Source organism: Convolutriloba macropyga, chromosome 9 (assembly GCF_964194025.1).
Source record: "Convolutriloba macropyga chromosome 9, txConMacr16.3, whole genome shotgun sequence".
Taxonomy (NCBI): domain Eukaryota; kingdom Metazoa; phylum Xenacoelomorpha; order Acoela; family Convolutidae; genus Convolutriloba; species Convolutriloba macropyga.
The window spans coordinates 13940231-14012319 of NC_134476.1; the positions used below are offsets into that span (position 1 = coordinate 13940231).

The 72089-nt window shown below is 36.7% G+C and overlaps 1 long non-coding RNA gene across 1 annotated transcript; it reads left to right on the forward strand.

The window, feature by feature from the left end:
- Positions 1-7257: 7257 nt before the first annotated feature.
- Positions 7258-33870, forward strand: LOC142346061 (uncharacterized). Its single transcript, XR_012759383.1, has 3 exons — positions 7258-7331; positions 7532-7547; positions 33501-33870. It is a non-coding gene; the product is annotated as an uncharacterized LOC142346061 (long non-coding RNA).
- Positions 33871-72089: the final 38219 nt, after the last annotated feature.

A 72089-nucleotide genomic window follows, 5' to 3' on the forward strand; every position in this document is an offset into this window, starting at 1 on the left:
CCTTATCGTTTTTTTTGCAGCCTAATAAAACGCGCAATAACTATCTTATGTTTTACAGTGGTTTCAATTGTAGTAATAAAATGAATTAAATTTTCTCCCGAGAAAAAGATTATACAAGAAGTCTTTCTTGGTTTTGAAACAGAAAAGGATATGAGATCTTCAATTCAAAAAATTAATAGATAAAAACATCTTCTGTATAAATCAATTCAAAATATTTACACAGCAGATTTAGCAACAGTTTATGTTCTTTTGAGCACATTGCCCGCAATTTATTTTGGCAATTCAGCCACATATCAGGGTTGTTTTAGCATTTTTAAGGCAAACTTTTAAGGCGCCATTGGTAGAGGGCACGTTGATTAAAATTATCCCATTCTTGACAGAGCCTCCCGAGAACGTTCGCTTGAGAAATAGCAACAATGGCCAGAATGAGAATAATTTGGCGAAAAATTTCAATTCGGGTTGTCGGAACCTGTAAATACAGCAAGTAAAAAACTGCAGCTCAAATAACTTATAAATCAGTATTTTTTTTTTGTTCCCGAAGAATTAAGAATTTGAGATTCATGATGTTCAGAAAAATCTCAGAATTTTTTTCTATACTATGAAATGTCTAATAAGTGCCTCGATCAGAGCTCTGTGCAATAAAAAAAAAACAGAATGAAATTGCTATGATTCATTGCTAATTTTTAATGGCACTCAGGTCCGGGTCGGCCCTGGTATGGTATTCAAAGCATCTTATTAACTCATCTTTTTGATATGAATTAATTGAGATATAATTAAGATTTTTTTATTTATTGAGATCTCGAGTCGAGGTGTCGCCGCCATTCAACGCAAAATTATGTAAGATAAGCGGTGAATGCGGGAAATTTTGTAAGATAAGCGGTGAATGCTGTGAAATTACATAAATCAGGCGGTGATTGCGGTGAAATTACATAAATCAGGCGGTGATTGCGGTGAAAAAAAAACTTAATCGCCTGGTAGCGGCGAAATTAAATAATTTCACCGCTGATTTTAGCGACGAATTTACATAAATGCAGCGCTGTGAAAAAAGTGTCCAAATTATGTGAGAAAAGTGGCGATTAAATGAAAAAACATAAATTCACCGCTGAACATAGTGGTGAACTTACATAAGCTCACTGCTTAGAAATTTTTTTTTAAAATTGTGTGAGATCAGCAGTGAATGTGGTGAAATTTTTGGGGAGTAAGGAAGTAAGTGTTAGATTCACCCCCCCCCCCCTAAAATTACCCCTTAATCTTACATCTTTTTGACACTTTTTTCTAAGCGGCGAATATGTGTAATTTGACCACTAGAGTAAGCAGTGAACTTACAAAAATCACCACATTTCACCGCTATAATATGTAATTTCAACGCTAAAAATCGCAAATCTTTCAAGAATTCACCGCGCATGTTTTACAGAAGGCAGAGTGACTAGTATTTATATGCGAAACAAAAATGCAAGAACAAAGTTGGGCGAAAATTTCAAAGATTGGTTGAAAAAAATTAGAAGACTTTTTCAATAAACTGTAGCGACTTAAAATCGAGTTACCGATTTTATGAATAGATGACTTGGAGAAACAGATTCAAAATCCGTCTTTAGATTATCAGCAACGGCTATACTGAGACTTTATCAAGCAAGAATGAAAATTTGAGTTTGTCACTTTGTTTAATAAAAAGAGACACCTGATCAAACGTTCATTTTTCGGATTTTTGTCAATGACTCCACGCAAAATAAGTACACTTTTTGCTTATAAAAACAAACTATATCTTTCAATATTTATTGTCGTTTAATCTCAAGACCGTACACTTCATAATAATAGTTCGATAGAATTTAAAGACTTGACTTTCTCTTTAGGTTTCGTCTGCATTATACAGTTTTTATCCTAAACATTTACTTGCCAATGAAATCTACCTTGAGAATCAACTCATCATATACGTTGAGAAAAAAGACTTCGTTAGCCATATAAGCCAAGAAGTGGCTTCAATTCTGACCACACCTCTGGCCTGTAGGCTACTTTCGCTAGAATTCACTTTATAAAAGATAATTAAGTACGGTAGATTTAGTTTATTCAATTCAGTTCAATTTGTATACTTGAAGTTTTGAATGAACCGTCTTTATTTTTTGAGCTTATTTTATTCACAAAAAAGTGCAAATCCAGCGCAGAAAAATCATAATTTAAAAAAATTGTGATTTTTTAATTTAAATAAAAATATTTTAATTCAAAAATGAGCGAAGAGGGCGAAATAACTCATTTTCAAGAGTTATTTGAGATTTTTGTCAGTTATTGAACCAAAGCGAGAAATAACTAATAAAACTATGCAACAATTCAATTATGAATTATAATCCATTCCCAGTGAGCTGAAAATTGCTAGCAATCATAATAAATGATGTATATCTTGCAAGATCTTACTTGCTACGCAATTGCCAGGAATTGTACGAAATAGAAAGAAATTTGCATGGGATATAAAGATAAAAGATCATGGCATGATAACCAAGAAAGATATTAACGATGACAAGGTAAGACAAGTGTAGAAATTGTAAACCATCTTTAAAGTTTTGCCACAAATTCACATGGTTAATCAAGGATATGATCAATGGAAAGTTAACAATGGCAATATTTTGTTTACTTTTCTTGAAATGAGATTCAACAAACAGCAATTGGAAAGAAAAAATGTTTTCATGATTTGTCAAGATTTTTCAAGAGCTGCGGAGAATTTTTTACGGTTTAATAAGATCTCAACTAGTTCTGATCAAGATTTACTTTGAAGTTTTAGGTATTTCAAGTTCTCTGCAAAATCCTTCAAGACTAGCACGAGATGTCAAGACTTCAATGCATGCTCAGAAAATTTCTAACATAAGTTTCAGCGTTATATTTCAGCGCATTTCTGGCAAGTCTGAAACAAGCAAAAGCCAAAGTCAAAAACAAAAAACAAAAATTATATCATTAGATGAGCAGTCAAGAAAAAAACGACAACAAATGGACTGGATAACATAGAAACTACCAATTAACTTTTAAAAGTCTCTGCAAATATGAGCCGATACGATCCACAGTTGGAAACTTCAGCGAAAGCTGAAACTTTCAATAAGAAAAAAGGGTAACAGAAACAGTAGAGAGGTTAATTTAAAAATAAAACAAAAACATAACTCAAACTGCACTAAACATAGGAAGCTCTATTTCGTCATAACAATTAAATGTCTAAAAAAACAATCTTAAATGAAACCAAAATCCAAAAATTTGTCAATTTTAATTACTGGGCCATTTTCTTAACGCACGCATCCTTATTGGAGAAAAGTAAAACGACAGAAGGTACATTCTTGGAATGGTTGATTGTTAGTCAAAAAATGTTTAGTGCCGACGAACGACAAATATACAGATGAAACCGAGAAAAACAAATACGACGGACACGAAGTACAAGAAAAAAGTCCGTAAAACATCCATTTTGTTCAAGATTGGTGATTATCGTCTGCTCTACACCTTCCTTGGTTCACGGACCTCATCTTGCCCCCCCCACACCATAACCCCATACCCTATGCTTTTTATGAACCTAGATAATTGATGACTTTTCATCTTTTTCTGAGTATTATATGAATAGATGAATAATTTTCATTATTAGGTTATACAAACGCCTATCAGAGCATAAGTAAAGTCCAAGCGTGTGTGTTCACATAAATGATGATTAGAGAAAAGACATTGTTGAGTGGCAAAAAGGACACAGTTCTGAACGAATTTTGAATTTTTATTGAAGAAAGCGTTCGGATTGATAGCAATTGCTTACACTGTGTGCATGGTTCCCTATTTGATAGCGACACCTTGTGAACAATATATGAACAGCCAGCATGACAGCGTTTTCGATGCCAATCGCGACGGTAAGCAATTTTTTTGCGTACAAGATATGTATTTGTGTATTTGTTTGTGTGCGTGTGTGTGTTTGTTTGTGTGTGTGTATTTGTATGTGTGTTTGTGTGTGTGTGTGTGTTTGTGTGTACGTGTGTATGTGCATGTGTGTGTGTTTATGTGTGTTTGCGTGTTTGTGTGCGCGTGTGTGTGTATGTTTGTGTGTGCGTGTGTGTGATAATATATATAAAAATTTACGATTTTTTTTCAGGCAAACGCCACATCATGTGATCAAATTTCAGCCAATTTTTTTCAGTGGGAGGGAAAGGTGTGCTATTTCTAAAAATTCTTGCACTTTGAATGGTTAAAGATGCGGCCATAAATTTTTCGGGAGATGATGCAGTTCTTACATCAGATCTCAAACAATTGGATTATTATTTTATTCGAGTATGAAAACTGCATTCAAAATTTACGAGTCTTTTTTGCGCCGCGAAATTTTTTCGGTTATTATAATTGCCGTGAATGCTTTAAGACTTACATTCTTTACACTGCAGACGATTTGAAGATTAAAGCAAAACAATTGTTTCTGAATGTTTAAAAACATAAGCTAAAATTATGTTTTTCGGTCAAACCACGCAGTGTTTTTTTACTCCATTCATTGAACAGAGCTTCCTGAATTGAATTTTGTTGGCTCCAGAAAAATGAAGGCTAAAAAGTTGCTTTCTGCATCCTATCTTGGCCTTCATGATCGTGATGAAACGATAATAAATCGAAACCTTAACGCTGTTTCTTCAATTTTTTTGTCTTGCAAAGATCAGCAAAAGTTGTTTGGGTCCAGATTTTCTGTTTTGATTTTTGTTTTTGATTAATCAAATAACTATCTGTCTCTTTTTGTTGTCTTCACCGTCACCGTTGATGCTCTTGTTAAGAAAAAATGAAACATAAGCATGAAAACGTTATATGTGTTCACTGCTGATGTGATTTTTTATATCGGCTGAACATTGACAATATAATTTTACAAACATTTCGACTAACGCCTTATTATGTCGAATTTTCTCATGCTCTTGAGTGCATTGCCCGGGGTCAGTCTTGAAGTCCTTTTAAGATGGTTTCAACAATGCAGCATTGAGGGTTCATTGGGAACGTTCATTTTCTATTTGAATCCCAAGTCGGATCCGAATGGTTAACTTGTAAGATTTTGCCAGAATCTGGTAGAATCTTGCAAGAAGATACATCGCCTTGCAAGAATTTCTGCCAAGATCTTGTAAGATCTTGCAAGATAACCATTTTATGGCAAGAATCTTGCAAGATAGCCATTCGTCGTGCAAGAATCTTGCAAGATAACCATTCGTCTTGCAAGATCTTACAAGATAACCATTTTCGCAAGATTCTGGCAAAATCTTGCAAGATAACCATCTGGTCTCGACTGGGGATTGCAATAAGAGTCTTTGAATTGTTGCTGTATCTTTTTCGAGCAAACAGCGTTAAATTTTACAGCGTTTTACAGCGTTCAGTTTTTTTCTTGAAATAGCTATTGCAGTTTAAATATATGAACAGTCTGAAGCGTTTTTCTGAAGCATGTCTTTATATGACACATTCCAAAAAATACTGTAAAGTCTATTGCTATTTTCGGTACTTTTTCATCTGCTCAACGGTTCAGGATGGTCCGTGCCAGCAAGTGTGGATAAAAGAGAAGAAACAACTTTTTTCTTGTTATACCTTCTTTTTAAGACCAGGGTTTTGCAGGGATTGCAGTTAGTGATTAGAGTCCTGACAATAGACAGTCCTTCTTCGGATATACTACAAATTGTTGAAGATGGATCACTGTCATTTAATATTTATCCATGCGGAATTTTTCAAGAGCCTCTCTGATTGGTATTTCACTAATTGAAAATTGCCACGAAGTACAAGTAAGAAATTACCCGTGAAGGCTGTATGGCCAACGTTTTCAATCGTCCATGGATGTACACAATTGTTTTTTTCTTCAATTGAAAACTTGAAAAACTGTCCGGTTTTAGGCTAGCGAATGTTACAGCTTTTTTCTGAACTACTGGTAACATGTTTTCCACTTTTTAATACTCGTTAATGCTTGCGCTGAAAAATTTTGGTTTATCGGAATAACCTGCCGTGATCACTTCAGTTTGATTTAATTGAAGTTGACCCACTTGAACTTTAAAAACCTTAACCGTTCTGAACTTTTACCAATTTCGTCTTTAATATTTTTGCCTTTCCAAGTTTGCCTGTTGGTTTGACTAGTTTCAAAAGGTATATAGATATACATTAAGTTTGAATTTGGTGTTGTTTTCTATTTAGCATTGAATCGATTGATATGAAACTAGCCTAAAAAATAAGTAATCAGATGTTGTAAAAGGCAAATCGTTTTTGATGAGATTCTGTGGAGCTGATTTGAGCTGTTGACGAGGACTTATTTTTGTCACCTTCGCCTGTTTTTGTTTTGTGTTGGATCTTTATGTCTTTGGGAGGCAATTTGCAGTCAATTCTGTTGACTGGGTTCTGCTGGTGAGATTGTTTTTGATCTCTTGATTTTTAGCTTATGAGAGAAAACTCTGAGACATGAGGGTTTTCAAAACAATTATCTCCAGTGTATTCCCGTTTTCTCGTGATCTTTTGTTCTTACTGCTGGCTGTTGATCCTGGGCTTAATCATCTGTAGGCTATTAATACACTGTCTTTGTATTCAACAAGAAGTTTGGCATCAAAAATTGTGTAGAGCTGATTTTGTGTCCAAATTTTCTTTCTGATGACCAACCACTGACACGAAATTTTACCGCTATTCACCGCTAATTCTTTTTATTTTTTGACAAAAACTCTACCCGGTTGCGTAAATTATACTTGATGTCTGCAACACATGCTTAGGTCAGAAGCATCGTAATGGTGCTATTGAAATATAACTGTTCTTCTCATAATATATTTTTAACCGAAATATTTAGACTCAAAGTACAAATTGTACATTTTACCCTCTCAAGAAGTCAAAATATTGAGAAAATTTTATTCGTGCAAAAAATAGCTTTAGAGATCTTAGGTTAGGGAATATGTTTAAAATTTGTTAAAAATTGTTGATTATCGTCTGGTCTCCACCTTCTTTGGTTCCAGGATCTCATCTTGCCCCCGCCCCCCCCCCCCCATAACCCCATACCCTATGCTTTTTATGAACCTAGGTAATTGATGACTTTTCATCTTTTTCTGAGTATTATATGAATAGATGAATAATGCTCATTATTAGGTTATGCAAAAGGCTATCGGAGCATAAGTAGAATCCAAGCGTGTGTGTTCACAAAAATGATGATTAGAGAAAAGACATTATTGTTGGGTGGCAAAAAAGGACACAGTTCTGAACGAAATTTGAATTTTCATTGAAGAAAGCCTTCGGATTGATAGCAATTACTTATACTGTGTGCATGGTTCCCTATTTGATAGCGACACCTTATGAACAATAAATGAACAGCCAGCATGACAGCGTTTTCGATGCCAATCGCGACGGTAAGCAAATTTTTTGCGTACAAGATATGTATTTGTGTATTTGTTTGTGTGCGTGTGTGTGTGTTTGTGTGTGTGTATTTGTATGTGTGTTTGTGTGTGTGTGTTTGTGTGTACGTGTGTATGTGCATGTGTGTGTGTGTTTATGTGTGTGTATGTGCGTGTGTGTGATAATATATATAAAAATTTACGATTTTTTTCAGGCAAACGCCGCATCATGTGATCAAATTTCAGCCAATTTTTTTCAGTGGGAGGGAAAGGTGTGCTATTTCCAAAAATTCATTTACTTTGAATGGTTAAAAATGCGGCCATAAATTTTTCGGGAGATGATGCAGTTCTTACATCAGATCTCAAACAATTGGATTAATATTTTATTCGAGTATGAAAACTGCATTCAAAATTTACGATTCTTTTTTGCGCCGCGAAATTTTTTCGGTTATTATAATTGCCGTGAATGCTTTAAGACTTACATTTTTTACACTGCAGACGATTTGAAGATTAAAGCAAAACAATTGTTTCTGAATGTTTAAAAACATAAGCTAAAATTGTGTTTTTCGGTCAAACCACGCAGTGTTTTTTTACTCCATTCATTGAACAGAGCTTCCTGAATTGAATTTTGTTGGCTCCAGGAAAATGAAGGCTAAAAAGTTGCTTTCTGCATCCTATCTTGGCCTTCATGATCGTGGTGAAACGATAATACATCGAAACCTTAACGCTGTTTCTTCAATTTTTTTGACTTGCAAAGATCAGCAAAAGTTGTTTGGGTCCAGATTTTCCGTTTTGATTTTTGTTTTTGATTATTCAAATAACTATCTGTCTCTTTTTGTTGTCTTCACCGTCGCCGTTGATGCTCTTGTTAAGAAAAAAATGAAACATAAGCATGAAAACGTTATATGTGTTCACTGCTGATGTGATTTTTTATATCGGCTGAACATTGACAATATAATTTTACAAACATTTCGACTAACGCCTTATTATGTCGAATTTTCTCATGCTCTTGAGTGCATTGCCCGGGGTCAGTCTTGAAGTCCTTTTAAGATGGTTTCAACGATGCAGCATTGAGCGTTCATTTGGGCACGTTCATTTTCTAGTTGAATTGCAATAAGAGTCTTTGAATTGTTGCTGTATCTTTTTCGAGCAAACAGCGTTAAATTTTACAGCGTTTTACAGCGTCCATTTTTTTTCTTGAAACAGCTTTTGCAGTTTAAATATATGAACAGTCTGACGGATTTTTTCTGAAGCATGTTTTTATATGACACATTCCAAAAGATACTGTAAAGTCTATTGCTATTTTTCGGTACTTTTTCATCTGCTCAACGGTTCAGGATGGTCCGTGCCAGCACTTGTGGATAAAAGAGAAGAAACAACTTTTTTTCTTGCTATACCCTCTTTTTATGACGAGGGTTTTGCCGTCCTGTTGCATGCAGGGATTGCAATTAGTGATTAGAGTCCTGATAAAAGACAGTCCTTAGGATATACTAAAGGTTTGTCGAAGATAGATCCCTGTCATTTAATATTACTCCATGCGTAATTTTTCAAGAGCCTCTCTGATTGGTGCTTCACTAATTGAAAATTGTCACGAAGTCCAAGCAAGAAATTACCCGTTAGGGTTATATGGCCAACGTTTTCAATCGTCCATGGATGTACACAATTGTTTTTTTTTCGGTTGAAGGAGAGAGAAAACTTGAAAAACTGTCCAGCTTTAGGCTAGCGAATGTTACAGCTTTTTTCTGAACTACTGGTAACATGTTTTCCACTTTTAAATACTATAGTTAATGCTTGCGCTGAAAAATGTTGGTTTATCCGAATAACCTGCCTTGAACACTTCAACTTGATTTAATTGAAGTTGACCCACCTGAACTTTAAAAACCTTAACTACCACAATTTGAACTTCACCGTCCTGAACTTTTACCAATTTCGTCTTTAATATTTTTGCCTTTCCAAGTTTGCCTGTTGGTTTGACTAGTTTCAAAAGCTATATAGATATACATTAAGTTTGAATTTGGTACAGTTTTCTTTTTAGCATTGAATCGATTGATAACAAACTAGCCTAAAAATAAATAATCAGGTATTTTTAAAGGCAAATCGTTTCTGATGAAAATCTGTGGAGCTGATTTGAATTGCTGGAAGAGGACTTCTTTTTGTCACCTTCCCCTTTTTTTGTGTTGGATCTTTATGTCTTTGGGAGGTAATTTGCAGTCAACTCTGTTGACTGGGTTCTGCTGGTGAGATTGTTTTTGATCTCTGGGTTTTTTGGCTTCTGAGAGAAAACTCTGAGACATGAGGGTTTTCAAAACAATTATGTCCAGTGTTTTCCCGTTTTCTCGTGGTCTTTTGTTCTTACTGCTGGCTGTTGATCCTGGGCTTAATCATCTGTAGACTATTAATACACTGTCTTTGTACTCAACAAGAAGTTTTGCATCAAAATTTGTGTTGAGCTGATTTTGTGTCCAAAATTTCTTCCTGATGACCGACCACTACTGACACGAAATTTTAACTGCTCTCTAAAATCACGACTCAAATTTTTGGAAATTATTTCAATCAAGATTGCAACACAATCGCGCCAAACGTTATTAGCTTGTTGCATTAGGCGAAGGCCTTCCAACGCATCAAAGGGAGGAGCCATTTTAATATTATTCTGTGTTTTTTGATGGTGATGGTGTTCATGTGTGAGGTTGCACTCTAAAGCTGCAGTTGTAAGGATTTGAATTCTTGCTGACTCCTTAAATTCAAATAATTTCGTCGTCGGTTTTATCTGTCATCTCATCGAAAGTTTCTGTGATTAGTTGTTACAAGAGAATTCTTTCTGCATGGACCATTTCAGAGAGGTAAGGTGTGTGACTCCCCGAGGTGAGGTGGTCGAAATATGATTCGACTATTTTTTATCTGGGGGGGGGGGTACCCCTCCCAGACGATAAGTACACGGTCTGGACCAAACTTTTTGGTCGCACTATTTCAACTCATGATCTAGCATCAACGAATCATATTCGCGAAAATTCTGACGTGCACGCCTTAATTCGAACCTTAATCGGACTGCCATTGAATCATAGTCCCGCATAATTTTCCTAAATTGCCCTAAATCGGTTAAAAAATCGAAAAAATCAAATCATAGTCTGATTAAATAAAAAAATGGGCTTGAAAGTTCGCAACAATGATTGAGAGTTCAATCCCCTGCCTCCGTGAACTTGTCTGTGTAAAGATGAGCTCTTATTTAACCATAGCTTCAAGATGACCATACCTGACCAATGTTGGCTGCAATGATGGTACCACGTGAAAGTTTCAGACGCAAAAAAAGTGGCTATAGTCACCAAAAAAGAGCAATACTGCTCATGAAAAAAACGGGTCTTAAATGTCTTAAATGTGGGGAATAATAAGAAAAAAGGACAGCAGAAAACAGGCCGCTGTAGCCTAATGTTGTGCCGCTGCGATTACGCAGAAAAGAAATTACTAATATTACTAGCACATAGCCGAAAAGATCTTTCTGAAGTCCCGGTCCCACAGTCATCATTTTAATTAGTACTAGCAGGCCCGCAAAAACATCGCAAGAAAATCATTTAAAAGAATAGGTTTAAAACTGAGATTTTTTCGTACCAGCTCGAGCTGTAAGCCATGCCCCTCGTTCAACAGCCACAGGTATTACGTTACGTTACCGATGTGTTTTGTTTAGTATATTACACCAAGTAACACCAATTTTTTGATAAAGACTTAATTGGCTGAGCTATCTTGCATATTTAAGTACCGCTAAGACCGCTAACGAACTTCTACATGATGGCAGAGCGCAACTCATATAAAACATTAATCTACATGTTTAAGGTGCGGTAAAACAGGCGAAGATCGGATGAGAATAAAATCCTAATTTTTCGAAAAAAATCGCATCTTTCGAGATCACATTTTATACTGCCAAATTACCTATAAAATCCAAGTCCAACACCCAAACACGAATGAACGATTCATCTCCCCCATACTCAAAAGAGCTGCGGCACTTACAGCTGAAAGCCCCGAGGGGATTACATGTGCTGCAAGTGCCGACCAACTGGGAGCGCGAAAGCTGGAGATGAAAATTCCAAACGTGTCCAAGTGAAGGACTTGGCCAATCTACCTCCATCATAGTTGGAGGTGAACATTAAAAATATATTACAATAGATGACGTCGTCACATACGACGTAATCTTAAATTCGTGCTTAAAAAGTGAGAAAAGAAAGTGAGAAAAGAAAATTAGAAAAGAAAGTGAGCAAAGAAAGTGAGAAAAAGTGAGAAAAGAAAGTGAGAAAAGATAGTGAGGAAAGAAAGTGAGAAAGGAAAGTGAGAAAAAAGGGAGGAAAAAAATCAGAAAAGAAAACGAGAAAAGAGAGTAAAGTGAGAAAAGAAAGTGAGAAAAGAAAGTGAGAAAAGTGAGAAAAAAAGGGAGAAAAGAAAGTTAGAAAAGAAAGTGAGAAAAGAAAGTGAAAAAAGGAGAAAAGAAAATGAGAAAAGAAAGTGAGAAAAAAAACGAGACAAGAAAAAGAGAAAACAAAGTGAGAAAAGAAAAGAGAAAAGAAAGTGAGAAAAGAAAGTGAGAAAAGAAAGTGAGAACAGAAATTGAGAAAAGAAAGCGAGAAAAGAAAGTGAGAAAAGAAAGTGAGAAAAGAAAGTGAGAAAAAATGGAGAAAAATGAAAAAAGAAAATGAGAAAAGAAAGTGAGTAAAGTGAGAAAAGAAAGTGAGGGAAAAAAGTGATGGAAAAAAGTGAGAAAAGAAAGTGAGAATAGAAAATGAGAAAAAAAGTGAGAAAAGAAAGTGAGAAAAGAAAGTGAGAAAAGAAAGTGAGAAAAGAAAGTGAGAAAAGAAAGTGAGAAAAGAAAGTGAGAAAAGAAAGTGAGAAAAAGGGAGCAAAAATGAGAAAAGAAAATGAGGAAAGAAAGTGAGTAAAGTGAGAAAAGAAAGTGATAGAAGAAAGGGAGAAAAGAAAGTGAGAAAAGTGAGAAAAAAGGGATGAAAGAAAGTGAGAAAAGAAAGTGAGGAAAGAAAATCAGAAAAGAAAGTGAGAAAAAAACGAGACAAGAAAAAGAGAAAAGAAAGTGAGAAGAGAAAAAAGAAAAAGAGAAAAGAAATAGAGAAAAGAAAAACAGAAAAGAAAAAGAAAAAAGAAAATGAGAAAGGAAAGTGAGAAAAGAAAATGAGAAAAGAAAGTGAGAAAAGAAAGCGAGAAAAGAAAGCGAGAAAAAAAGCGAGGAAAAAAGAGAAAAGAAAGTGAGAAAAGAAAGTGGAAAAGGAAAAGAGAAAAGAAAGTGAGAAAAGAAAATGAGAAAAGAAAGTGAGAAAAGAAAGCGAGAAAAGAAAGTGAGAAAAGAAAGCGAGAAAAGAAAGCGAGAAAAGAAAGCGAGGAAAAAAAGAGAAAAGAAAGTGAGAAAAGAAAGTGAGAAAAGAAAGTGAGAAAAGAAAATGAGAAACGAAAGCGAGGAAAGAAGGTGAGAAAAGAAAGTCAGAAAAAATGAAGAAAAAATGAGAAAAGAAAGTGAGAAAAGAAAGTGAGAAAAAAAGTGAGAAAAAAAGTGATAAAAGAGTGAGAAAAAAACGAAAAAAGAGAGTGAAAAAAGAAAAAGAGAAAAGAAAAAGAGAAAAGAAAGTGAGAAAAGAAAGTGAGCAAAGAAAGTGAGAAAAGAAAGTGAGAAAAGAAAGTGAGAAAAAAAGTGAAAAAAGTGAGAAAACAAAGTGAGAAACGAAAGCGAGGAAAGAAGGTGAGAAAAGAAAGTGAGAAAAAATGAAGAAAAAATGAGAAAAGAAAGTGAGAAAAGAAAGTGAGAAAAAAAGTGAGAAAAAAAGTGAGAAAAGAGTGAGAAAAAAACGAAAAAAGAGAGTGAAAAAAGAAAAAGAGAAAAGAAAAAGAGAAAAGAAAGTGAGAAAAGAAAGTGAGCAAAGAAAGTTAGAAAAGAAAGTGAGAAAAGAAAGTGGGCAAAGAAAGTGAGAGAAGAAAGTGAGAAAAGAAAATGAGAAACGAAAGTGAGGAAAGAAGGTGAGAAAAGAAACTGAGAAAATAGAAAAAGAGAAAAGAAAGTGAGAAAAGAAGGTGAGAAAAGAAAAAGAGAAAAGAAAAAGAAAAGAAAGTGAGCAAAGAAAGTGAGCAAAGAAAGTGAGAAAAGAAAAAGAGAAAAGAAAAAGAGAAAAGAAAAAGAGAAAAGAAAAAGAGAAAAGAAAAAGAGAACAGAAAGTGAGCAAAGAAAGTGAGAAAAGAAAGTGAGAAAAGAAAGTGAGAAAAGAAAGTGAGAAAAGAAAGTGAGAAAAGAAAGTGAGAAAAGAAAATGAGAAAAGAAAGTGAGAAAAGAAAGTGAGAAAAGAAAGTGAGAAAAGAAAGTGAGAAAAGAAAGTGAGAAAAGAAAAGGAGAAAAGAAAATGAGAAAAGAAAGTGAGAAAAAAAAAGAAAAAAAATTGACAAAAGAAAGTGAGAAAAGAAAGTGAGAAAAGAAAGAGAGAAAAGAAAGTGAGAAGAGAAAGTGAGAAAAGAAAGTGAGAAAAAAAAAGAGAGAAAAGAAAGTGAGAAAAGAAAGTGAGAAAAGAAAGTGAGAAAAGAAAGTGAGGAAAAAAAAGAAAAAAAGTGAGAAAGGAAAGTGAGGAAAAAAAGAGAAAAGAAAGTGAGAAAAGAAAGAGAAAAGAAAAGAAAAAGAGAAAAGAAAGTGAGAAAAGAAAGTGAGAAAAGAAAGTGAGAAAAGAAAGTGAGGAAAAAAAGAAAAAAAGTGAGAAAAGAAAGTGAGGAAAAAAGAGAAAAGAAAGTGAGAAAAGAAAGAGAAAAGAAAAAAAAGAGAAAAGAAAGTGAGAAAAGAAAGTGAGAAAAAAACGAAAAAAGAGAGTGAAAAAAGAAATAGAGAAAAGAAAGTGAGAAAAGAAAGTGAGAAAAGAAAAGGAGAAAAGAAAGTGAGCAAAGAAAGTGAGCAAAGAAAGTGAGAAAATAAAAAGAGAAAAGAAAAAGAGAACAGAAAAAGGGAACAGAAAGTGAGCAAAGAAAGTGAGAAAAGAAAGTGAGCAAAGAAAGTGAGAAAAGAAAGTGAGAAAAGAAAGTGAGAAAAGAAAGTGAGAAAAGAAAGTGAGAAAAGAAATGGAGAAAAGAAATGGAGAAAAGAAAGTGAGAAAAGAAAGTGAGAAAAGAAAGTGAGAAAAGAAAGTGAGGAACAAAGAGAAAAGAGAGAAAAGAAAAGAAAAAGAGAAAAGAAAGTGAGAAAGGAAAGTGAGAAAAGAAAGTGAGAAAGGAAAGTGAGAAAGAAAGTGAGAAAAGAAAGTGAGAAAAGAAAGTGAGAAAAAAGGAGGAAAAAATGAGAAAAGAAAATGAGAAAAGGAAGTGAGAAAAAAAGTGAGAAAAGAAAGTGAGAAAAAGAAAGTGAAAAAAATCAAACTGAGAAAAACAAAGTGAGAAAAAGAAAGTGAGAAAAGAAAGTGAGAAAAGAAAGTGAGAAAAGAAAGTGAGAAAAGAAAGTGAGAAGAGAAAGTGAGAAAAAAGTGAGAAAAGAAAGTGAGAAAAGAAAGTGAGAAAAAAAAGTGAGAAAAAAAATTAGAAAAGATAGTGAGAGAGGAAAGTGAGAAACGAAAGTGAGCAGAGAAAGTGAGAAGAGAAAGTGAGAAAAGAAAGTGAGAAAAGAAAGTGAGAAGAGAAGTGAGAAAAGAAAATGACAAAAGAAAGTGAGGAAAGTGAGCAAAAAAGGTCTTTTTGATAGTTGCTCTCAATCTATCTATTTTGGGGCACTCTCTAAGGCCCTGCTCAACTTTTTGAGTTTTTTTCTGTCAGACTCTTGGCTTTTCGTTTTATAGACAGAATAATTCAATGCCGTCTGCAACCACTCAACAGCAACCATAATTTGCTGCTCAAATTTAGTGATCTCAGCTTTAAAGCTTTGCTGCAGTCCTTTTATTGGTAGAGCAGTCATTTCTGAAAGTTATCTTTAACGAAGAAAAGCAAAGAACGTTATATCCAAGAAAAGCGAAGAAAACTTTTAGCGAAGAAAAGTCAGGATAACTAAATTTCAGGATAAGGGTCTGAGACAATGAAAAAAATCTGAGCAAAACCTCACAAACCTTTAGACCAGTTAAGACCTGCCCGCCCTATATAATTTTAATCACCAATGGATGCTTACCAAATCGTTGGCCATCTGGGATATGCAAAAAGGAATGATAATATTTAGAAAGAACAATCAGTATTGCATTAAAGCAACTCAATGTAACGGTTAACCTCAGTTAAATGTCAAAATCTCAAGGTCTCACACGCGTGCACGCAAACACACTTACATACACACACACGCGCGCGCAAACAGGTTCACACACAAACGCGCAAGGATAAAATTCAGTTTTTTTTACTCCAAGTCATGGTTAACGTCAGCTAAATTTTATCAGTTGAAGGTCACAAACACACACACACACACACACACACACACACACACACAAACAGTGTCACATAGAGAGTGAGAAAAGAAAGTGAGAAAAGAAAGTGAGAAAAGAAAATGAGAAACGAAAGCGAGGAAAGAAGGTGAGAAAAGAAAGTGAGAAAAAATGAAGAAAAAATGAGAAAAGAAAGTGAGAAAAGAAAGTGAGAAAAGAGTGAGAAAAAAACGAAAAAAGAGAGCGAAAAAAGAAAAAGAGAAAAGAAAAAGAGAAAAGAAAGTGAGAAAAGAAAGTGAGCAAAGAAAGTGAGAAAAGAAAGTGAGAAAAGAAAGTGAGAAAAAAAAGTGAAAAAAGTGAGAAAACAAAGTGAGAAACGAAAGCGAGGAAAGAAGGTGAGAAAAGAAAGTGAGAAAAAATGAAGAAAAAATGAGAAAAGAAAGTGAGAAAAGAAAGTGAGAAAAAAAGTGAGAAAAAAAGTGAGAAAAGAGTGAGAAAAAAACGAAAAAAGAGAGTGAAAAAAGAAAAAGAGAAAAGAAAAAGAGAAAAGAAAGTGAGAAAAGAAAGTGAGCAAAGAAAGTTAGAAAAGAAAGTGAGAAAAGAAAGTGGGCAAAGAAAGTGAGAAAAGAAAGTGAGAAAAGAAAATGAGAAACGAAAGTGAGGAAAGAAGGTGAGAAAAAAAACTGAGAAAAGAAAAAGAGAAAAGAAAGTGAGAAAAGAAGGTGAGAAAAGAAAAAGAGAAAAGAAAAAGAAAAGAAAGTAAGCAAAGAAAGTGAGCAAAGAAAGTGAGAAAAGAAAAAGAGAAAAGAAAAAGAGAAAAGAAAAAGAGAAAAGAAAAAGAGAAAAGAAAAAGAGAACAGAAAGTGAGCAAAGAAAGTGAGAAAAGAAAGTGAGCAAAGAAAGTGAGCAAAGAAAGTTAGAAAAGAAAGTGAGAAAAGAAAGTGGGCAAAGAAAGTGAGAAAAGAAAGTGAGAAAAGAAAATGAGAAACGAAAGTGAGGAAAGAAGGTGAGAAAAAAAACTGAGAAAAGAAAAAGAGAAAAGAAAGTGAGAAAAGAAAGTGAGCAAAGAAAGTTAGAAAAGAAAGTGAGAAAAGAAAGTGGGCAAAGAAAGTGAGAAAAGAAAGTGAGAAAAGAAAATGAGAAACGAAAGTGAGGAAAGAAGGTGAGAAAAAAAACTGAGAAAAGAAAAAGAGAAAAGAAAGTGAGAAAAGAAGGTGAGAAAAGAAAAAGAGAAAAGAAAAAGAAAAGAAAGTAAGCAAAGAAAGTAAGCAAAGAAAGTGAGAAAAGAAAGTGAGAAAAGAAAGTGAGAAAAGAAAGTGAGAAAAGAAAGTGAGAAAAGAAAGTGAGAAAAGAAAATGAGAAAAGAAAGTGAGAAAAGAAAGTAAGAAAAGAAAGTGAGAAAAGAAAGTGAGAAAAGAAAGTGAGAAAAGAAAAGGAGAAAAGAAAATGAGAAAAGAAAGTGAGGAAAAAAAGAAAAAAAAATTGACAAAAGAAAGTGAGAAAAGAAAGTGAGAAAAGAAAGTGAGAAAAGAAAGTGAGAAGAGAAATTGAGAAAAGAAAGTGAGAAAAGAAAGTGAGGAAAAAAGGGAAAAAAGTGAGAAAAGAAAGTGAGGAAAAACGAGAAAAGAAAGTGAGAAAAGAAAGAGAAAAGAAAAGAAAAACAAAAAAGAAAGTGAGAAAAGAAAGTGAGAAAAAAACGAAAAAAGAGAGAGAAAAAGCAAAAAGAGAAAAGAAGGTGAGAAAAGAAAGTGAGAAAAGAAAAAGAGAAAAGAAAGTGAGAAAATAAAGTGAGAAAAGAAAGAAAAAAGAAAAAGAGAAAAGAAAGTGAGAAAAGAAGGTGAGAAAAGAAAAAGAGAAAAGAAAAAGAAAAGAAAGTGAGCAAAGAAAGTGAGCAAAGAAAGTGAGAAAAGAAAAAGAGAAAAGAAAAAGAGAAAAGAAAAAGAGAAAAGAAAAAGAGAAAAGAAAAAGAGAACAGAAAGTGAGCAAAGAAAGTGAGAAAAGAAAGTGAGAAAAGAAAGCGAGAAAAGAAAGTGAGAAAAGAAAGTGAGAAAAGAAAGTGAGAAAAGAAAATGAGAAAAGAAAGTGAGAAAAGAAAGTGAGAAAAGAAAGTGAGAAAAGAAAGTGAGAAAAGAAAGTGAGAAAAGAAAAGGAGAAAAGAAAATGAGAAAAGAAAGTGAGGAAAAAAAGAAAAAAAATTGACAAAAGAAAGTGAGAAAAGAAAGTGAGAAAAGAAAGTGAGAAAAGAAAGTGAGAAGAGAAATTGAGAAAAGAAAGTGAGAAAAGAAAGTGAGGAAAAAAGGGAAAAAAAGTGAGAAAAGAAAAGTGAGGAAAAACGAGAAAAGAAAGTGAGAAAAGAAAGAGAAAAGAAAAGAAAAAGTGAAAAGAAAGTGAGAAAAGAAAGTGAGAAAAAAACGAAAAAAGAGAGAGAAAAAACAAAAAGAGAAAAAAAAGTGAGAAAAGAAAGTGAGAAAAGAAAAAGAGAAAAGAAAGTGAGAAAATAAAATGAGAAAAGAAAGAGAAAAGAAAAAGAGAAATGAAAGTGAGCAAAGAAAGTGAGCAAAGAAAGTGAGAAAAGAAAAAGAGAAAAGAAAGTGAGAAAATAAAGTGAGAAAAGAAAGAGAAAAGAAAAAGAGAAAAGAAAGTGAGAAAAGAAAGTGAGAAAAGAAAGTGAGAAAAGAAAGTGAGAAAAGAAAGTGAGAACAGAAAGTGAGAAAAGAAATGGAGAAAAGAAATGGAGAAAAGAAAGTGAGAAAAGAAAGTGAGAAAAGAAAGTGAGGAACAAAGAGAAAAGAGAGAAAAGAAAAAGAAAAAGAAAAGAAAAAGAGAAAAGAAAGTGAGAAAGGAAAAAGAGAAAAGAAAGTGAGAAAAGAAAGTGAGAAAGAAAGTGAGAAAAGAAAGTGAGAAAAGAAAGTGAGAAAAAAGGGAGGAAAAATGAGAAAAGAAAATGAGAAAAGGAAGTGAGAAAAAAAGTGAGAAAAGAAAGTGAGAAAAAGAAAGTGAAAAAATCAAACTGAGAAAAACAAAGTGAGAAAAAGAAAGTGAGAAAAGAAAGTGAGAAAAGAAAGTGAGAAAAGAAAGTGAGAAAAGAAAGTGAGAAGAGAAAGTGAGAAAAAAGTGAGAAAAAAAGTTAGAAAAGATAGTGAGAGAGGAAAGTGAGAAAAGAAAGTGAGCAGAGAAAGTGAGAAGAGAAAGTGAGAAAAGAAAGTGAGAAAAGAAAGCGAGAAGAGAAGTGAGAAAAGAAAATGACAAAAGAAAGTGAGGAAAGTGAGCAAAAAAGGTCTTTTTGATAGTTGTTCTCAATCTATCTATTTCGGGGCACTTTCTAAGGCCCTGCTCAACTTTTTGAGTTTCTTTCTGTCAGACTCTTGGCTTTTCGTTTTATAGACAGAATAATTCAATGCCGTCTGCAACCGCTCAACAGCAACGATAATTTGCTGCTCAAATTTAGTGATCTCAGCTTTAAAGCTTTCCTGCAGTCCTTTTATTGGTAGAGCAGTCATTTCTGAAAGTTATCATTAACGAAGAAAAGCAAAGAACGTTTTAGCCAAGAAAAGCGAAGAAAACTTTTAGCGAAGAAAAGTCAGGAGGATAACTGAATTTCAGGATAAGGGTCTGAGACAATGAAAAAAATCTGAGCAAAACCTCACAAACCTTTAGACCAGTTAAGACCTGCCCGCCCTATATAATTTTAATCACCAATGGATGCTTACCAAATCGTTGGCCATCTGGGATATGCAAAAAGGAATGATAATATTTAGAAAGAACAATCAGTATTGCATTAAAGCAACTCAATGTAACGGTTAACCTCAGTTAAATGTCAAAATCTCAAGGTCTCACACGCTTGCACGCAAACACACTTACATACACACACACACGCGCGCGCAAACAGGTTCACACACAAACGCACAAGGATAAAATTCAGTTTTTTTACTCCAAGTCATGGTTAACGTCAGTTAATTTTTATCAGTTGAAGGTCACAAACACACACACACACACACACACACACACACACACACACACACACACACACACACACACAGAGTCACATAGACGTAAGCGGTCAAGTAAAAAGAACGTTCGAAAACAAATTGAACGTTTGAAAGGCAAGCAAACGTTCGAAAACTAATCAAACGTTCGAAAACGAATTGAACGTCCCAAAACCGAAAAGAGCACACACACATACACACACATACACGCACACACATACGCATGCATGCTCACGGACACACGCACGCACACACATAAAACCAAGCCACAGAACACGCTGCATGTTTAAGGACCGTTAAAACATGTGAAGATTGGCGCTTAAACATGGTGGTATAGGATACATGCATTACGCTAGGCTGCATGTTTAAGGGACCCAAAAACATGTGAAGATAGGCGCTTAAACATGGTGGTATAGCATTCGAGTTAGAATTAATATATAGATTTTCAATTGAACCGCGATGGACGAAATGTAGTGACCGTAGTCTCGTAGTTGTTTTTTTTTGTAGTCTTAGAAAATAACAATGACCGGGACGATAGTTGTTCTCTTCTGGTAGAAGCTTTTTGTTTCTTGCATTCTAGTTACAGTTTTCCAGTGTGATTAAATAGTGTGAATTTGCTATATCGTTTGTTCACATCAGGTTGGTTTTGACGTCTGTCGAGAACACTTAATTTTTGCCGTTATTGAACCTTTTATCTTTCAATTCTATAATACTCCTTGACGAGCAAATCATCAATAAAATTAACTACAAAATTTTTCATGATGTGTAGTTAAATTGATCTTCACTGTTTTTTTCTAACCGAAAGAAAGTTGGTTACATGTGTTTCTTTGAATTAAGGAAAACTTTTCGGAAAACTCTTCAAATAATGAAAATAACTAAGGTGTGAAAGCTTCCAGAATTGTCGTTCTGCAGCTTTTGGCGCCTGGTTACTAATAAGTCGAAGACGGACTGAGGGTCGACGTCAACGACATGTATTATTCTCTGAATCGATTGCTCCCAACCATTCCTAGTGTCCAGCTCAGTAGATTAGATTCAACTAATTAAGTCAGGATCATGCTACATTAGTTCGTAAAGGGTTTACAAAATAACTCACTTTTGTCAAATCTGACGCACTAATGACATCAGCTGCTTTGTTTTTTTTTGAATAAAAACAGTCATTGCATCTGCACCCGGGTCGAGGTTTTTGGGTAAATTTTCGTAAGAAATGCGGTGAATGCGGTGAATTTTCGTAAGAAATGCGGTGATTGCGGTGAATGCGGTGAAAAAAAATAATTCACCGCTTTTTACCGCATTTCTTACAAAAATTCACCACCCAATTCACCGCATTTCTTACAAAAATTCACCGCATAGATTATTATGGCAAATTAATGTAAGAAATGCGGTGAATGCGATGAATGCGGTGAAAAAAAATAATTCACCGCTTTCTCTCAAGCGGTGAATTATTGTTTTTCACCGCTAGATGCGGTGAAAAAAAATAATTCACCACATTTCACCGCATTTCTTACAAAAATTCACCGCATTTGCTTTCCAACGTTTAATCAATCTGATTTAAATTCACGAGAAATGGCAAGGTAGTAAGTGACAGTTGGCGCAGTGGAATAAGCAGCTGAAGGCATGCAGGAGGTCTGAGATTCGAACCCCTGTGGGGACGATACATTTTGTAAGAATATTGAGAACGCGGTGAAAATAAATAATTCACCGCGATTCACCGCATTCACCGCAAAAAGATGTAAGAAATACGCGGTGAAAATTTTTTTTTTCACCGCATTTCACCGCATTTCTTACGAAAATTCACCGCCAAACCTCGACCCGGGCAACATGAGCGTTTGTATCGGAATTCAGCCGGTTTTGTTTTATTATGCAGCTTTATTTTATTTCTTTTGTGAGTTTCTTTGTCTAGAATTGTTTAGAGAAAAGCAATTTTTTATCCATGAAATTTTGCCAGTAAAATTGCTGTCTGATGAAATGTTTCTTGTGTCTTTTTTTTCATAAGTGGTGTTTTCTTATCATTAATCGGCAGTTATTTGTTCGGTATTCAAATTTGAAGAATTCCCAAGTTGAGGTGCCTGACGGAAAGTCGATATGTCCAAACCGTCCCAGACGGAAAGTACCTATGTCCAGACCGTCCAAGACGGAAAGTGCCTATGTCCAGACTTCCGTGCGTTCAACCGATTTTCGTGCGTTGAAGTCCAGATTTTTGTGTGTTATGCCGACTTTTGTGTGTTCAACTGATTTTTGTGCGTTCATATCCAGACTTCCGTGCGTTCGTGTTTTCTTTCGTGTTTTCTTGACAGTCTTTCGTGTTTTCTTGACCAGACTTTCATGCGTACAACAGACTATTCGTGCGTTAATGATCCGACTTCGTGCGTTCAACAGACATTCGTGCGTTCATGTCCAAACTTTTGTGCCTTCACCAGACTTTCGTGCAATCATGTCCAGACTTTCGTGCGCTCATCAGACTATTCGTGAGTTCATGGTCAGCTTTTCGTGCGTTCACCAGACTTTCCTGCGTTTATGTCCAGACTTTCTTGCGCTCATCAGACTATTCGTGGGTTCATATCTAGACTTTTGTGCTTTCACCAGACTTTCGTGCGTATTTATCCAGACTTTCTTGCGTTCACTAGACTTTCGTGGGTTCATGATAAGACTTTCATGCTTTCATCAGACTATTCGTGCGTTCATAAGCAGATATTCGTTAGTTCACCAGATTTTCATGCGTTCAAGTCCAGTCTTTCATGCGTTCACCAGACTTTCGTTCGTTCATGTCCAGAATTTTGTGCGTTTGAGCAACTTTAGTGCGTTCAACGGAATTTCGTGCGTTCAACAGACTTTAGTGCGTTCATGTCCAGACTTTCGTGAGTTCAAAGGACTTTTTTGCGTTCATGTCCAAACTTCCGTGCTTTCATCAGAATATTGGTTCGTTCATGATCAGACTTTTGCGCGTTCATACAACTTTCGTGCCTTCAACCGATTTTCGTGCGATCAGGTCCAGACTTTCTTTCGTTCAACAGATTTTAGTGCGTTCATGTCCAACCTTTCGTGCGCTCCACAACCTTTTAAGGGTTCATTTCAGGCTTTCGTGCGTTCATCAGAGTATTCATGCGTTCATGTCCAGACTTTTGTGCGTTCACCAGACTTTTGTGAGCTCATGTCCAGACTTCCGTGCGGTCACCAGTTTTATGCGTTCATGTCCAGACTTTTAGGCGTTCAACAGACTTTAGTGCGTTCACCAGACTATTCGTGCTTTCATGATAAGATGTTTGTGCTTTCATCAGACTATTCGCGCTTTCACCAGACTTTCCAGTGTTTTTTCCAGACTTTTGTGCGTTCACCAGACATTCGTTAGTCAACCGGTTTTCGTGCGTTGAAGTCCAGATTTTTGTGTGTTCAGCCGACTTTTGTGTGTTCAACTGATTTTTGTGCGTTCATATCCAGACTTCCGTGCGTTCAACAGTCTTTCGTGTTTTCTTGACCTGACTTTCATGCGTACAACAGACTATTCGTTCGTTAATGATCCGACTTCGTGCGTTCAACAGACATTCGTGCGTTCATGTCCAAACTTTTGTGCCTTCACCAGACTTTCGCGCATTAATGTCCAGACTTTCGTGCGCTTATCAGACTATTCGTGCGTTCATGGTCAGCTTTTCGTGCGTTCACCAGACTTTCCTGCGTTTATGTCCAGACTTTCGTGCGTTCATCAGACTATTCGTGCGTACATATCTAGACTTTTGTGCTTTTACCAGACTTTCGTGCGTATATATCCAGACTTTCTTGCGTTCACTAGACTTTCGTGGGTTCATGATAAGACTTTCGTGCTTTCATCAGACTATTCGTGCGTTCATAAGCAGATATTCGTTAGTTCACCAGATTTTCATGCTCATGCGTTCAAGTCCAGTCTTTCATGCGTTCACCAGACTTTCGTTCGTTCATGTCCAGAATTTTGTGCGTTCGAGCAACTTTAGTGCGTTCAACGGAATTTCGTGCGTTCAACAGACTTTAGTGCGTTCATGTCCAGACTTTCGTGAGTTCAAAGGACTTTTTTGCGTTCATGTCCAAATTTCCGTGCTTTCATCAGAATATTGGTGCGTTCATGATCAGACTTTTGCGCGTTCATACAACTTTCGTGCCTTCAACCGATTTTCGTGCGATCAGGTCCAGACTTTCTTTCGTTCAACAGATTTTAGTGCGTTCATGTCCAACCTTTCGTGCGCTCCACAACCTTTTAAGGGTTCATTTCAGGCTTTCGTGCGTTCATAAGAGTATTCATGCGTTCATATCCAGACTTTTGTGCGTTCACCAGACTTTTGTGAGCTCATGTCCAGACTTCCGTGCGGTCACCAGTTTTATGCGTTCATGTCCAGACTTTTAGGCGTTCACCAGTCTATTCGTGCTTTCATGATAAGATTTTTGTGCTTTCATCAGACTATTCGCGCTTTCACCAGACTTTCCAGTGTTTTTGTCCAGACTTTTGTGCGTTCACCAGACATTCGTTAGTCAACCGGTTTTCGTGCATTGAAGTCCAGATTTTTGTGTGTTCAGCAGACTTTTGTGTGTTCAACTGATTTTTGTGCGTTCATATCCAGACTTCCGTGCGTTCAACAGTCTTTCGTGTTTTCTTGACCTGACTTTCATGCGTACAACAGACTATTCGTGCGTTAATGATGCAACTTTGTGCGTTCACCAGACATTCGTGCGTTCAAGTCCAAACTTTTGTGCGTTCACCAGAATTTTGCGCATTCATGTCCAGAATTTCGTGCGCTCATCAAACTATTCGTGCGTTCATGGTCAGCTTTTCGTGCGTTCACCAGACTTTCCTGCGTTTATGTCCAGAATTCCGTGCGTTCATCAGACTATTCGTGCGTTCATATCTAGACTTTTGTGCGTTCACCAGAGTTTCTTGCGTTCACCAGACTTTCGTGGTTTCATTATAAGACTTTCGTGCTTTCATCAGACTATTCGTGCGTTCATAAGCAGACTTTCGTTAGTTCACCAGATTTTCAAGTGTTCATGTGCAGACTTTCGTGCGTTCACCAGAATTTCATGAGTTCAAGTTCAGTCTTTCGTGCGTTCACCAGACTTTCGTTCGTTCATGTCCAGAATTTTGTGCGTTCGACCAACTTTCGTGCGTTCAACGGAATTTCGTGCGTTCAACAGACTTTTTTGCGTTCATGTCCAGACTTCCGTGCTTTCATCAGAATATTGGCGCTTTCATGATCAGACTTTCGTGTGTTCACCAGACTTTCGTGCGTTTATGTCCAGACTTTTGCGCATGCATACAATTTTCGTGCCTTCAACCGATTTTCGTGCGATCAGGTCCAGACTTTCGTTCGTTCAACAGATTTTAATGCGTTCATGTCCAACCCTTCGTGCGCTCAACAGTCTTTTAAGGGTTCATATCAGGCTTTCGTGCGTTCATCAGATTATTCATGCGTTCATATCCAGACTTTTGTGCGTTCACCAGACTTTTGAGTGTTCATGTCCAGACTTACGTTTGTTCACCTCTTTTATGCGTTCATGTCCAGACTTTAGTGCGTTCACCAGACTATTCGTGTTTTCATGACAAGACCTTCTTGCTTTCGTCAGACTATTCGTGCATCCACCAGACTTTCCAGCGTTTTTGTCCAGTTTTTTGTGCGTTCTCCAGACATTCGTAAGTTCAAGTCCCGATTTCCGTGCTTATAGCAGACTTTTGTGCATTCTCCAGAATTTTGTGCGTTTATTCCCAGAGTTTCGTGAATTCACCAGTTTTTCGTGCGTTTATGTCTAGATTTTCGCGCGTTCAGCAGACTATTTGTGCATTCATGATCAGACTTTCGTTCGTTCACCAGTCTTTAAAGCGTTTGTTTCCAGACTTTTGTGCGTTCACCAGACTTTCGTGCGTTCCTGACCAGACTTTCGTGCATTCACCAGACAATTCGTGCGTTCCTGATCTGAATTTCCTGCGTTAATCAGACTATTCGTGCTTTTATGATCAGACTTGTGTGCGTTCACCAGTCTTTCGCGAGTTCATGATTAGACTTATGTGTTCATGTCCCGACTTTCGTGCGTCCGCCGGACTATTCGTGCGTTCATGATCAGATTTTCGTGCGTTCATCAGACTACTCGCGCGTTCATGGTCAGGCATTCGTGCCCTTGTCAGACTTTAGTGTGTCCATGTCCAGACTTTTGTGCGTTCACCAGACTTTCGTGAGGTTATCTCCAGACTTTCGAGCGGTCAACAGAATTTTGTGCGTTCATGTCCAGACGTTCGTGCGTTCATTAGACTGTTCGTGCGTTCATGATCAGACTTTTCTTTCGTTCACCAGACTTTCCTGCGTTCATGATCAGACTTCCCTGCGCTCATCAGACTATTCGTGTGTTCATGATCAGACTTTCGTTCGTTCAACAGAATTTCATGCGTTCCTGTCCCGACTGTTATGCGTTCACCTGAATTTCGTGGATTCATATCCAGATTTTTGTGCGTTAATCAGACTATTCGTGCGTTCATGAACAGAATTCCGTGTGTTCGTCAGACTTCTGTGCGTCCATGTTCACTTTTTTGTGCGTTCAACAGACTTTCGTGCGTTCATGTCCAGAATTTCATGCCTTCACCAGACTATCAGAGCGTTCACGATTTGACATTCGTGCTCTCATCCGACTATTCGTGCCTTCATGATCAGACTTTTGTGCTGTCACCAGACTTTCGTGCGTTCATGAACAGAATTCCGTGTGCTCGTCAGACTTCTGTGCGTCCATGTTCCTTTTTTTGTGCGTTCAACAGACTTTCTTGCATTCATGTGCAGACTTTTGCGCATTCCATAGACTTTCGTGCGTTCATGTCCAGAATTTCATGCCCTCACCAGACTATCGGAGCTTTCACGATTTGACATTCGTGCTCTCAGCCGACTATTCGTACCTTCATGATCAGACTTTTGTGCTGTCAGCAGACTTTCGTGCTTTCATGATCAAACTTCCGTGTGTTCGTCAGACTTCTATGCATCCATTTCCAGTTTTTTTGTGCGTACACCGGACTTTCTTGCGTTCATGTGCCGACTTTCGTGCGTCCGCCAGACTATTCGTGCGTTCATGATCAGAATTTCGTGCGTTCATCAGACTACTCGCGCGTTCATGATCAGACTTTTGTTTCGTTCACCAGACTTTCGTGCGCTCATCAGACTATTTGTGTGTTCATGACCAGACTTTCGTGTGTTCAGCAGACTATTCGTGCGGTCGTGATCAGATTTTGGTTCGTTCAACAGACTTTCGTGCGTTCGGTTCCGGAATTTTGTGCGTTCAACAGACTTTCGTGCGTTCCTGTCCAGACATTTATGTGTTCATCTGAATTTCGTGGATTCATATCCAAACTTTCATGCGTTCATCAGACTATTCATGCGTTCATGATCAGACTTCTGTTTGTTCGTCAGACGTCTGTGCGTCCATGTCCAGTTTTCTGTGCGTTCACCAGATTTTCGTGCGTTCATCAGACTGTTCGTGCGTTCATGATCAGACTTTTGTTTCGTTCACCAGACTTTCGTGCTCTCATCAGATTATTCGTGCGTTCATGATCAGAATTTTGTGCTGTCACCAGACTTTCGTGCGTTCATGATCAGACTTTCGTGCGTTAATCAGACTATTCGTGAATTCTTGATCAGACTTTGGTGTGCTCACCAGACTTTGGGCGTTCAATTCCGGACTTTCGTGAGCTCATCATACTGTTTGTGCGTTAATAATCAGACTTTCGTGCGTTCAGCAGACTAATCGTGCGATCATGATCAGACTTGCGTTTGTTCACCAGATTTTCGTGCGTTTGTTTCCAGGCTATTTTGCGTTCACCAGAATTTCATGAGCTCCTCTCCAGACTTATGTGCGTTCAACAGATTTTCGTGCATTCAGCTGCATTCATGTCCAGACTTTCGTACGTTCAACAGAATTTTGTGTGTGCATGTCCAGACTTTTGTTTATTCACCATACTTTCGTGCATTCATGTCCACACTTTCGTGCGTTCATCAAATTTTAGAGCGTTCATGTCCAGAAGTTTGTGCGTTCACTCGACTTTCGTGCGTTCAATCAATTTTCGTGCGTTCATGTCCAGTCTTTTGTGCGGTCAACAGACTTTCGTGCGTTCACGTCCAGACTTTTTTCGTTCACCAGGTTATTCATGCTTTCATGATCAGACTTTCGTACGTTCATGATCAAAATTCCGTGCTTTCACCAGACTTTCGTGCGTTCATGTCCAGACTATTGTGCAATCACCATTTCGTGCGCTTACCGGACTTTCGTGCGTTCATCAGACTACACGCGCGTTCATGATAAGACTTTCGCGCGTTCGTCAGATTTCATGCGTTCATATCCAGATTTTTGTGAATTCACCAGACTTTCGTGCGTTCATGTCCAGACGTTTGTGCTTTCAACAGACTTTCGTGCGTTAATGTCCGGACTTTCCTTCGTTTATGAGACTAATCGTGCGTTCATGATCAGACTTTCGTGCAATCACCCAACTTTCGTGCGTTCAACCGATTTTCGTGCGTTCATGTCCAGAGTTTCGTGCGTTCACCAGACTTTCGTGCGTTCACCAGACTTTCGTGAGGTTATCTCCAGACTTTCGAGCGGTCAACAGAATTTTGTGCGTTCATGTCCAGACGTTCGTGCGTTCATTAGACTGTTCGTGCGTTCATGATCAGACTTTTCTTTCGTTCACCAGACTTTCCTGCGTTCATGATCAGACTTCCCTGCGCTCATCAGACTATTCGTGTGTTCATGATCAGACTTTCGTTCGTTCAACAGAATTTCATGCGTTCCTGTCCAGACTGTTATGCGTTCAACTGAATTTCGTGGATTCATATCCAGATTTTTATGCGTTAATCAGACTATTCGTGCGTTCATGAACAGAATTCCGTGTGTTCGTCAGACTTCTGTGCGTCCATGTTCACTTTTTTGTGCGTTCAACAGACTTTCGTGCGTTTATGTCCAGAATTTCATGCCTTCACCAGACTATCAGAGCGTTCACGATTTGACATTCGTGCTCTCATCCGACTATTCGTGCCTTCATGATCAGACTTTTGTGCTGTCACCAGACTTTCGTGCGTTCATGAACAGAATTCCGTGTGTTCGTCAGACTTCTGTGCGTCCATGTTCCTTTTTTTGTGCGTTCAACAGACTTTCTTGCATTCATGTGCAGACTTTTGCGCATTCCACAGACTTTCGTGCTTTCATGTCCAGAATTTCATGCCCTCACCAGACTATCGGAGCTTTCACGATTTGACATTCGTGCTCTCAGCCGACTATTCGTACCTTCATGATCAGACTTTTGTGCTGTCAGCAGACTTTCGTGCTTTCATGATCAAACTTCCGTGTGTTCGTCAGACTTCTGTGCATCCATTTCCAGTTTTGTTGTGCGTACACCGGACTTTCTTGCGTTCATGTGCAGACTTTCGTGCGTCCGCCAGACTATTCGTGCGTTCATGATCAGAATTTCGTGCGTTCATCAGACTACTCGCGCGTTCATGATCAGACTTTTGTTTCGTTCACCAGACTTTCGTGCGCTCATCAGACTATTTGTGTGTTCATGACCAGACTTTCGTGTGTTCAGCAGACTATTCGTGCGGTCGTGATCAGATTTTGGTTCGTTCAACAGACTTTCGTGCGTTCGGTTCCGGAATTTTGTGCGTTCAACAGACTTTCGTGCGTTCCTGTCCAGACATTTATGTGTTCATCTGAATTTCGTGGATTCATATCCAAACTTTCATGCGTTCATCAGACTATTCATGCGTTCATGATCAGACTTCTGTGTGTTCGTCAGACGTCTGTGCGTCCATGTCCAGTTTTCTGTGCGTTCACCAGATTTTCGTGCGTTCATCAGACTGTTCGTGCGTTCATGATCAGACTTTTGTTTCGTTCACCAGACTTTCGTGCTCTCATCAGATTATTCGTGCGTTCATGATCAGAATTTTGTGCTGTCACCAGACTTTCGTGCGTTCATGATCAGACTTTCGTGCGTTAATCAGACTATTCGTGAATTCTTGATCAGACTTTGGTGTGCTCACCAGACTTTGGGCGTTCAATTCCGGACTTTCGTGCGCTCATCATACTGTTTGTGCGTTAATAATCAGACTTTCGTGCGTTCAGCAGACTAATCGTGCGATCATGATCAGACTTGCGTTTGTTCACCAGATTTTCGTGCGTTTGTTTCCAGGCTATTTTGCGTTCACCAGAATTTCATGAGCTCCTCTCCAGACTTATGTGCGTTCAACAGATTTTCGTGCATTCAGCTGCATTCATGTCCAGACTTTCGTACGTTCAACAGAATTTTGTGTGTGTGCATGTCCAGACTTTTGTTTATTCACCATACTTTCGTGCATTCATGTCCACACTTTCGTGCGTTCATCAAATTTTAGAGCGTTCATGTCCAGAAGTTTGTGCGTTCACTCGACTTTCGTGCGTTCAATCAATTTTCGTGCGTTCATGTCCAGTCTTTTGTGCGGTCAACAGACTTTCGTGCGTTCACGTCCAGACTTTTTTCGATCACCAGGTTATTCATGCTTTCATGATCAGACTTTCGTGCGTTCATGATCAAAATTCCGTGCTTTCAACAGACTTTCGTGCGTTTATGTCCAGAATTTTGTGTTTTCACCAGACTTTCGTGCGTTCATGTCCAGACTATTGTGCTATCACCATTTCGTGCGCTTACCGGACTTTCGTGCGTTCATCAGACTACACGCGCGTTCATGATAAGACTTTCGCGCGTTCGTCAGATTTCATGCGTTCATATCCAGATTTTTGTGAATTCACCAGACTTTCGTGCGTTCATGTCCAGACGTTTGTGCTTTCAACAGACTTTCGTGCGTTAATGTCCGGACTTTCCTTCGTTTATGAGACTAATCGTGCGTTCATGATCAGACTTTCGTGCAATCACCCAATTTTCGTGCGTTCAATCGATTTTCGTGCGTTCATGTCCAGAGTTTCGTGCGTTCACCAGACTTTCGTGCGTTTAACTAAAGACTTTGTGCTTTCACCCGACTCTTGTGCGTTCAACCGATTCTCGTGCGTTCGAGTCCAGACTTTCGTGGGTTCAGCAGAATTTCGTGCGTTCATGTCCAGACTTTTGTGAGTTCACTAGACTATTCGTGCGTTCATGATCAGACTTTCGTGCGTTCATCAGACTATTCGTTGGTTCAGGATCAGACTTTCGTGCTTTCATCAGACCTTTTATGCGTTCCTGTCCAGATTTTCGTGCGTTTTTCCGTGTTTCCAGACCAGATTATGTAAATTTGAACGCACGACACCTTCGTCGTGTGTTAATCTGGGTCTGGATATATCGGCCTTCCGCTTGCGACCTAAACCTTGGTTGAAAGTGAAATTTTTTTCTTCCCTGATATTCATTTAAATTCGACGAGCCTGCTTAACGGCTTTTTCAATTAATTTGATCTGAATGCAGAAGTGTTTGATGAAGTGTCCACCAGTCAATACAGTTCAATATCAGTTTGCTGATCGGAGACTTAGTTGTAGAAAATTGAAAGAAAGCGTTCTTTCATTTTTAATGTATTGTAGCTCTTGAAATTTAAAGATTTGAATATCCGTTCTTTGGCAAAAAATATTTATATGTTTTCACCGAAATTAGATTATTAAACCTTCCTTCGAATGGAATTTTCACTGCGGTTGATTTCCTTGTAATATAATTTTTCGTCGAGTTTTGACAGATTTCTGATCTTTCACGCAAATTTTCGTTTTCTGATGACACCGAGGATTTTTTCCGTCTGAGCAAAAAATTGTTTGTTTTTGAAATTTGAATACCGAGAACCGAGAACATTTATTTCATAATATTCGTTTCTCACTTCTTGAATCAAACTTATCACAATGTAACATCATCTAGCACATGATTGACACCAAAATCAATATAAAGTTTTTTGTCCGAGTACCGAAAACTGGACAGCAGTAGAAGGGATAGTTCCGACGACTTTTTATAGTGAAAGATCCAACAAAATAAGTTTTTTCCTATTTTGTCCGACCTAACATTTACCGTTTTCAGTAGTTAGACATCATGGAAAAAACAACATGATAAAACTTAAAAAGCAACACTATTTTTTCCGTCAAGTTTTACAGCTTTCAAAATTGTTCATCAGCCGCATCCACTTATTGCCCAAGTTTGTCATATGGTAACTGTTCATTTTATTTTTGTATTGAAAAATCTGCTTTTCAGTCTCCCTGGTTGCTCATCATACATAATTCATAGTAGTCATACAAGGTCATATATGATTCCTACTATTAATACAAGGGCATATATGATTTGTAATTCCTAGAAATCATACAGGGATCATACAAAAACATATAAAGCCTGTATAATTTTCATTTTCTTTTGAAACAATTTCTTGGAAATCATACAAGGTCATATATGACACATAAAACGTTGATTGGTTCCACAAAATAACGTATAATGTGGTCAGGGGACGTAGGAAATTTTTTATATCGCATTTGCATTCCACATTTGATTCTTTGTGTGGTCTAAAAGAATAACTTTCCAATTTATATATATTGAGAAAAACGAATTTGAGCTTATTTGCAAAATATTTTTCAAATGTTTCTTATAAATGAGCATTTATAGGTATATCCTGGCTTCAGAGAATATCAGAACCGTAGTTATCAATTTTGACATGCTCAAAAATTGAGTGCCCAATTTTGCAAATGATATTGTACGTTTGGTTCTTTTGCCGGTAATCAAATAAGTGATCACTTGCCGAACGAAAATAAAAAAAAAACATAAAAGGTAAAAAAAATGTATGAAAAACAGATGTATGATTCTTGGTATTCATGCTAGGATCATATGTGATTTCCTAGTAGTCATACAAGGATCGTACTAAGAAATACGTTATGATTTGTATGAAATCATATATGATCCTTGTATGACTACTAAGAAGTGGTGACCCGAGTTGGCCAACGGAAAAACTTTATCTTTAATGTACTGCTGATGGTTTATGATTAACATTGTTGCAAATCTTTGAGAGTTGGTTGTGACAATTTGGATCCTACCCCCTCATTAAAGACTTGACCCCTCCTCCAGTGAATAGGATTTGCAACCCCCCAACCAACCCCCCCCCCCCCCCCCCTGAGAGGTACTTATAAAAATTTTTCATAATGATCTACTGTTTTATGGCCCCTGCTCTGTAACTGCAGTCCCCAGCCGGTCCCCAGCCCGGATGAGAAAGGAGGAGGGAAACACACCCAGAACATTCAGGAAAAGTCTCAAAAGTCGGGTTATTCAACTTGACTGGAGCCTTTTCCGACAATTTTCCAGCTATTATTTTACCTTGAAAACCTTATTATTCTTGGTACGGCCTTACTAGTGCACCTTGTTTGTCTTGATATGGCATTAGCACGGCACCTTATAAATCTTAGTACGGCCGTAGTACGGTGCCGTAGGAAACTTGACAAGACTTAGTACGGTTTTTTTCTAAGACTTATACGGTGCCGTAGTAAGGCCTGAGTAAGTTTTCCAAGTCTGGTCAACCTGGGTGGGCGTGCATAACGGAAATGATGCGACTTTTTTTCAAAATATCATATCCTTTAATAAGTTATGTTTTTCACGAGAGGGGGGGGGATTGGGCCAAACGTTATCTGACCACTCAATTACGAGAAGTTGTTCCTCGAGCCATAACCCGAGATTTTCATGTATATTTCCTTGAAAAATCAGATAACGGCCAGATTTATCGTGTGTCACTTTTTCCCATTTTTTCATGTGATCTCACACGAGTGAGTTTGAGAGCGTATAACAGTTTTCAGCGTATTAAGATTGTGTTTTGCCTAGCAAAACCAGTTTTTAAATATACTTTAAAACATCTACTAATTGGAGGAGTTTGATCGCACGCGACATCTAGATCGAACCAACTGGACATACAACTCAGAAAGATGCGAACTAATGAACACCTTATATCTAATCACAGTGTGTCATATAGAAAGGTCGACGTTCAAATCTCGTTCGCACGAGCCAGAACTGCTCTTTTTGTCACCCACAGCTTCTCTCACATGTTCTCATTGGTCAATACTGTTATTCTGATTGTGTTGGTCGTTCACTTCCACAGACCTCTTGTGAAAAGACTGAAGCAGCTATTGAGGTGAAATCAGAACAATTGAAGGAAGAAAACTTAATGAATTCATCGCAAACTTTCCTTCCAAGTTAGCAAAACACCGCCCAATTTCCTAACGATGATGTCGCCTCCTGAATTTAAGCTTAGACCTAACAGTAAAGGCATTTTCTTGACCAGACAACTGATTACAATATTTAATAACGTTTTTTATGAATCACGCAAGCGCAGCATTCGTTCTGCGAGTCTTTCCACTGGGCCGTCTTGCAAACTGCAGAAAATATTTTTTCTTAAACTAAGTTAAATTTCGAAGTTGAGTAGATACAAAGATTTTGGCAAGTATTAATTAAAGCACTGGAATGATTAGCACTTTTTGGTGGCACTAACAAAATCAAAACCATTTTATTGCAAAAATTGTAAACCCTCTTATAAATAATTCCTGATTCACTCACGTTTTCACTCTAACCAAGGGCTTATTCTAACCCCTACTACTTTTGGTACCATTTAACCAACCCCCCTCCCATTACACACCATTATCCCTCACTTTTGCATCGAATTAACCCCCTGAAATGCAAGAGTTTTGAAGGGGATTCGCTAAAAATTCCACCGATTACCCCCCTAATCTTATCTCTTTTTGGGGTTAAAATGCGGCACGCGAAGTTGCTCACAGCACCCTGTCTGATCTTTCGACTGAAAAGATTTTATATAGTTCAGTTTAACTATGCCGTTTGCTACCATCTTAAGCTATTTATATCTCAGACAATTTTTACTAGATGAAACCATTGAAAATATATTTCAAATTAGCGTTGTCTAATCGAATTTAAAGTCACTTTAGGCCCATCCGTTCTAACCAACTGATATATCCACACCAGGGAACCTATTCGGGAAACAAACAAATTGACGTCCAATTCCTGGGTCCTTTTTGCCTCCTTGTGCGCACAAGTTTTGCGCGCCTAGCCAAATTTTTCACCATGCATTGCTTTTCAAGGGTCAGTGTTCTCCATATATCAAAACTATATTTCTTGATGATATTTGTAACCAAAACTCCGTGTGACAAACTGACTTTTTTGGTAGCGGACTGCACTAAAATCAGTTTTACGATAGACTTCAGCTACAACGTTGAAACTCTATACCTAGTTTTTTGTTCATTCATCCCTTGCCTCAATAAAAGACCTGTTTTTAAATCTCGTTAGTCGAAAATTTTCTTATGCACAACTAACTCTTTCTTCGGCCAACCAGATTTAGATAAAAAAGTGCGTTGGGCACCAGTTAAACTCCGGAACTTTCATATTATACTGTTCATACTGAGGTCATTGAAATTGGAAGAGTCCTTGATCCAATAAAAGCAAATCGTACTTGAAGATTGCCGTTGGAAAGACATTCAAAACATTGGGCTCTGAATTTACAATTTTTCTAACTGTTCGTTTGTTGTAAAAGTCTGTTTTAAAACTTACTTTTCGCTGGTCTAAGTAAACTGAGAAATCAACTACAATTGCAGAACTTCCATGATAACTTTGGTTCGGTCTGAGCAACCTCTTTGCCCGATAAAATAACCTTAATTTAAATTTAATTATTCGCAAAATTTGCAAATTTCCGGAAAAAAATGATTTTCTTTTAGCAAACTGAAGTAAGAATCAGTTTTGCGTTACGCTGGGGAACTCACATTCCAAGTGTGGCTAAACTCCAACAAACATTCACTTTGAATCCCAGTGATCCCATTCCCGGAAACCCTGCCGGGAAAGCCGGGAATCTTATAATTCCTCGGCAATCTTGGTGGGAAACCCGGGAATCTTATAATTTCTCGGTAATCATGGCGGGAAACCCGGGAATACCATAATTTCTCGGTAATCTTGGTGGGAAACCCGGGATTTAATTTTTGACCGGTTTTCTTTGTGGGAAACCCGGGAACTTTTTTTTTCCCGGTAATCTTGGTAGGAAACTGGGGAGTGTCAACTTTTCCAATGATCTCAGCCGGAAGAAAGAGAATAGTAAGTTTTTTAATTAGTTGAGCTGGAAACCCGTTAACGTTGACGTTTTCTGGCCAAGCATGAGATTGTCGATTCATTTAGTAACAAAAACCAATAGACAAGAAACATTATCTCATAAACACTCCTACAGTTTTCTTAAAAATTCAACACTATGCACCGTATATGGTTTCGCACAAAAATGCTACTTGAACCCTAATCTTGGACCCTTGGAGATTCTGAGGTAACCCAGTGCTCGAACCCACGACATCCACGCCAAGTCCACGCAAGATCTTGGATTTCCACGATACCATTTCCAAGTCCACGCACGACCTTGGATTTTTCAATAACCATACGAGAGTTTCCAGGATCTTGGCAGGAACTTTCGTGGTTTTCCAAGTTTTACTTTTGTTTACAAATGCTTCTTTTACATCCCGAAAATTTTCAGAAAGACAAAATTTTGGTTCGATTGCCTTGCATAACAGTCAAAACATTTTTTTTTCGAGCCCACAGCAGCGTTTCCAAGATCTTGAAAGGATCTTGACAAGATTTTGCGTGATTTCTCAAGATTTTGATTTCTCTTATTTTTGTCAAAACGGGACCCTACCAGTGCCACTTTAACTCAGAGAAAACAGTTTTTGTTTGACGATAACGAAAAAAATGCTTTAAGGCTGAAAAAAAATTATGATTGAGTTCATGTCTGACCAACATACGAAGCCCCAGTTGTAACCTACGAAGCCTGAGTTGACCTAACAACCTAGATGCCTTTCATTTCTGATCGGCAGGCTTCCAATCTATACATTTCCTCAATTTGTGATGAGGAGAATATTTTTCAGGAATGATAATTCAGTTCCCGAATTCCAGACTTACACGAATTTGTCCCTGATGGAGGTTATATAGTAGAGTTGTCAAGTCTATGCTTCAGATAAAGTAATAACTTTTTCCCCATTCAGTGATGAGTATCTCCACAATAATTTTTGGAAACGTCTCTATCTTTTCCAATGGGCATCGTAGCAAAACGTATCCGTCCATGAGCGATTTTTTTTTATTTGAAACACAACTTCTCTTTCCGAAACGTCTTTATATACAAGGAGAAGATTGTTTTCTTTTCTAGATAGATCAGAAACAACTAAACCGCTCCTCACAGAGCATGTAAGCTGTTGATGCATGTAGTGTAATGTGTTTGTCCTGAAAATTTGTTGTCGAACGGTTATTTAAGGTTGATTCCTGAATAACATGTCTATCTTCAAATTTTATTGATTGTGTTGTGTTTTGGTAAATGAAAAGGATCTTCTGCGTGCTATTTGCGTTTTCCATACAATATTCAAGTCCATGAAGCAAACTATACCAGTGATTGCTGTTAATTCAACAATTTACTTTTTTCATGATTTCGGCAAATTTCGGAGACTGTTGTTTTGTGTCAAACACACAAAACATCATGGCCTTCATGGCGAGGTGCGAATTTTTTTCCGCCTCATCATGAAGGTTTGACTCAACCAGGAACGCAAAGATAGACTGGAATTGGCCCCAGAAACACGACAGTTGTGCCATTAAACGCCGTCAAGCGTGTTTTTCGGCAATTTTGGGCTTTAAAAATAGCTGAAAAAGTTGGGTGTAATTCAGCAATTTGCTAATAACACCCAGAGTGCTCTACAAATCAAATAGATCACTGGAAAACTGGATTACAGTAATATAGAAGCGGTAACGACATACGGTCCTCAAGTAGCTTCCATTTTTTGAAGTCTTGCAGATTTAGATTTATAGAGGTACAATTTGTTGTTTTAATGATAAGTAGTCGAGTGCTTAGCAGAATTCTATCAACATAGTCTCATTGTGTTGGCATTGTAACCGTCTGGCTTGTCATATATTTTACTACCTAATTCGGCCTGGTAAAAAAGTTATTGATTGCTAAATTTTAAAAAAAAGTCACCATTTCAGGTTATATTGGTGTTCACCAAATATGCGTACCTCAAAATACCATAGTATTCCTACATATATTGGTTTGTTGGATTTGTATTGTAGTGGAGAGTAAACCCATACACATTTTTAACTGGTTTTATGGAGTTGAATGGGTCATTTTTTGCTCTGTAAATGCCGAACCTCGACTTTCGGCCAATTTCGGCCAATTCGGCGGTGACATAATGTTGAAATTTTTTGTGTCACGATTACAAATTATAGTGTTTTAGATTGCTCATTTGATGGGGAGTATCACTATAAACAGATTGTACTTTTTTTTTACTAGTTTTGAAGGTTTATTTCAGCGAAATTTGAAATTTGGTAGTCAAAATAGGTCATTTGACCAAATTAATGAGTGAAGTGGTGTTGTTTGCAATTGAACAAGTTTTTGGGCGTGCGTTTTGTGTTTTGTAGACACTATTTAGGTTGCTGACGCTAATTATATCAAACAATGGCATTAATTCAACAATTTTCCTTTTTTCACGATTTCATCAAATTTCTGTGGTTGTTGTTTTATGTCAAAACACACAAAACATCATAACCTCCATGGTGAGGTGGGAAATTTTTTCCCACCTCACCATGAAGGTTTGCCGGGATCTAGAACGTGGAAGTGGACCAGAATTACACCCACAATTACGCCGGGAACGCTGTTTCACGTCATTTTTCGTCGGTTCCGGAGATCTTGGGCTTCGGTTTTAGCCCAAAAAATGGGGTACAGAACAGTACTTTGTTAATATCTCCTAAAGTACTGGACCAAATTAAACGGGAGTGGTCCCATTTTGTTGGTGGTGAACCCTTCTTGCTTGCGTGTTTTGGTTATCCCCGAAAACGGCTCGGCTAAAAAGTTATTTTGGGGTAACTTTGCAAAAACTGCCAATTTTAGTACATTTTGGGTCACCCAAATTTCGGTACCTTAAAACAGTGGATTTAAGGTACATATTATAGTGTTTCAGAATCCTCAGATAGTGGGGACTAATTCCTTGTACGAATCATAGGGTGTTTTCTGGAGTCTCGAAGGTCATTTTTAGCTCTGCAGCTCATTTCTTCTTCCTTTTTGGGGTCCTGGTACGACGCCTTATTTTTGGAATATCTCCTCGTAGAGTGCACCGATTTTTGATTTTTTTGCATAGTTGAACGTGTCATGAGCCGAGCTTTCAGCCTATATATATATATTACTTATCGCGTTTTCTTGACCAGTTTGGAAATATTGACCGGTAAAGGGACAGGCAGTTTTGACCATATTGGAGAGAAGACCCACCTGCCGAGTCAATAAAAACTTGGTGAAAAATGTTGTAGAAGGTTAAAATATGGCTGGGTAGATCCCCTGTGACATTGCAAAGGTTGTCACAAAATTTGGTTGTTATAACCAAACTCCTTGGTTATGAGTTTGATGAGTTCAGATGAGTTCAGAAGACTTGTGCTTCTGAAGCATATGGTACGGTACCTTTATTCCTTAATATCTCCCGATTGAGCCGTTCAATCAAGATTTAATTTCGATATTCTGGTAGCATTTTTAATGAGCTTTCTAACAGTATATTATACGTTTCATATGTTGCTCTCACTTTCGAGATATTGACCATTGCAGATCAGGTCATTTTGGCCCAGGAGGACCACTTCTTCTCCACATTTTGGGTCAGATCTTGGCTCCAGATGGCCCAATCACTCCAAAATTGGCCGTGTTATGTCTGGTATAATGTCCTATAACTTATATCTACCGTTACTGTGGTTCAATAATTGCGAACCACATATTTATTTATATTTACTACTAATAATCTAGTAATCCCGTCCCATAGGCGGTTTTGCCGCAAAGGTGCGCCCCGTTGAGACGCTGGTTGGTCAGCTCCCCCCCCTATTGCACCTTGTCTTTCCCCATAGGATCTCTAGGAACAATCTGTGCTGCGCACAGACTTTTGTGAGCGTTCGTGTGTGTGTTTTTGTTGTTTTAAATTGACGTACTTCTCATATGTATACCTCATTTCAGGTTGTTATAAATATGTCAAACTTTCTGCAAAGTTATAAAATTCCTCGAAAGAGTGAAAGATTGCCATATTACCAGTCTCAATCCATTGAGATAATTGATCACCCGGTGGTCGAAAAGGTCAGTTCTGAAGTTTTTTAATGCATGTATGCATGTACGCAGCAATGCTGCCGAGTAACAGCGCGGGAGACCCCTGCATTTTCTCGGTAGCATTAATGGACTTTTTCTTAAGCATGCAAACATCGAATAACATGTAATCTTGGTTCTATGGACTACTAAACGTGTTTGATTGCCCTCAAACAAAGTTTGTAGCAATTATATTAGTCCTCAGGTCTATTTTATGCGATGGCCTGACACATTGTTTCGTCTGACCCATTTGACTTTTCGTCGCACTCCCCTCATACCCTACAGCCCACTATCACCCTACAGCTGTATATAATTGGTCCACCCGGTCCATCAATGCACGCATGAACTGGATTACAGTAATGAAGAAGCGGTAACAACATATGCTCCTCAAGTAGCTTCCATTTTTTAAAATCTTTCAGATTCAGGTCTATAGAGGTACAATTAGTTGTTTTGTTGATAAATAGTCATGTGCTGAGCAAATTTCTACCAACAAAAACTCCTTCTGTTGACATTGTAACCTTCTGGCTCCTCATATAATTGTACTGCCCTAATTCGGCCTGGTAAAAAAGTTATTGATTGGTAAATTTGAAAAAAAGTCACAATTTCAGGTGATATTGGTAATCACCAAAGAGGTGTAACCCAAAACACAATAGTATCCCTACATATATGGATTTGTTGGATTTCTGTTGTTGTGGGAAAAATTCCCATACATATTCTTATCAGTTTTTATGTAGTTGAATGGGTCATTTTGTGCTCTGTAGGAGTCGAACCTCGATTTTCGGCCAATTTCGTCTATTTCGGCGTTGACATAATGTTGAAATTTTTTGGTTTAAAGATTAGGTATTCTAGTGTTTTGGATTGCTCAGTAGATGAGGAGTATCCCTATATACATATTGTTCTATTATTTTACAAGTTTTGATGGTTTATTTTAGCGAAACTTGAAATATGGTAATCAAAATCGGTCATTTGACCAAATGAATGAGTCAAGTGGTGTTTTCTTGCAATTGAACAAGTTTTGGGCGTGCTTTTTGTGTTTTCTGAACAGTATTTAGGTTCTTGAAGCTATTTGCATCAATTAATGGGGTTAACGCAACAATTTTTCTTTTTTCACGATTTCATCAAATTTCTGTGGATGTTGTTTTATGTCAAAACACACAAAACATCATAACCTTCATGGTGAGGTGGGAAATTTTTTCCCACCTCACGATGAAGGTTTGCCGTGACCTAGAAAGTGCAAGTGGACCAGAATTACACCCACAAATACGCCGGGAACGCTGTTTCACGTTGTTTTACGTCGGTTCCGGAGATCTTGGGCTTCGATTTTAGCCCAAAAAATGGGGTACAGAACAGTATTTTGTTAATATCTCCTAAAGTACTGGACCAAATTAAACGGGAGTGGTCGCATTTTGTTAGCACTAAAACCCTCTTGCTTGCAGTATTTGGTTGGTTTCCCAAATCGGCCTAATCAAAAAGTTATTAATGTTCAAAGTTGAAATAGGTCGAATTTTCGGGCTATTCTGGGTGACCCAAATTTCGGTACCACAAAACACTTGATTTACCCAACAAGTGTTAGTGTTTTAGAATCCCCACTTAGTGGGGAGTCTCCCCATATATATTTTCCATAGCGTTTTACGGAATTATGATTGTCAAATTTGGCTCTGAAGTCAGGTCACCTCGCTTTTTGGGTCATTTGGCAGGCTACATACTTTTCGCTATAACTTCTTCTAGAGTGAACCGATTGTGCTCATTTTTTAATATGATGCTTATCTCAGGCAGTGCTACAAACTGTGTTAAAGGGTTTGTTTTGGTTTTGCCGTTTAAGAGAAATTGGCCAGTAAACTTCCCCTCGGTTTTACCCCAGAAGCGGTAGACCCATCCGTTGACACCATTGACACGTACCTTGAAGCTTTGAACTATGTTACAAATGTTAGTGTTTTAGAATCCCCAGTTAGTGGAGAGTCTCCCCATATATATTTTGTATGTAGTTTTCCGTAGTTCGGGTTGTCAATTTTAGGGATACGTGACCCGTACTTGTCCTATTTGCTTACTTGGTACGGTACATTTATGTTGGAATATCTCCTCGTAGAGTGAACCGATTTTTGATCTGTTTGTTGATTTGAACTCAGCCTGAGCCGTAATTGACTCCCTGTAAATGGCGTTTTGTTTCTTTCAGCCGTTTTCGAGAAATTGGCCAGGACACATACCCCCATTTTGACCAATTCGTGTCCGGTACATTTCGTGTATGTCCATGTTAGACCAACCAAAAAGACGAATTTAGCCCCGAGTATTAGTTCCTTAGACTCCACTGATAATGAGGATTCTCCCCATATATGTTTTATAGGGCGTTTTCCGTAGTTTGGGTGGTCAATTTTTGGTCTGCAAGTCACCTCTCCTCGTTTCTGACGAGATTGGTACGGTACCTTAACTTTGCAATATCTCCTCGTAAAATGGACCGATTTGGATGATCTTTTGACATAAAGCGTATCTTAAGGAGTACTGTTGTTGGTCCTAGTTTGGTTGTTTTTAGTTCGGCCAGTTTTGAAATATTGACCATTAAATATACCACCATTTTGTCCTGCTGAAACAGGAGACCCTGTGACCCTGTGACTTGGGGACCTGTGGCCTCCCTCCAGTTACAGAGGACGTGTCACAAAACGACGTGTCACACAGAGGACGTGTCATTATATTAAATTATTTTTGTTATATTTATATAATACTATTATTCTAAGGTGAGGGCCTCGGGCCCGCATGAGGTGCACACCCCCCCTGCCCCGTTGAGACGCCCAGAGGCAACCCCCCCCCGCACTGGTTTTTTTGTGCACCTCATGCTAGGGATGTATGGTCGCTCCGAGAAAAACGCTTCGCTTGCTTTTCAGTTGAATAATGTTCCAAGATCTTCCTGAGCCCCTTTCCTTTAACCCTCAGTGCCATTTCTGGTACACGGGATATCAAATCCCAAAAAAAGTGCACACTAATCCTCAGGTACGCCTTCAAATTTTGATATTGTCTGTCTTTATATTCATAATTCTCTGGTCCGTCGTCATCGAGTCATAGCGCAGGGGAAACCCTAGATTTCCTCGATGGCGATAGACTCCTTCAAGTTTAGCTTTTTTCAATTATATCTTATTTCAAAACGTAAAGGAGTTGTTCGAATCCAACGATTAGCTGTTCACTTTGTCAGATCTTGCCTTTTGTCATTTTAAAAAGATTTTAAAACGTTTAGCTGTTTACAAAACATTCCAAATCGTTTAGCTGTTCACTTTGACAGATGTTGACTTTTGTCATTTTAAACGTGCGCGTTTTGTGTTTTAAGGATTGTTAGGTCACTCTGCGGAAGTCACTCCGAAATTTTGACTCCGAAAATGTGTGTGCAATTCTCGCTATGTATATAAAAGTCAAAAATGAAACTCATTTAGCTCTAGCTTGCCTAGAAAAAAAATCAGATTTTCGTTGGTTAATAGTTGCGAATAAGCGAATTATATTTTTCAAATATAGCTTACTTCAAAACGTCAAGGAGTTGTCCAAATCCAACCAAAATTGGTGGGCGAGCCCCACCATGTATGCAGACTTCAAAAAAGAAAACAATTTAGCTGTATCTTGTCTAGAAAAAAAAATCAGAATTTCGTTGGTTAATAGTTGCAAATAAGCGAATTATATTTTTCAAATTTAGCTTATTTCAAAACGTCAAGGAGTTGTCCAAATCCAAGCAAAATTGGTGTGCAAGTCCCACAATGTATATACTTCCTCATGGCATCTAGATTCTGAATCAAAAAGAATTTCCGATCTAGCTTGCGTAGAAAAAATTTCGTTCTCTCGTTGTTTTCATACGAAATAAGCGAATTTACTTTTTTCATATATAGCTTTTTTCAAAATGTTAGGGAGTTGTCCAAATAAAACGAAACTCATAGTTAGAGTTCCTCATGGCATGTAGATTCTAAGGCGAAAAGAATTTCCGATCTAGCTTGCCTAGAAAAGAAGTTCGTCTCCTCGTTGTTTTCGTACGAAATAAGCGACTTTACTTTTTTCATATATAGCTTTTTTCAAAATGTTAGGAAGTTGTTCAAATCAAACGAAAATCATAGTTAGAGCTCCTTATGGCATGTAGAATCTAAAGTGAAAAGAATTTCCGATCCAGCTTGCCTAGGAAAAAAGTTCGTCTCCTCGTTGTTTTCGTACGAAATAAGCGAATTTACTTTTTTCATATATAGCTTTTTTCAAAATGTTAGGAAGTTGTCCAAATAAAACGAAACTCATAGTTAGAGTTCCTCATGGCATGTAGATTCTAAAGCGAAAAGATTTTCCGATCTAGCTTTCCTAGGAAAAAAGTTCGTCTCCTCGTTGTTTTCGTACGAAATAAGCGAATTTACTTTTTTCATATATAGCTTTTTTTCAAAATGTTAGGAAGTTGTCCAAATAAAACGAAACTCAATTTCAGAGTTCTACATGAAATGTAGATTCTAAATCAAAAAGAATTTTCGATCTAGCTTGCGTAGAAAAAAAGTTCGTCTCTCGTTTTCGTTCGAAATAAGCGAATTTACTTTTTTCATACATAGCTTTTTTTCAAAATGTTAGGAAGTTGTCCAAATGGAACGAAACTCATAGTTAGAGTTCCTCATGGCATGTAGATTCTAAATCAAAAAGAATTTCCGATCTAGTTTGCGTAGAAAAAAAGTTCGTCTCTCGTTGTTTTCGTACGAAATAAGCGAGTTTACTTTTTTCATACATAGCTTTTTTTCAAAATGTTAGGAAGTTGTCCAAATGAAACGAAACTCATAGTAAGAGTTCCTCATGGCATGTAGATTCTAAATCAAAAAGAATTTCTGATCTAGCTTGCGTAGAAAAAAAGTTCGTCTCTCGTTGTTTTCGTACGAAATAAGCGAATTTATTTTTTCATACATAGCTTTTCAAAATGTTAGGAAGTTGTTCAAATCGAACGAAAGTCATAGTTGGAGTTCCTCATGGCATGTAGATTCTAAATCAAAAAGAATTTCCTCATGGCATCTAGATTCTGAGTCAAAATTAATTTCTGATCTAGCTTGCGTAGAAAAAAAGTTCATTCTCTCGTTGTTTTCATACGAAATAATCGAATTCACTTTTTTCATATATAGCTTATTTCAAAATGTCAAGAAATAGTTCAAATCAAACCAAAATTGGTGTGCGAGTCCCACCATGTATGTAGATGTCAAAAGCGAAAACTGTCTAGCTGTAGCTTGCCTAGAAAAGAATTCAGAATTTCGTTGGTTAATAATCAAAATAAGCGAAATATACGAAATAAACATTTTTTCAAATATAGCTTATTTCAAAACGTTAAGGAGTTGTTCAAATGCAACCAAAATTGGTGTGCGAGTCCCACTATGTATATAGATTTCAAAATTGAAACCCGTTTTGCTCTCGCTTGCCTAGAAAAATTTTCAGAATTTCGTTGGTTAAAAGTTGCAAATAAGCGAATTAACTTTTTCAAATATAGCTTTTTTCAAAATGTCAAAAAATAGTTCAAATCAAACCAAAATTGATGTGCGAATCCCACCATGTATGTAAGTGCCAAAAGCGAAAACTGTTTAGCTGTAGCTTGCCTAGAAAAAAATCAGAATTTCGTTGGTTAATAATCAAAATAAGCGAAATAAACTGAATAAACTTTCAAATATAGCTTATTTCGAAACGTCAAGGAGTTGTTCAAATCCAACCAAACTCAATATCAGAGTTCTACATGGCATGTAGAATCTAAATCAAAAAGAATTTCCGATCTAGCTTGCATGGAGAAAAATCTCGTTCTCTCGTTGTTTTCGTACGAAATAAGCGAATTATATTTTTCAAATTTAGCTTATTTCAAAACGTCAAGGAGTTGTCCAAATCCAACCAAAATTGGTGTGCGAGCCCCACCATGTATGTGAACTTCAAAAGTGAAAATCATTTAGCTCTAGCTTGCCAGGAAAAAAATTCAGGATTCCGTTCGTTAACAGTTGCAAATAAGCGAATTACGTTTTTCAAATATAGCTGATTTCAAAACGTCAAGGAGTTGTCCAAATCCAACCAAAATTGGTGTGCAAGTCCCACAATGTATATACTTCCTCATTGCATCTAGACTCTGAATCAAAAAGAATTTTCGATCTAGCTTCCATAGAGAAAAAGTTCGTTCTCTCGTTGTTTTCGTACGAAATAAGCGATTTATATTTTACAAATGTAGCTTATTTCAAAACGTCAAGGAATTGTTCAAATACAACGAAACTCAATATCAGAGTTTTACATGACATGCAGAATCTAAATCAAAAAGAATTTCCTATCTAGGTTGCGTAGAAAAAAAGTTGGTCTCTCGTTGTTTTCGTACGAAATAAGCGAATTTAATTTTTTCATATATAACTTTTTTTCAAAATGTTAGGAAGTTGTCCAAATGAAACGAAACTCAAATTCAGAGTTCTACATGACACGTAGTTGCTAAATCAAAAAGAATTTCCGATCTAGCTTGCGTAGAAAAAAGTTCGTCTCTCGTTGTTTTCGTACGAAATAAGCGAGTTTACTTTTTTCATATATAGCTTTTTTTTCAAAAAGTTAGGAAGTTGTCCAAATGAAACGAAACTCAAATTCAGAGTTCTTCGTGACATGTGGTTTCTAATTCAAAAAGAATTTCCGATCTAGCTTGCGTAGAAAAAAAGTTCGTCTCTCGTTGTTTTCGTACGAAATAAGCGAATTTACTTTTTTCATCTATAGCTTTTTTTCAAAATGTTAGGAAGTTGTCCAAATGAAGCGAAACTCAAATTCAGAGTTCTACATGACATGTAGAGTCTAGATCAAAAAGAATTTTCGATCTAGCTTGCGTAGAAAAAAAGTTCGTCTCGTTGTTTTCGTACGAAATAAGCGAATTCACTTTTTTCATATATAGCTTGAAAAAATCAATCCTCAAAACCTTCTCTATGATTTTGAAAACACTGTGATGCGGTATTTCGTTAACTGACTTGTGCGGCTGAAAACTGCTCTCAGTGTTGGATGAGTTGTAAAGGAGGTACTATGGCTTTACTAGGAAAAAAGTTTAGATTTCTTTGGTTAAAAGTAACAAATAAGCTCAATCTTTTTTTTTTCAAAAAAAGCTTTCTTGGCAGAATCAACGAGTTGTTCAAATCCAACCAAAATTGGTGTGCGAGTCTCACTATGTATATAGATTTGAAAATTGAAAACCGTTCAGCTGTAGCTTGCATAGGACAAAATCAGAATTTCGTTGGTTAAAACTCAAAATATACGGAATAAAAGTTTTTCAAATATAGCTTATTTCAAAACGTAAAGGAGTTGTTCAAATGCAACCAAAATTGGTGTGCGAGTCCCACCATTTATGTAAATGTCAAAAGCGATAACTTTTTAGCTGTAGCTTGCCCAGAAAAAAAATGAAATTTCCGTTGGATTTAATCAAATTAAACGGAATAAACTTTTTTCGAATATAGCTTATTTCGAAACGTCAAGGAGTTGTTCAAATCCAAACAAACTCAAAATCAGAGATCTACATGACATACGGAATCTAAATCAAAACGCATTTCCGATCTAGCTTGCGTAGAAAAAAAGTTCATTCTCTCGTTGTTTTCGTACGAAATAAGCGAATTTACTTTTTTCACATATAGCTTTTTTCAAAACGTGAAGGAGTTGTTCAAATCTAACGAAACTCATAGTTAGAGTTCCTCGTAGCATCTAAATTCTAATTCGAAAAGAATTTTTGATCTAGCTTGCGTAGAAGAAAAGTTGGTTCTCTCGTTGTTTTCGTACGAAATAAGCGAATTTACTTTTTTCATAAATAGCTTTTTTAAAAATGTTAGGAAGTTGTCCAAATGAAACGAAACTCATAGTTAGAGTTGCTCATGGCATGTAGATTCTAAATCAAAAAGAATTTCCGATTTACGTTGCTTAGAAAAAAAATTTCGTTCTCTCGTTGTTTTCGTACGAAATAAGCGAATTTACTTTTTTCACATATAGCTTTTTTCAAAACGTCATGGAGTTGTTCAAATCCAAACAAACTCAAAATCAGAGTTCTACATGACATGTAGATTCTAAATCAAAAAGAATTTCCGATCTAGCTTGCGTAGAAAAAAAATTTCGTTCTCTCGTTGTTTTCGTACGAAATAAGCGAATTTACTTTTTTCACAAATAGCTTTTTTCAAAACGTCATGGAGTTTTTCAAATCAAACCACAAATTTTTGTATTAGGAGCAAACATCTGATCCAGAGAAAGAGAATATGGTGGCAGAAAGAAAAGAAGGAAATAAAAGAGCTCGAATTGTCGGAGAAAACCCAATGTCTATGAGATTTTGCGGTTTTTTTACAAGAGCCACTGATCTTTCCACCGCCAAGCAAGAAGTGAAGAAGATTGCAACTCGGGCGACCTCTGTTGGTTTCTTAGACTCGAGGCGCAACGAAACAACCAGAAATGGCTGGATAAATTTTGCAAATGCTAAGGACTGCAAGGATTTTATCAAAGAAATTGTAAAAAATCCTCCAAAAAACGGTCTGAGGTTCAAAAAGCAAGGAGCTCATCTCAAGCCAGAAAAAAAACCCTTTCTCCATTCCTCTAGTCAGCTCTCACTTAGACAGCAGTGGATGGATAACAAGTTCCCGCTTCCTGGGCAGGATTTGAACTTCGATGACCCTGAAAAGACTCGTGACATGGAGTTTTTGAAGTTTTAATACTTTCTTTTAAAAAAACAGTGGTTTCGCTGCGACGCATGTTTTAAATTAAAGTGTTACAAAACTTGCCGTTTAATTTGACATCAGACTTTAAGCTTTGTGAAAAAATCCTAGGAAAACAATGTGATTAATAGATTTAGTTGGCTTGGTAAATGTTGCGAATAGCTCTTTGAAAAAATCAATCCTCAAAACCTTCTCTATGATTTTGAAAACACTGTGATGCGGTATTTCGTTAGCTGACTTGTGCGGCTGAAAACTGCTTTCAGTATTGGATGAGTTGTAAAGGAGGTACTATGGCTTTATAGGGAAAAATGTTTTGATTTCTTTGGTTAAAAGTAACAAATAAGCTAAATCTTTTTTTCAAAAAGGGCTTTCTTGGCAGCATCAACGAGTTGTTCAAATCCAACCAAAATTGGTGCGCGAGTCCCACTATGTATATAGATTTCAAAAGTGAAAACCATTTAGCTGTAGCTTGCCTAGAAAAAAAATCAGAATTTCGTTGGTTAATAGTTGCAAATAAGCGAATTATATTTTTCAAATATAGTTTATTTCAAAACGTCAAGGAGTTGTCCAAATCCAACCAAAATTGATATGCGAGCCCCACCTTGTATGTGAACTTCAAAAGTGAAAACCGTTTTGCTGTGGCTTGCCTAGAAAAAAATTCAGAATTTCGTTGGTTAATAGTTGCAAATAAGCGAATTATATTTTTCAAATATAGCTTATTTCAAAGTGTCAAGAAATAGTTCAAATCAAAAAAAAATTGGTGTGCGAGTCCCACCATGTATGTAAAAGTCAAAAGCGAAAACTGTTTAGCTGTAGCTTGCCTAGAAAAATATTCAGAATTTCGTTGGTTTCAAATTCAAAATAAGCGAAATAAACGGAATAAACTTTTTTCAAATATAGCTTATTTCGAAACGTCAAGGAGTTGTTCAAATGCAACCAAAATTGGTTTGCAAGTCCCACAATGTATATACTTCCTCATGGCATCTAGATTCTGAATCAAAAAGAACTTCCGATCTAGCTTGCGTAGAAAAAAAAGTTCATTCTCTCGTTTTTTTCGTACGAAATAAGCGAATTTACTTTTTTCATATACTTTTTTTTCAAAATGTTAGGAAGTTGTCCAAATAAAAGGAAACTCATAGTTAGAGTTGCTCATGGCATGTAGATTCTAAATCAAAAAGAATTTCCGATCTAGCTTGCGTAGAAAAAAAGTTCGTCTCTCGTTGTTTTCGTACGAAATAAGCGAATTTACTTTTTTCATAAATAGCTTTTTTTAAAATGTTAGGAAGTTGTCCAAAGGAAACGAAACTCATAGTTAGAGTTGCTCATGGCATGTAGATTCTAAATCAAAAAGAATTTCTGATTTAGGTTGCGTAGAAAAAATTTCGTTCTCTGATTGTTTTCGTACGAAATAAGAGAATATACTTTTTTCATATATAGCTTTTTTCAAAATGTTAGGAAGTTGTCCAAATTAAACGAAACTCATAGTTAGAGTTCCTCATGGCAGTTAGATTTTAAATCAAAAAGAATTTCCGATCTAGCTTGCGTAGAAAAAAAAATTTCGTCTCGTTGTTTTCGTACGAAATAAGCGAATTTACTTTTTTCATATATGGCTTTTTTTCAAAATGTTAGGAAGTTGTCCAAATGAAACGAAACTCAAATTCGGAGTTCTACATGACATGTAGATTCTAAATCAAAAAGAAATTCCGATCTAGCTTGCGTAGAAAAAGAGTTCGTTCTCTCGTTCTTTTCGTACGAAATAAGCGAATTTACATTTTTTTCAAATATAGCTAATTTCGAAACGTCAAGGAGTTGTTCAAATCCAACCAAACTCAAAATCAGAGTTCTACATGACATGTAGATTCTAAATCAAAAAGAATTTCCGATCTAGCTTGCGTAGAAAAAAGTTCGTCTCTCGTTGTTTTCGTACGAAATAAGCGAATTTACTTTTTTCATATGTAGCTTTTTTTCAAAATGTTAGGAAGTTGTCCAAATGAAACGAAACTCATAGTTGGAGTTCCTCATGGCATGTATATTCTAAATCAAAAAGAATTTCCGATCTAGGTTGCGTAGAAAAAATTTCGTTCTCTGGTTGTTTCCGTACGAAATAAGCGAATTTACTTTTTTCATATATAGCTTTTTTTCAAAATGTTAGGAAATTGTCCAAATGAAACGAAACTCATAGTTAGAGTTCTTCTTGGCATATAGATTCTAAATCAAAAAGAATTTCCGATCTAGCTTGCGTAGAAAAAAAGTTCGTCTCTCGTTGTTTTCGTACGAAATAAGCGAATTTACTTTTTTTTTCAAATATAGCTAATTTCGAAACGTCAAGGAGTTGTTCAAATCCAACCAAACTCAAAATCAGAGTTCTACATGACATGTAGATTCTAAATCACAAAGAATTTGCGATCTAGCTTGCGTAGAAAAAAAGTTCGTCTCTCGTTGTTTTCGTACGAAATAAGCCAATTTACTTTTTTCATTTATAGCTTTTTTCATAATGTTAGCAAGTTGTCCAAATGAATTGAAACTCATAGTTAAAAGTTGCACTACGATGAAGGGTTATAGAGTAGCTTGAATCATTAGTCAATGAATTACCCGAAAATAGGTCGTAACTTGTTGTTTTGCTTTTCTGGCAAAAATAGCTCTAAATGAAAAAACAATCCTCAAAACCTTCTCTATAATTTTGAAAACACTGTCATGCGGTATTTCGTTAGCTGACTTGTGCGGCTGAAAACTGCTCTCAGTGTTGGATGAGTTGTAAAGGAGGTACTATGGCTTTTCTATGAAAAAAGTTTAGATTTCTTTAGATTTCTTTTCTTTTGGTTAAAAGTAACAAATAAGCTAAATCTTTTTTTCAAAAAAGTCTTTCTTGGCAGCATCAACGAGTTGTTCAAATCCAATCAAAAATGGTGCGCGAGTCCCACTATGTATATAGATTTCAAAATTGGAAACCGTTTAGCTGTAGCTTGCCTAGAAAAAAATTCAGAATTTCGTTGGTTAATAAACAGAATAAGCGAAATAAACGAAGTAAACTTTTTTTTCAAATATAGCTTATTTCAAAACGTCAAGGAGTTGTCCAAATCCAACCAAAATTGATGTGCGAACCCCACCATATATGTGAACTTCAAAAGTGAAAACCATCTAGCTGTAGCTTGCCTAGAAAAAAATTAGAATTTCGTTGGTTAATAGTTGCAAATAAGCGAAATATATTTTTCAAATATAGCTTATTTCAAAACGTCAAGGAGTTGTCCAGATCCAACCAAATTTGGTGTGCGAGCCCCACCATGTATGTGAACTTCAAAAGTGAAAACCATATAGCTGTAGCTTGCCTAGAAAAAATTCAGAGACTCGTTCGTTAATAGTTGCAAATAAGCGAATTATATTTTTCAAATATAGCTTTTTTCAAAACGTCAAGGAGTTGTCCAAATCCAAGCAAAATTGGTGTGCAAGTCCCACAATGTATATACTTCCTCATGGCATCTAGATTCTGTATCAAAAAGAATTTCCGATCTAGCTTGCGTAGAAAAAATTTCGTTCTCTCGTTGTTTTCGTACGAAATAAACGAATTTACTTTTTTCATATATAGCTTTTTTCAAAATGTTAGGAAGTTGTACGAATGAAATAAAACTCAATTTCAGAGTTCTACATGAAATGTAGATTCTAAATCAAAAAGAATTTTCGATCTAGCTTGCGTAGAAAAGAAGTTCGTCTCTCGTTTTCGTTCGAAATAAGCGAATTTACTTTTTTCATATACAGCTTTTTTCAAAATGTTAGGAAGTTGTCCAAATAAAACGGAACTCATAGTGAGAGTTCCTCATGGCATTTAGATTCTAAATCAAAAAGAATTTCCGATCTAGGTTGCGTAGAAAAAAAGTTCATTCTCTCGTTGTTTTCGTACGAAATAAGCGAATTTACTTTTTTCATATACAGCTTTTTTCAAAATGTTAGGAAGTTGTCCAAATAAAACGGAACTCATAGTGAGAGTTCCTCATGGCATTTAGATTCTAAATCAAAAAGAATTTCCGATCTAGGTTGCGTAGAAAAAAAGTTCATTCTCTCGTTGTTTTCGTACGAAATAAGCGAATTTACTTTTTTCACATATAGCTTTTTTCAAAACGTGAAGGAGTTGTTCAAATCTAACGAAACTCATAGTTAGAGTTCCTCGTAGCATCTAAATTCTAATTCGAAAAGAATTTTTGATCTAGCTTGCGTAGAAGAAAAGTTGGTTCTCTCGTTGTTTTCGTACGAAATAAGCGAATTTACTTTTTTCATAAGTAGCTTTTTTAAAAATGTTAGGAAGTTGTCCAAATGAAATGAAACTCATAGTTAGAATTCCTCATGGCATGTAGATTCTAAATCAAAAGTTATATGAAGTCAATGCGCTTGTAACCCTGATTTTCTAGGCTGGATTCGCGTAGAATGCACCCATCAAATTTTTATTGCGGGTAATTTTGAAAATTTCACTCTATTTTAGCCGTTTCTTTCGTTTACAAGACGCTAAAATTTAAAGGCTCAGTGTTTTCGTTATTTTTTTGCTTTTTCCCGATTTTTGGCACAAAACGCATACATACTGGTCTAACCAATTCTGAATATACAAAAGAATTGGTCAGAATAAGTGTTTTGGAAGAAAAGTTAGATTTGTGGTGGAAATTGCAATTTGCCGTATAAGATGCTAAAATTTTCCTTACAAGTCCCAATGTTTTCGTTAATTATTGCTTTTTCTCAATTTTTGGCACAAAACGCAAACATACTGGTCTAGCCAATTCTGAATATACAGAAGAATTGGTCAGAATAAGCGTCTTAGAAGAATATTTGGATTTGTGTTGGAAATTACAATTTGCCGTATGAGACGCTAAAATTTAAAGTCTCAATGTTTCAGTTAATGTTCGCTTTTTCTCGCTTTTTGGCGCCAAATGCAATCATACTAGTCCAACCAGTTCTGAATCTGCAAAAGAATTGGTCAGAATAAGTGTTTTGGCAGAAAAGTTGGATTTGTGGTGGATTTCGTTATTTTTTGCTTTTTAGATGATGCTGTTTCTTCTATTTTTTTGCAGTTGCTTTGTCTGTAACATCTTTATATAGTCTGATTTAAGCCTAGATTTGGTCAAAATGGTGAACTCCTTTATAATCTCGGCACGGCCTTAGTAATGTACTCTTTTACTATCGGTAGGCCTTGGTATGGAACCTTAGAAATCTTAGTATGGACGTAGTGCGGTGCAGTTCAAAACATAACAAGGCCTTAGTACGATTTTTCTTAAATACATACGGCGCCGTATTACGGCCTTGCTAAGTGTGTTAAAATTTTAGTCATATGAGATGGGTGTTTTGTATCAATATTTAGTTAGAATCGATAAATTGCGATAACGTTGCTGTGGAGGCAGCCATTAATGAAGAGTACTTCTATTTGTTTTGAGTTTCCTTCCAACAGAAGTAGTTTTAGTTTCATGTTTTTGTGTGCCATAGATTGTATGGATAGCAATTCGAGTTGGGAAAGTCGACTTACAAAGTCGCTAGAAAATCTGAATAGAAGCAGAACTCGTTCAGAAGCCGAACACAAGAAATTTTTGGCTGTCATGGGGAAATACAAAGCTGCTCACGCTATTAAAAGAACGCCATCTGCAGCTGTGATTTCAGAAGAAATAGTAGCTCCACAGGATGCTGGCCACTTAGACGCAGCCTCAAGTCAAAGTGATGCTGTTGGACTTGGACCGCGAAGAACATCCTTGTCGGCTGTTCAGTTAGCTTTGAATTTAGCTACTGAAAAATTCAGCGAGAAAGAACTTATCGAAGGGATAGTCAGCCCTCAAAAAACGAGTCGGCCCGCTCTAGACCGAGAGAAAGTTTTGGATATTAAAAACCAAATTGGTACCCAGTTCCCTGACGCTTGGTTGGAATGCCGCTATGCAATAAATCAGAAAGGACGGGATCTGAAGCGAAAAAAGAAGGAGGAGACAATCAGTAAGAGTAAAGAGAAGAAACACGAAATAGTTGGTGAATCGGAAGATGCTGCTTAAGTTTACTCTAGAGTGATGTTCTTAAGTTGAGATCTAACTTCCAGTGCTCTTGTTTTACGGATACTGTTTTGATAGCTTTTTGTTATTCAATTCAAGCGTTTTATCTCCTTTGATCTTTTCCGTAGATAGTCTTTCGTCTGTCAATTTGCAAAAGAGTATTTTTTTGCATAATTTAATCGAGTCTTTTTTCAGAGCTAGTGATGTTTTCAAAATCTTTGTCTTCGATTGGAAAACACAGGTCAGCTTCTTCTCGTGTGCACGATAACATGCTGCTTGCGCAGATGAAGGACATTTATTTTCTCTTTTTTTTTCAAGAATGGAGAATACCGAGAGATTCCCTTAGACGACGTGGCTTGGCCCGATAAAATGAGCTACGATTCGCGTGCATCAATCAAAAAAGACGAAATTGTGCATTTGTATTTTGAAGGTGATTTTTGTCCGGGACGTTTCATTGCCAAAGGAGACCTCGAAACGTTGAAAATGGTTTGCGAAAAAATGGATCCGAGAATTGAATGCGCTAACACCACTGAAGATCGGGCTAATTTGTCATTCAATGCCGAAATTATTGCAGCGAGCCAGGCCTTGTCACAGCCGCAACCACTTGTGAAAAGAAGTTATGTAGCCTTGAGGTCCTTGAAGGAAGGCACTGCTCGCAATGCGAAGAAAATGAGAAACGATGATGAAATACATGTGCTGGCTCAAAAATCATACAAAACCCCTGTTAAATCAATGGTACAATCAAAGCTTCCTCTCATTGGAACTGCAAATTCCACTTCAAACAATGAGAAGGAAAATGAAACCGATGGTTTTCATAACAATAACGAGTGTTCAGGTTCGGAAAATGAAGAAAACTTGGAAGAGTCGTTCATCCTAAATGAAACTGTATCCAAAACTGATAATGAGAACGATGATGGTAATGCCGGATCTGATCAATCGGACAAAGAGCTGGATAGTCAGGGAAGAAATGTGGTTGACTCAGATGATGCTATGAATAAAGTCGTGAAAGCAATTAAAGGAGTGACTAAAGTAATGGACGCCCAGCGGAGAGAATTGCGCGAACTGCGAATGTTTATGGAAAGCCAGTTGAGCAGTGGCTCTTGCTCGTCCCAGCTCGAAACTCGTGAGAAAAAGTCTTTGGGTTCTGTCTGGCATAATGGGGAGGATATGACTAAAATAGAGGGGAAAACTCCGAAAAAGTTTGGACGCAATCTTGCGCGCAAGTACTTTACTGAAGAGGAGATGTTAAGTCAGCGCTCGAATCCTAGAAAAAGCAATTCCTTGCCTTCACTAAACGCCGAGGTGTTGGAGAAGATCAAGGGATTGGTTGAGGGTCGTTTTCCAGGTGAGTGGACAGATGCATATGAAGGCATCGACGATTTGGGTCGCGATTTAAAGAAAAAGAAGATCCGTCAGCAACAAAAGCAGGAGGCGAAGAAAGTCAATGGTGCAGAAGCAAAAAATGACAATAACCCGGAAGGCAACGAGGATTGATCTTGTGCTTTTGAGAAACAATATCAGAAAACCTTATTTGCTTCACCATTATTGAATACTTGCAGCTATTCTACCTGATTGTGTAACTCTTTCCTTAGGTGTGACTTGCTGTCTTTTCAACAGCAGTTATGCTTTGCTTGTTTCAACATTTATTTGAACTAGAGATCTTCTGTTGCAATCATTAGTGTCTCGACAATTTTGCTGTATCTTTAATAAAAATTGAAATCAGTTCTTAATTGCTCTCAAATGAAATCTGTAGCGTTTATGATGCTCCCGTGATCTTTTTGCAAGCGTTGGTCTGCTATACTGGTTTTTGGTTGCGAATTTGACCCTTTTCCTAAAAAAATGGTTGAAGTGGTAACGCTCGCCAGGCGTTTAGTGTTCTTAGAGCCTTTCGACTCACTTAACACTCACTATACATAATTCAGCGAAAACGTCTATGGGACATAAATGCGTATTGTGAAAGGCGATTCTTGACCGCAATCCCCACACTTCGGCCCCATCCAAAATCCGAACAAAATCCCTTGACTACGCTTATCCCACGCCCTTCATTTAAACTAAAGCATGCCTCCGTAAACCTTTGCAATTACTGACAAAGCCGACCGCTGGTTCTATTATGGTTTTTTTCCGTTTTCAATAACGGCAGTTTGTTTAAGCCATGAGTTTACTGTTCTCAGTTATGATTGGTAATTTTCAGAGAAGAATGTGTAAAAAGATAACCTGGGAAGATTTGGCGCAAATAGATGCTAAGTTGACTATGCAGATGTTTGACAACGAATTGGTCAAAACACATAAAATATTTATTGAACAGGACACCGGCACCTCTGTTGCACTGAGGCAGGATTTAGAAAGAGAGATGAGGTCGGATTATCTTGCTTTCGAAGAAACATGCGAGCTGCGACCTGTGGCCCAAGTTTTCTCCAAAGATAACCAGCATACAAGCCTAGGGGTTTTCACAAAGTGCAGATTAACGTATAATGAAGTCGTGAAGGGTCTGACTGGTTTTCTGGTACCAATACCTCAGAGGGAAATCATTCCCGGTTACAATGAGGTCTCGATTTTTGAGCATGCATCTGGGCCCAAGCTTATGTTGGGAGGCGTGTCTTTCGTTAACTCGAGCTGCAAGGAAAATTGTGTGTATGTACCAAACAGAAACAAAACAAAGGTTTGCATTCGGGTGACCGCAATTAAGGGTATTCAAAAAGGAGCAGAGATTACTGTGAATTATGGAGGTGAATATTTTGGGCCGAACAGAATGTTTTGCGAATGCCCGCATTCTGCTTTTCATGGTACTAATGCAGCTGTTATCAATTCGTGGACCAGATCCGGTAAAGTAAAACCTGTATGTACTGCAGATTTAAATGTGTTAAATGGCACAGCAACGACAGCAACTCCTATAGCCAAAAAAAATTTTCTTTGCACTCCTATGACGCAGTAGAAGCGCCAAATAAAAGCGAGATCGAATTTGAGTTATAAAGAAAGACGCAATCGTAAGGTAAAATATATATCAAAGAAAGCAAAAGTTCTGGTTTCTGAATCAGACACCGACAAAAGTGAATCCGTTGAAAGCGAGGAACCTGACTGCACCCCTTTTTCCGACATGCATTTCTCTGAGTTGCACACTCCTGTCCCTCTTGAAGCCTCAACCCCAATACAGTTGAATCGAGTCGATGAAATGGTAGAGTATTCCAGTTCAAGTGAAGCTGAAGACCAATCAGATACGCCAAAAAGCGACTCCGAAGATTTCATATGTGAAAATTCTACAATGTCTGTAACACAGTTCTCCGACGATTTTTTTAGTGTTATTGACCAGCATGCTCTGAGTGACCGCGCTGCTAAGTCCGTTCTGAATTTGATTGAAAGATGCTTGCCGAAGAAGAATCAGTTGCCTTCTTTTTACCGACTCCAGCAGATTGAGAACAGTTTAAGCAATGTTAAACAAGAAACGCTACCAGATGGTGTTATTTATCATTTAGACGTTGAGAATCAGTTACTTGCTCTTCTTGAGCGAAATGCCGATTTGATGCTTTCTCCCAATTGGCAGTTGAACGACGACGTTGTTCTAACGTCAAAAAACGATTGCGAGGTTTTGCATTTTGTCATGAGCACAGATGGTGTTTCGCCAGCTAAATCGAAGAAATTCTGCTTATATCCTGTTTGGTTAATGCTACTGAATTTGCCTCAAAAACGTCGCGCCTGCTACAAAAATTTGATCCTCATTTCTTTGTATGGCGGCGTAAAAAAACCTGATTGCAGTTCATTGGTTAAAAATTTGGTTTAATTTGTTCACAATTTTAATCAACGCAAATTGATAGTTGTTAATGAGAAGACTTACAAAGTTATGGTCAACATTCGTTTAGTGGCAGTTGACGCTGTTATGAAAGCACCTCTTCTAAATCAGATCCAGTTCAATGGCGCTTACGGTTGCAATGATTGTTACATAAGAGGCTGCAGTCATCCGTCAGGCAAGCCTTGGCTCTATGTCTTTGAAAAAACGCCATCTGAGCTCCGCACCAATAAAAAACGTATCGAAGATCTTTCAGCCCATCCCACAGCACAAAATCCAAAATTCGGATTAAAAGGTCCTTCCTGCCTTGAGGAAGTTGTTTCAATTCCTGAGGATGTAGTAATTGACTATATGCATCAAGTATTACTTGGAGTGGTGAGGAAATGTGTATATAACATTGTTAAGCAAAAAAGTTTCTCGCATATCCACTCTCAGTTGGCTTCAAAGCGTCTTCTTCACTGCAGGCTACCCATTCAGGATTACAATAGACAGCTTAGGGGTATCGATTCTGTCAAACTGTGGAAGGCTTCGGAATTAAAACTTTTTCTGCTGTATGGATTCATGTCTCTTTTTGGGCTGCTTAGTGATGCAATGTTTGCACACTTTTTTTTTACTGAGCAGCGCTATACGTATTTTACTGGAGCCTCAAACAGTGAAAGAAATTGATATTGCAGGGAATATTCTAACTTGTTTCCGCAAGCAGCTTGTTCGTTTCTACGGCGATAAATCAGAAACATTTAACGCGCATACTTTAAGCCATCTATCGGACCAGGTGAAACAATGTGGTCCTTTGTCATCAAGTTCGAGTATTGCTTTCGAAGCCGCTCATTTTCAATTAAAAAGACGAATAAGTGAGAGCACATCAACATCTGTTTTCACTCGTTTGGCGGTAAAACGTCATCAGCGGATTGTTGGCCGTAGGGAAGATTTCAAGACGAAACTTATGAAAATTGGGTCTGTTGTTCTGAAAAACAGTCGCGAAGTTGAGGTGGATTTAGAAGGAGAACGCGCGGTTTTCAGAACCTCTAATTCATTTTCGTTTCAAGATAAAAACTACCATATTCACACGTCGGTCTGCCGATTCTTAGAAACTGGCTCATGTGACCATTTTGTCAAGTATTAGGAGTCAGCCGAACTATTTTCGTTTGGTCAGCTTTTGGCCATATTTGTGGACATAGAAAATTTTTGCGGTGTTGCTCATCTGAAGGTTTATCGAATTCACAATCCCTTGCGTTTATTGCTGTCTGAACGTCTACAAGAACTGGAATCCTCAAATCTTCAAACTCTAGATTCAGATTTGGATTTAAGTGAAAAACTGGAAATTCTTGGATCGGCAGATGACAAACACTTTTTGATCGATTTGACGAGCGCTGAAGTTGTTGAAATTGATATTACTAGACTCCTTAGTCCTTGCATCATTCGCTCTGTGGGGAATTACGAAATACTGTCTGAAATATGTTGTGTTTTTGAAAGAGATTAATTTTTTGTTTTTAAATGTCTGATGTCAATTTGGTTTTATATTAAATTTCTTTCGCAGATTGGAGTTTTACAGGGGTCAAAAAACGTTGTTAAAAGGAGTAAAGGACACAAAAAACTTTATTTTTTTCAGTGTTTGAAATGCCTCGGAATTATGTGAGAAAAGCAAAGCCGGTATATTCAAAGGAAGACTTGTTGAAAGGTGTGAGTTTAGTGAAAGAAGATGGATATCGTGTTGTGGATGTGGCGAAACGCCTAGGTATACCAAAGCAAACACTCTATGATCATTTGAAATCAAAAACAGAAAAACAATCGCGAAGGTTTGCTATGAGTGAGACAACCGAGAGATCTGTGGCGAAGCTTTTCCTCAAGATTTGTGAGGTTGAAGTGGTACCGACGTGGAAATCAGCGCGTGAAAAGCTGCTGTATTTGGCCTCCTTGATTCAGGGCAAGGAAAAACTACAAAAGAATTGGAGAGAAAAAGGAGAGGTGACCAAAGACTGGCTGGCAGGATTCAGAAAAAGAAACAAAATTTTTTCGCTACCCCCAACGATTAATTGGCTGCCAGAGAAAATTATTGTTCCAGTGGGTTCTTGTTACTGCGCAAAAACTCCTCTTGATGTTGATTTTCTTCTATGCGGAACTTGCTCTATCTGGACGTGTGAAATCTGTTTTGGCGAAGATTCTGTCTGTGCACAGTGCTCTGCCAAAATATGTGCAAGTTAATGTTGTGCTCGACTCTTCTAGTCAGAGTTAAATTGTTTTAAGTTTCGTTTCGAAGAAAACTTTTTACACAATGTATTTTTTTTATTAGAACCAATCATTTAGGTATTTTAAGAAGTACTCTAGGTCCCGAGTCCTGTAAACCCCTTTGACTAAAGGTTTCTTTAGATTAATTTTTTCTGCACTAACGAAACTTCGCGAGTTTTAGTTCTTCTCAAGACATGAAATTTAAACACTTACTTGAATCTTTGGCAAACAGTTTAAATTCGCAGCGAAAAAAGTTGCTGATTTTGCATACTCTCTGCATACTCTCTCATCAGATGTGAACACTGCCCTTGTTGTAACAACTTTTGAGATTTTGACATGCGGCGGGAAAAGCTTCGAAGCATATTGGAGGGGTAATCTCGTACAATAGTCTTTTGGTCATCTCTTCCATAATTTTCCAAAATAACTCAAGTTGCGATACTGCTTGTGGAGTGGAAATGTCCAGTTTTTAGTTTTTTGTCAGCATAGAAGTCCTGAAAAGCGTTTTTTTACTGAATCTTCTCAGAAAGTTTTCGACGCATATTGGAGGGGTAATCTCGTACAAAAGTTTTTTTTTCATTTGTTTCTTAATTTTCCCAATTAAAACTGAAATGATGAATTGCGATTCTGGTTGTGGAGAGAAAAAGTTCTCAGTTTTGTATCAGTTTTGAAGTCATTTAGGTTTTCTGCAGGAATTTGAAAGCAGAAATATCACAAAAATTCTTTCAAAGATAATATTTGCGTAATCTCACTTCGCTTGTTTTTTGGATCGAAAGTGTTTAATTTATTATATTTTCAGGAGACAAGTTTCCTGAGCGTGTAGGCCACCCGCAGATAATTTTATTGCAGAGTTGAGAATTTAGTGAAACTTTTGAGATTTTGACATGCGGCAGGAAAAGCTGGGAAGCATATTTGAGGGGTAATCTCATACAATTATTTTTCATCATTTCTTTCAAAGTTCTCCTGAATATAACTCAAATATTGAGTTGCGAAACTGGCTGGGGAATGGAAACGTCCAGTTCTCGTTTTTGTATCAGACTAAAAGTCCTGAAAGTTTACTGCAGAATTTGGAACGGGCAATATTACAGAAAAATTTTCTGAAAAATTGCGTAATCTCAATTTGTTAGTTTTATTGGACCAGAAGTTTTTAATAAATTATATTGTTATCAGAAATGGTTCCTAATTTTGAAAGCAATCCGAAGAGAAGTTTATTGGGTCCTTGAGCAATAAACAAAACGTTCATCTGCGAGATTTTGACATGCAACAGATCAGGTGCACGTCTCCTCGAAATTCCTGATTTCATTGTTTAATGTTTCTTTGTCTTCAATCATTGAAACTTGAATTTCAAGGATTTGTATCCTAGAGTCCTTCTTTTGTACACAGCAATGACTATGTTTTCTTCTGGTTGATATTGTGAACTGACAAATAATTTCGTCAACTTTTTTTGCCAATTTGTCTTTTTAAACTACCTGTATATTTTCTCTTCTGCTCTGTCAACACGGCTTTCATTGCATATACAGCCCATACCTCTTTTTTTCGGTTGCTACTGTTCGTTTAATTGAAATTAAGTATAGTTTTGTTGATCTTTTCTTAATGAATCTGCTCGGAAAAGCTTCGAAGCATATTGGAGGGGTAATCTCGTACAATAGTCTTTTTGTCATCTCTTCCATAATTTTCCAAAATAACTCAAGTTGCGATACTGCTTGTGGAGTGGAAATGTCCAGTTTTTAGTTTTTTGTCAGCATAGAAGTCCTGAAAAGCGTTTTTTTACTGAATCTTCTCAGAAAGTTTTCGACGCATATTGGAGGGGTAATCTCGTACAAAAGTTTTTTTTTCATTTGTTTCTTAATTTTCCCAATTAAAACTGAAATGATGAATTGCGATTCTGGTTGTGGAGAGAAAAAGTTCTCAGTTTTGTATCAGTTTTGAAGTCATTTAGGTTTTCTGCAGGAATTTGAAAGCAGAAATATCACAAAAATTCTTTCAAAGATAATATTTGCGTAATCTCACTTCGCTTGTTTTTTGGATCGAAAGTGTTTAATTTATCATATTTTCAGGAGACAAGTTTCCTGAGCGTGGAGGCCATCCGCAGATAATTTTATTGCAGAATTAAGAATTTAGTGAAACTTTTGAGATTTTGACATGCGGCGGGAAAAGCTTGGAAGCATATTTGAGGGGTAATCTCGTACAATTATTTTTCATCATTTCTTTCATATTTCTCCTAACTAAATATAACTCAAATATTGAGTTGCGAAACTGGCCGGGGAATGGAAACGTTCAGTTCTCATTTTTGTATCAGACTAAAAGTCCTGGAAGTTTTCTGCAGTAAGTTGGAACGGCGAATAATACAGAAAAATTTGCAGAAAGATTGCGTAATCTCAATTTGTAAGTTTTATTGAAACAAAAGTTTTTAATATATTATATTGTTATCAGAAATGGTTCCTTAGTGAGAAAACAATCCGAAGAGAAGTTTATTGGGTCCTTGAGGAATAAACAAAACGTTCATCTGCAAGATTTTGACATGCAACCGATCAGGGGCACGTCTCCTCGAAATTCCTGATTTCATTGTTTAATGTTTCTTTGTCTTCAATCATTGAAACTTGAATTTCAAGGATTTGTATCCTAGAGTCCTTCTTTTGTACACAGCAATGACTATGTTTTCTTCTGGTTGATATTTTGAACTGACAAAAATTTTCGTCAACTTTTTTTGCCAATTTGTCTTTTTAAACTACCTGCATATTTTCTCTTCTGCTCTGTCAACACGGCTTTCATTGCATATACAGCCCATACCTCTTTTTTTCGGTTGCTACTGTTCGTTTAATTGAAATTAAGTATAGTTTTGTTGATCTTTTCTTAATGAGTCTGCTCGGAAAAGCTTCGAAGCATATTGGAGGGGTAATCTCGTACAATAGTCTTTTTGTCATCTCTTCCATAATTTTCAAAAATAACTCAAGTTGCAATACTGCTTGTGGAGTGGAAATGTCCAGTTCTTAGTTTTCTGTCAGCATAGTTGTCCTGAAAGGCGTTTTTACTGAATCTTCTCGGAAAATGTTCGACGCATATTGGAGGGGTAATCTCGTACAAAAGTTTTTTTGTTTCATTTGTTTCTTTATTTTCCCAATTGTAACTGAAATAACGAATTGCGATTCTGGTTGTGGAGAGAAAAAGTTCTCAGTTTTGTATCAGCTTTGAAGTCATTTAAGTTTTCTGCAGGAAGTTGAAAGCAGAAATATCACAAAAATTTTTTCAAAGATAATATTTGCGTAATCTCACTTCGCTTGTTTTTTGGATCGAAAGTGTTAAATTTATCATATTTTCAGGAGACAAGCTTCCTGAGCGTGGAGGCCAACCGCAGATAATTTTTTTGCAGAGCTAAGAATTTAGTGAGACTTTTGAGATTTTGACATGCGGCGGGAAAAGCTTGGAAGCATATTTGAGGGGTAATGTCGTACAATTATTTTTCATCATTTCTTTCGTAGTTCTCCTGAATATAACTCAAATATTGAGTTGCGAAATTGGCTGGGGAATGGAAACGTCCAGTTCTCTATTTTGTATCAGACTAAAAGTCCAGAAAGTTTTCTGCAGACGTTGGAACGGGCAATATTACAGAAAAATTTTCTAAAAAATTGCGTAATCTCAATTTGTTAGTTTTATTGGACCAAAAGTTTTTAATATATTATATTGTTATCAGAAATGGTTCCTAATTGTGAAAGCAATCCGAAGAGAAGTTTATTGGGTCCTTGAGGAATAAACAAAACGTTCATCTCCGAGATTTTGACATGCAACAGATCAGGGGCACGTGTCCTCGAAATTCCTGATTTCATTGTTTAATGATTCTTTGTCTTCAATCATTGAAACTTGAATTCCGAGGATTTGTATCCTAGAGTCCTTCTTTTGTAAACACCAATGACTAAGTTTTCGTCTGGTTGATATTTTGAACTGACAAATATTTTCGTCAACTTTTTTTCCAATTTTTTTTTTAAACTGCCTGCATATTTTCTCTTCTGCTCCGTCAACACGGCTTTCATTGCATATACAGCCCATACCTCTTTGTTTAGGTTGCTACTGTTCGTTTAATTGAAATTAAGTAAAGTTTTGTTGACCTTTCTTAATGAATCCGATCGGAAAAGCTTCGTTGCTTTTTGGAGGGGTAATCTCGTGCAATTGTTTTTTCATCAATTCTTTCATAGTTTTTCCTAATAATAACTTAAATAGTGAGTTGCGATGCTGGCAGTGGAGTGGAGATGTTCAGTTCTCTTTTTGTATCAGCATTAAGTTCCTGAAAGTTTTCTGCAGAAGTTGGAACGGGCAATACTACGAAAAAGTTTTCTGAAAAATTGCGTAATCTCAATTTGTTAGTTTTATTGGACCAGAAGTTTTTAATATATTATATTGCTATCAGAAATGGTTCCTAATCGTGAAAGCAATCCGAAGAGAAGTTTATTGGGTCCTTGAGGAATAAACAAAACGTTCATCTGTGAGATTTTGACATGCAAGCGATCAGGGGCACGTCTCCTCGAAATTCCTGATTTCATTGTTTTAATGTTTCTTTGTCTTCAATCATTGAAACTTTAATTTCAAGGATTTGTAATTTTCGGTTGCTACTGTTCGTTTAACTGAAATTAGGTATAGTTTTGTTGACTTTTTCTTAATGAATCTGCTCGGAAAAGCTTCGAAGCATTTTGGAGGGGTAATCTCGTACAATAGTATTTTTGTCATCTCTTCCATAATTTTTCAAAATAACTCAAGTTGCGATACTGCTTGTGGAGTGGAAATGTCCAGTTCTTAGTTTTCTGTCAGCATAGTTGTCCTGAAAGGCGTTTCTACTGAATCTTCTCGGAAAATGTTCGACGCATATTGGAGGGGTAATCTCGTACAAAAGTTTTTTTTCATTTGTTTCCTAATTTTCCCAATTATAACTGAAACAATGAATTGCGATTCTGGTTGTGGAGTGAAGTGAAAAAGTTGTATCAGTTAACTGAATTTTGTATCAGCATTGAAGTCATTTAAGTTTTCTGCAGGAAGTTGAAAGCAGAAATATCACAAAAATATTTTCAAAGATAATATTTGCGTAATCTCACTTCGATTGTTTTTTGGATCGAAAGTGTTTAATTTATCATATTTTCAAGAGACATGTTTCCTGAGCGTGGAGGCCACCCGCAGATAATTTTATTGCAGGGTTGAGAATTTAGTAAAACTTTTACCTGCGAGTGTTTGACATGCGGCGGGAAAAGCTTGGAAGCATATTTGAGGGGTAATCTCGGACAATTGTTTTTCATCATTTCTTTCATAGTTCTCCTAGATATAACTCAAATATTGAGTTGCGAAACTGGCTGGGGAATGGAAACTTTCAGTTCTCTTTTGTATCAGACTAAAAGTCCTGAAAGTTTTCTGCAGTAAGTTCGAACCGCGAATAATACAGAAAAATTTTCAGAAAGATTGCGTAATCTCAATTTGTTAGTTTTATTGAACAAAAAGTTTTTAATATATTATACTGTTATCAGAAATGGTTCCTAATTGTGAAAGCAATCCAAATAGAAGGTTATTGGGTCCTTGAGGAATAAACAATACGTTCATCTGCGTACAATTGTATTCCTTTCATTATTTCATTCAATGTTTTTCCCAAATATAACTTAAATAGTCTCTTGGGATTCTGGTCATGGAGTAGAAGTGTTCTATTCTCAGTTTTCTTTAGCATAGAATTCCTGAAAGTTTTTTTCAGAAATTTTAAACCGGAGACTTTAAATGTTTTCAAAGAAATTGCGTACTCTCAATTTGTTAGTTTTTTTTGGTAGTAAACGTTGTGGTCTCCCTGTTGCCCTCAGTTTTATCAATAAAGTGCTTTGATCTCAGGTAGTTAGATTTTTACAGACTTGCGTTGGCCCCATTGTTGACTAAAGCTTTTTTTTCAGATCGTGATCTGTCCATCAAGTGTCAGCAAATGGCTGACGCAGTGTTCAATTGTATGTTCTGCCTGGAGAGCGACATGTCTCACGCCGTTCCCCTTCACGAGGATCCCTCATTAAAACACTACGCCTGTGCCAGTTGTCTATGGAGATGGTTGATGGTTTTTCGCCGGCAGTATCTTTTTGGTGAAGACCCCAAATTTCCACTTTGCCGACAGGATCTGCAGGTTGACATTGCTCGGCCGTCGCAAAAACTGTGTACGATATGCCTTGAGAGTTTGCCGCACTTCTTATTCCCTGACAAAAGTGTCGTTTGTTTTGACTGCCAACATGTGACTCCTGTAAATGAGTGAGTTTTGTGATGAAAATATGATGTTATTGATTTGACAGAAGAAAACTGTTTGTATTTGTTCCTAAAACTATATCCCAAGAAAACTTTTAGCAATTAGTGGCTGCATCGGTATCAATGTTTTACTAGTGACTTTTGAAACATCTCGGGAAATGAGTTTTATGCCGTATTTGAAACTCCATGAAATGCTTTAATCGTCATTAAATCGTTTTCGACAAACCAGGAATATTTTAAGATCTCTAAGAACAGCTTTTTTGGTAGCCATTCAGTCACAGTATTCTTTTGCAAAAAACTAATAGCATTTTTGCTTTATATTAGAAATTTCAGAGAGTATTTTTTTTACCACATTTCTGTGTGGCCTTCTCTTCATGTGCTGTGTTGTAAATAAATATATTGCCACTTGATCTTGAGGGGAGGTACCCTCTAGCCCTTTCTTTTTCAAGTGCCTTAAACAATTAAAATTGACTCAACAACTTGGTCCAATTACAGCCCAAACCATAAATATTTTTTCAAAGTATCGAATGGAATTTGGCCTTTTCCATACTTTTCCCTCCATTTCCATACTTTTAATCTAATCTGGATTCGCGATAAAATTGCAAATTGTCTTAGGTCTTATTGATAAATTATTTGTAAATGTCCCTCCAGTGTTGCCTTCACATTAAATAGTTGCTATTGTAACAGTTTAATGAACATATTTTATTTATAGCATTTGTGCCTCACTTGTGCGTTAATTTATGTTGTCTGTTTGAATTAAATGTAAAGATGACAGAATTGTGTTCATTCTCATTTATGTGGATATGCTTCTCAATTACCCTGCAATTTTTTGTTGACTCATTATTGTTCGCATACTCTACTATTTATAATAACCATTACATATGTTATTAATATTCTAAATTTTATACTGTTGCAGTCTAAATTTATTTGAAGCCGCGGATATGTGGTACGGTTGTACCTTATTTAGTTCAAATTGTCGCATTTAAGTACTAGATCTGTTTAAGTTTGCCCTTCCTCAATCAAAAGTCAGTGTTCAAATGATATAGGTTTGCCTCCGACTAATAAGTCAAGTTTTCATTTGTTCACACAACGCATTTTCATCATCTTGTCATTCTTTTAACTTTCACTACTAAATTCAGTTGCTTTCATTCTACTCTGTTTTCAAATAAGCAGAATCCGAGTGGATTCGAGAGGGATTTTCATAGCGAATAAAACGCGGCTACATTCGTAGCTCAACTGTTAAAACAATCTAAAAGTGGTAATCCCACTTCTCTTCATGTGCTGTGTTGTAAATAAATACATTGCCACTTGAGCTTGAGAAGAGGTACCCTCTAGCCCAATTTTTTTTCAAATGCCTTAAACAATTAAAATTGACTCAACAACTTGGTCCAAGTACAGCCCAAACCATAAATAATTTTTCAAAGCTTCGAATGGAATTTGGCCTTTTCCATACTTTTCCCTCCATTTTTACTGACATTCTTTTTTCCAGGTACGGTCCCGAAGAGAGTATTAATTTTTCCCTACTTTCCCGGTAAGACCTCTACAGATGATCCCGGAATTCCTGTAAGGAAAATTTTCCCGGATTTCCCGTGGAATTTGGACAGCTCCCTGTTTTCCTGGTAAGATCCCGACAATTGATCCCGGAATTCCTGCCAGGAAATTTTTTCCCGGATTTCCTGGTGGGAATCTTATTATCTCCCTGATTTCCCGGTAAGATCCCTACAATTGATCCCGGAATTCCTGCCGGGAAATTTTTTCTTCCCGCAATTCCTGTCAGGAATCTTGTTTTTCCCGGGTTTCCCGCCGGGAAATGCGGGATCTTACTCCATCTTACCACATCTTACAATCCCCGGTAAGATTCCCGGTAAGATCCTCGGATGTTTCTCGGAACTTTCCTGGATCTTAGTGGGAAAATTCTTGGGATCTTACTAAGATTTCCGGGAATCGTTACACTGGGATGTTATAATATCGTCAACGAAAACTGTTTATCAGTTGGAGGCCATTCGAGAGCCTCAATTTGAAAATAAAATCAATTGTTTAGAAAATTGATGAAAAAAAAGAGTTGCAAAACTCACAGACATTTTAAACTCTATTTCTTAATGGGCAGATCTTATTATACGCAGGACATTTTCTCAGGAATTTCGTTTTCTGGTGATTTGTTTTCAAGTCTGCCATATTCTTCCAGTTCTTAAAAACCGTCTAGCCGATCAGCAGACCGAATTGGCGACAAGACGGGCAGTTTTAGCGTAATTGAAGAAAGGAAAATTGTTTTTAAAAAAATATCATCGACTTTAGTCTTTCAAATTACTATAATAAAAACCTGAACAGTTTCGATTCAGAACAGCAAATTGATACAAAACATTCGTTTTAAACTTTCCGTGTGTTCACGAATCTAGTGACGACATTAAATTACAAACTATATGTCAAATACATGTTAATTTTCATGTTTAAGAAACTGAAATATATACGTTGAAAATTATGTGCTAATAATTTTCAGAGATCAAAATTAACCCGTTGTTATTTACAAAACTAGCAGCTTAGGAAATAATTTAAACGTAATTGGGAATCAATGCAGCACAAAGAAAAATCAGACAATTTTTCTCTGTTGCCTAAAAATAGATGCAATAATGTCAGCAATTATAATTAAAGTTTGTAGTAAACAAAATTGTCTTCTAATTTTTTTAAATAAACGAAAATGAAAAAATTTTATCAAAGCGGAAAATCAGCGCAAATGAAAAAAAACATAGTTCGTTTTGAGATTAGCGGTAAAAAACATGAATTTGAAAAATAGTAGATAGAAGTGGCATGTTGACAAAATTTTTTTAAACTGGTGATTCTACAGGTTCAGTTCTTCTTTGAAATATTCAGGTTCTTATCGTTTTTTTTGGGAATTTGGTTTTTTTAAAACGTTCGTTGACTTGAAGAAAATTAAGTTTATTCATCGTTTTATTCGACAATGTTGATGTTGAGTGGCTGCGAAAAACATCTATATTGTTACCTTGGTTAACAGTGATAGAAAATGTCTCATATCAAAATTGATCCTAGCTTATGTAACACCAACCGGTGCATTGTTTTGACAATTTCCTTTTTTCTTCCCGTTTTTTTCTTATATTTCGTACCGGGAAGTTCAAGTGTGAAGTTTTTGGGGTATGCAAGTTTAGGTAATTATAGGCAAGTTCTCGATTTTTCCGGATGGGAAACATGGGAAACACAATGTTCCCAATGAGATTTCCGAGATAATTGAATTCCCCGTTGGGAATTTTGGGGAATTTGCAAGTATCTCACCGGGATCGCGGGAACTTAGGTAATTAACTACAGGGATTTTCGGGATTTAATGAGTTTCCTAACGTGATTGACGGGATTTAGGCTTTTTTTGTCACAGGAAATTACGGAATCACACAAAATATTGCAGTATTTAGTAAGAGGCTGGACTAGATTCCATAATTTATTGACCGATATTGAAAAACCAAATGATGGTTAAGTTTCTGAATTCAAGAAATTGACTCAAACGACAAATTACAATATCAATTATCCTTGGCTGAGACCAGATGTTAATCTTGCAATATTTTCAAGGTTCATACAATGGGGTGTTAGAATTAGATGATCACTCAAGATAATTTTAGTCTTACAGATCTCTCAAGATAATGTTAGTCATGCGAGATCCTGCAAGAGAAAGTTTATCTTGCATGATTCGTGATAGTTTATTCCGGTCCAGTTCTTCTCTCGGTTCTTAATGGCGAATCATCTTGCATCCTGTGTAGAATTCGTCCACATTACAGGTGCGTCTGTACCAAGGCAGCTTGAAAACCGCTGAAAAATTTATTATTCCTTTTTGGTTAGTTTAGGTATTACGCAATTACCTTGTTCGGTTGCATATCTCTGAAAATGTTTGATTTTATAACAAAAATTTTTGTACATTAGATTTATAACACTTTTTTGCGTTTGAAATCATATACTACAATTGCGATCAAGTTCATATTCAAAAATTTTTAGAAGAAACAAAGGAGCGTTTGAATAAAAAACGATAGAAAACGAACTTTACATCCTATACTAATCTTAATTGGATCTTCTTAATATATTTGAAGCTATTGCGGTTTAAGCTTTTTTGTTTCTTCGGTTAATACTCGGCTGATAGTCATACAAAAATTTTGCAAAATTTTGTACGAAAGAGGGAAAATACCCGTTTCGTAACACATTCAAGACGCTTTTTTCAATAGGCAAACAAAAAAAAATAATTTTTTTAATTTTGTTTGAATAGGCATTTTCTAGGGTCGAATCATTGGACTTTTCCCAAAATCAACAGCCCCAATGCTTCCTTGTGAACTACAGAAGAAGCGTAAAATGAAAAATTATTTCGTCTAATTGTCATTGACATCATCACCCTCTGATTATCGCCAATAGCAGTCCTTCGAACACTGATATGCCCCCTGATCGTATACTTTTTTACTAACAGTGTCGAAAGACAAAATTAGGCTCTCTAGTTTCTAGATGATATCACTATTGTCTGCAGCCAGCGCAGAAAAAAAAAATTATCTCGAAACGCTTTAAACATAGTAAGCGATCAAGAAAAACGCAGAGAAATGTCATCTAACAAGGACAAAACAAAATAAAACCAGTTTAGGGTTTCTTTCGCGAAAAAGTCTTTTGAATACCTATATTTTTCATCAACTGAATCGATAAAAAATACTAACGCTATTAACTGTCTTTTAAAAACGTGACATAAAATTCCCACTGGCCGACGCATTCTCTTCTTCATTTTTCCCGGGCTCTCAAAACTGAGTATCGCACATTTTTTATCAACTATTTTTCAATGGTTTGTCAAAACAAACAGATCATATTATGAGACCTAAAATATTTTTTCAAATATTTTTTAAAAGTTCGAAAGTTTACAACTTGTTGAACGTTATTTTAATTGCAGTTTTATATTTTCTCCAAACGTAAAGTTGCGAATCAATAGTAGATCTCATCAGATTATTTTAAAGATTTCCAACTGAGCTTGTTACACCCAAAATACTATCAGCTAAGTTTCACTGTGGCAGGAGAAGCTTAAACTGTAGGTATATTGGAATCTATAGCAGGCTAAAATTAGGAACCATTAATTTTTTTTAAATGAACTATTAGGATTAAAACATAAAATCAATAAATACTTCAATGTGATTATTGCAGGTTGTATTTTTCTTTTCTTTGTTTTGCTATATTTTTTCGCTCCAAAAAGTTGATTGCTGTTGAAAAATTTGAAAAACTTGAAAACAACTTTGAGTATCATAAGGATTGAAGGATTTCGAGATTCTTCTGTTTTATGCTCTAATTGCTTGAATATTTCCGCCCGAAAAATTGGTTAAAATTTTCCAGTGAATAAGTTTTTTCTTGTTTTCTTTGTCTGTAAATAAAAACAAGCTTCCAATGAAGCAGGATCTTTTATATTTTCAATTTA